At 40.5% G+C, this 65,213-nt stretch overlaps 1 protein-coding gene across 2 annotated transcripts; it reads right to left on the bottom strand.

Moving 5' to 3' along the window:
- Positions 1–4,981: 4,981 nt before the first annotated feature.
- Positions 4,982–35,126, bottom strand: LOC142152151 (solute carrier family 46 member 2-like). 2 transcript variants are annotated; one of them, XM_075208480.1, is made up of 7 exons: positions 35,031–35,126; positions 32,027–32,194; positions 16,286–16,418; positions 14,400–15,526; positions 10,831–10,914; positions 9,514–9,670; positions 4,982–6,970 (listed from the first exon to the last, which is right to left on the bottom strand). In XM_075208480.1, the coding sequence occupies exons 4-7, from the start codon at positions 15,427–15,429 to the stop codon at positions 6,847–6,849; spliced, it is 1,395 nt and encodes a 464-aa protein (XP_075064581.1). In that variant the 5' UTR covers positions 15,430–15,526; positions 16,286–16,418; positions 32,027–32,194; positions 35,031–35,126; the 3' UTR covers positions 4,982–6,846. The 2 variants fall into 2 exon arrangements, with proteins under 2 accessions (XP_075064581.1, XP_075064590.1); XM_075208489.1 differs by lacking the exon at positions 16,286–16,418.
- Between the last annotated feature and the right edge of the window lie 30,087 nt (positions 35,127–65,213).

Below are 65,213 nucleotides of genomic sequence, written 5' to 3'. Positions count from 1 at the left end.
AATGCATACTGAGTGGTATTCTTAATAATGGAACAGACTCTGGCCTTGCATGCCTACCTCCTTGCAATAAACTGTACACTTAGAAGAAAATACTGTTTTATACAGAAAAATGAAGAATTTAGTTTGGTTTTACATGTAAGATATAGTCTCAGAAACAAGTTGAAGTGGATGTTACTTATATTCTCATCCTCCAATGTAGGTAAAGTGTATTTTTGGTCTTTTTAAGTAACTCAAATGAAAGAAAAGTGCTCTTTGTACTGCGCAATTAACCACTTAATATTATTTGGTGATGCATGAGTGGATCAAATTTGCGTCAGTGACATCCCATACATTGCCTACCGATGAAAGTGCATGTAGCACATAAAGGCATTTGTTACAGTCTTTGCCGGAAAAACTTTCATATTAAGCTTGCACAAGCAACCGTGCAGAACTTGTCACAGACATCGTTTTCAGCTTTATAAATGAATATAACAAACAGATCATTCCAACAATAGATGGTTGTTTTTGCTATCTGAATTTCCATATAGGTATACTGCTACTTTTTGACTTCCTTGCTACCTGGCCTCACTTCACTCGGAGGGACACAACACCTGGAGATCTCACCCCACAGTATTTTCTGTGGGGTGAGATCATTTTTTTACCTTATTGTTACAAACAGCAACATTGGTAATTGGAGGGATTGATTTCTTCCACTCACCCTTAATTATCCTATCTTCTAATGATCTCGGATTTCACGAGTGACTGATATTTCTATAATTTAGCGAGCTAACTCAGTTTGTATTACCATTAATATGAGTTTATATATTCCTTAAACGGCTAAATTTGATCAAATATGTGAATGTATTATCTGCAAAAAGTAATCATTTTATATGTTCATTTAACTAGTATTATTGTGTAATAAATACTATAGTTTTCATTTTAATGTTTGGCAATACTATTATTAATTAGTTTATAGTCAATTTCTCAGTGCAGTCCTTTTTCCTCATATAATGTCCCATACATATAACACTATATTAGGATTATCAATAAATTGTGTGGTGTTTCCCAAATTCTCTTTGTTAGAGTTTGGTCCGGGGTCCTCTCTGTCACCAAAATTTTCATGTAGCGGTAATTTAATGTTTGCAAATTGGAGGGCAGTAGTTCCTCAGATTCAAAAGTCAATTTATAAATCTCAACGTTCCTTGGTGTTATTAGATGTTTTCCTGGTGGAAGGGCATTCATCCTTCAGACAATATCTATTAAAAGACTGTAGTCCCTTTGAAGTTTTTTGTTTTTACTTTCTCTATATTTTCCTCCTACAGTTATTCACCTATTCGGGACTTCGTTTTATCTCATGTGCAGTAGTAGTACATAGCTATGTTCCTAGCCATATGTGTGGAGCCACTGAGAGCCTAGGATTCCAAGGATATTCAAGTTCCATTGTGTTTTTGTTTTTTCACACCTATTTTCAAACTTATGTAACCTGCGCTAAAGCTATTTTTCTTGAAGGTTCGAAGGCACAGCATGCTGCATTGTGACAGTGGAATCACTAATTTCTTACAGGGAACCAGCATTGACAATTTATTTGAAAGTTATGGTGTCTTTGCATATCCTCGCCTTATCCTGAAACACCCATCTGACACTGCCCTAAGGGCAAAGTAGCTAATGAAATTGTTCTTTACAACAGTGAACATAAATTAAACTGGGCAGGGCTGGAACAACCAGTAGTCCGAGCCCTGAACTTTAATAACAGCACAGAATATTCATATGTCAGCAAGACTGATGAGAAGCTAGGCTGTAGCCAATCTGAGCATCTAACTCTTCCTGTCAAACTGATAGAGGAAGACTGTGGTATATGGCTGGATGATGAAAAGTGGATTGATCCAACTTGGTTATATCAATGATTTGATTCAGCTCGGTTTGCAACATTGTTTCATGGAGTAAATGGTTCATATATTCAGCTATTAGACCCCACATGGCTGGCTCCAGCACAGTACACATTCTGACCCTTTCCTTCTTTATACATTTTGAGAACCTGGAAAAATACATTATAACTTTGATAGTAAATAAAAATCTCATATTAATATTTGGTTTATCTAAGGCCGCACAATCACTTCTGGGGTAAATGTATCAAACTGCGTTTCGGCGATTTAAAATCACCGCAAATCACCATATGTATTAACTAGCAATTTTGACTTTCCTAAATTCAATCACTGGCGATTTGTGTCGATTTTAAAACACCTATCTCTCCCATTTTAAAGTCAAACTCGCAGGAAATTAAAATCAAACTCGCCCGAGTTTGAATTCAAAATCTTCAGATACAACACGCTGCTTTCTATGGCTGAGATTGCTAAACACATCACTATTACACTGCAGGCAATGTTAATATAACAGGAGGCACAATGGAACTTTAAATAAACCATCTTTTTGTTGTAGAGGGGCAAAAATGATTATGAATTTTCTTACTGTGGACAATTTATTTTAATAATAAGTTAGTGGTCCAAATGTAATTATAGATAAAATATAAGTGTTTGTTTTTTTTTGTTTTTTATAACAGTGGCTTACTATTTACTAACAGTAAGCCACTGTTATAAAAAAAAAAAACACATTTGTTCTGTAATTACATTTGGGCCACTAATTTATTATTGAAATAAATTGTCCCTCATAAGAAAATTCATAATCATTTTTGCCCCTCTACAACAAAAAAGATGGTATATTCCTCCTGTTATAGTAACATTGCCTTGCAGTGTAACAGTGATGTATTTGCCAATCTTGCCTATAGAAAGCAGCGTGTTGTATGGGTGAGTTGCAAACTCACAGCTTCATACATTTGGCAATTTGTATAGCTAGAGTTGCAAAAAATCAGGACTGCGATTTGTAGCGATTTTGAAAATGGTGATTTTGAAATAAACACATCTCCGGCGATGTTATGGTTAATAAATCGCCAATTTTAAACTCGCCTTAGAAAATCGCTGGAAATTCAGAGTCGCAGCTTGATACATTTACCCCCTGAAGTGATGGGGTTTATCACAGCAGCTACGTCAGATTGAACTGATCATGCTGCATCTTTAAGCATTTGCATGAAGGGCAATGGTAGTGACGGGACTTGGACAGGAGAGTGTGGTATAATAGGGAATGGCTATATGGTGAAGAAGAAATGTAAGTAACTGATTATGGTGCTGTGGAAGACTGAATTTAACTGAGAATGCTGTTTATGTGGATGTAATTGTAAATGCTGTTAACTGCGTGTATATGCAGTACCACAATCCATTACATGTAACCAGAATGAATTTTGTGGAGGTAAAGTGTTTGGCGCAGTCTATTAGGTAGTTGGTGAGTCTAATAGTTGTATTGTATGGCTAATGTGGCTCTTTTTGGCATGCATTGTGTACAGTTTTTCATTGGATGCCTTTAGTGCATGTTACACAATTTAGATTTGCTATCCTTAAAATACATTATGAGTTGTAACTCCTTAGCAACATTCAGCAAGGTATTTACATATCCAAATAATTAATCTTCTAGAGATATAGATTAAAAAAGATGTATAGATTTACCAACACCTGCTTTAAAGTCATAGGTTTTTGAGTAGGGTTCTATAAAAGATGTGTACATTTGTACATGTTCATGGATTTATTAACCACAGGAAATCACAGTTACACTCTTTATCAAGTCCAAGGTAACCGAGTATGTTGTGTTCCTGGATCCTCTGGATCACAATAGATCTCCCTCCTCTCCAATATCACTGTGAAACCTTTTTTTATGAGGCTAAGCATGATCAATATAAAAATTGAAATAGCGAACATTTGTAACCATGTTTTAAAAATAGAAACTGCAACATTGTATTTTGATTAGTTTCACATTTGCATATTTCAAATAACTTTAAGTCTATCAAAAAGTAATTGTTAATTAATCAAGGTCCCCTTCAACTAAGAGGTAGGGACAGGTAAGTAAAGAGAATGTGTTTCATGGTGCATTTCAGTCTTCTGTGCTGCAGCTTTGGTTGATAGTAGTAGTACTTAGTCTATACAAAGATTATGTGGTAACATTTGTTTAACCTAAAAGTGCATAGAACCTTGCCTTTTAATTACTCTTCACCTGAATTTGTAACAGTAGAGTAAAGCATATTAAAATTTCTTACCCTCTTCAGAGTTAAAGAGCTGCATGAAGTGCTTCTTCTCTTTCCTTTAAGAATGTAAATGTTGCTATTGCAGTTTACACCATATATTCATAGCTAGGGTAGGATAGCTTAGAGGACAAAAGAAAGACTTTTAAGAATCTGTTTTGATCAGTTTAAAATAGGTAACATGGTATTGTTCTGAGCAATAAGTTTGAATGGAAATGTTCATTTTTGTAATTCAATGATCTGGAGATCCAAAACTAGGGACCAATAGAAATGCAAGGAATTGTTACATTTTTAGTATATTTTATTTATATACAATAGCACCAGCATGGTCTAGTGGAGATTACAAGCAATGTCCCAATCACAGGCTCTCACACACTTGGGTGAATGTCATAGGAAGCTATTTAATCTACTAGACAGAGAAGAAACTAGATCGCTCAGAGGATACCCACATGAACATGGGGAGAACATACTCTACATGCAGAACCCATGTCCCCAGTTCTGCAAGGTAGCAATAGTAACTAGCGGGCCACCATGTTGCCCATAGTTACATGGTCCTAGGAAATACTAAGTAACTCTCTGTCATTTGCCAGTTATGTGCCAACTAAGCAGCATTGCTTTCAATAACTGACAACACATAATAACTGCACTGACATATTCTAGATAAAGAAACAAATAGATGTTCCATACACCTAAAATGATAATATCATCATGGACAGTGGTCAAGACTATCCCTCGCAGAGAATTATATAGCAAATTGAAAATTTGTGTAATTGCATACCCCACAGAGTGCATAGTGGCATATATACATATATATATACCGGTAATTGAATTCAAATAATCTGAAAAAGCATACACAAAAACAACAAGTAATTCAAGGACCTGTTTGTGTAAAAGATTTATTAGTCACAGCTGGTGAAACACAAATTGTGGCAAGAGGTTACAGGGTTGCCTAACATCTTGTTTTCACTATGTCTACTTTGTATGCATTCACTGATTTTGTGCCATACATATTAGGTTTGTACCTATGTTCTGCAGAGTATTTAGTTGAATAGTTAGGGCAATAAACTACAGATGCAGCTGTTTACTACTGAATAAATGGTGCAGCACAACACCAGGTTCGGACACATTAGCTCCTCACACTCACATAAGTATAAATGATTATGGTTCAGCTTCAAGTAGGAAACATGATTAGCAGGCTTTGTGATAAGTGTGGATTATAATGGATAACTGAAAAAAAACAACCTGCTACATTTGTATATATGTTAAAATTCTCCCTAACCTTTTCCACTTTTCCAATGAGATTGTTACATAGAAATATACACACTATAATGCTTAAATAATTAACAGGTAAAAGGAAAAAAGGAACATAACTAATAGTAAAAATGAAATTTTAAACTCTATCAACTGCAATTTTATACCTTAAAGAGTAACTTCACTCATGAATTATTTTGTATATTTAAATTGGTCCCTGCGCACATTATTGGGACTAGAGGTCACAACATAGGAAAATGGCAGATTTAGAACTTCTATTTAGCTGCCCAGGAGAGTTTATAAAGCTTTACCTAATGCCACCTCTCTAACACTATTGTTCATGATTGGCTGAAAATGTAATCAGTTTTACGTAAACCAATGATACTAGGCCTATCTAGATTTTTCAAATCCAATTCCTGGATACACCATGGTAGCATAGAAAGCAAAGAATGTTTAATTTGTATTTGTGTGCTTTATTTACACAAGCAATGCTGCTTGCAATGGGCATACTTGTCTACTCTACCAAAATGTCCTGGAGGCTCAAGAATTTTGGGGAGATTTCCTGGAAGAACAAGCCCTCTCCCTGATCCCATGATGGGCATTGCTTAATGATATGATCTGCGTAGTTAAGTTCTGCCCATGTTGCGCAATGCCACGAATCGTGACCGGAGCTACTATGAATCAATGATGTCTTTATGGACACCCTCTCCCACCAGGGGCAGGCTGGGCTGGGGGCCAGGGGGGCATCTGCCATAGAGTGCTATCTTGGGCTGGGTCACCTGCATTTTTTTGTCCTTTAAAATAGGCTGCTGTGTTGAGTCTTTCCCCCCGGGCTGAACTTTGCCAGCCCTCCCCTGTCTCCCACATTTGCCAGCTGACCCCTCCTGGAGGGGAGACAGCAAAAGTTGGCAAGTATGGCCATGGGTGGACTACATTACTTTCTTGAGAAATACAGTACAGACAATCAAATCAGAATCATATTAAATAAGAGGAGATATTGGACAGTCAGTGGTATGGAAGAAGCTGGACTTATAGAAAATGTGTTATAAACATTATGATTATAATTAACCACAGGTTAAAGTGGACTTAATTACCCACAAGGAAAGTGACTTTTCTCTGGTCTCAGACTGTTAAGGACCAAATACTGGTTACTTATTTGGAAATTTCTGCATGAAAAATTTTAACCTTCTACTATGGTAATTATGTTCCCCTTTTAGTTATATAAATGTGTAGCTAGTTCCAGTGATCTTATAAGTTGTAGCAGATAGTTATGTAATTTGTTACACAGTGGAGACACAAATAAATTATGGAGTGAACTCTATGCAGGCCATGGGCAGAGGAAACAGAGAGATTAATGGGTGTAATTAAAGCTGTAAATGAATACTTAGGGCCTATAAATAGTATCATGCCTAAGTCCTGGTGGAGTGCAGGTGACCATATTTTTTTACTTCAATCATGTGAATGATAGTATACCCTCAAGCCACTATCTGTGTTCAGTGTATTGGTTGATGGTCTGTGGAAGAACAGGGGTCATCACTATCAGGAACCTGGCAGGTGTTTGCATTCTCGCTGATATTCTGTTGACCAGATCGTAACCACTCAGTGCAGGCTGCAATGCTGAAATGAGAGAGAAAATTATATGAATTGTAAATCCAACAAAATTACATCACATCAGTAATTAACAATTAAAATCTTCTTAAGAGATATTTCTCGCAGGACAGTTTGAGGAACCTCCATGCATACTACATTTCTGGGTGTGCCATTTACAAGAATCAACATTTTCAATTGCCTCATCTGTCTGTCTCTATGTACTCAGTAATTAGGCTCCTTCATTTGGGTGTATAGCTTATTTTGGAGTTGTTCGATGAATGCAAAATAGCATTTGAAGATAAAGCACACGTACACATGGTAAATAACTCATGCAGGCATTGTTCATATATACATTTAGGAGCTCATTTAGGCGTAGACACATATGCACCTTTGGGGTATGTACAAAAAGATGCATGCAAGACAAGGCGTATTACTTACATCTGATGTACCAGTACCAGTGTTGCATATTTGTGAATAGTTAATTCAGCAGTCTCACACATCCATTGTCAATCCCTTTAAAAATTAAATTAGAAGCCTCTTTCTTGCAGCAATCTGTGTGGAAATGACAAGTAATGTGAATAGATGGCCACAACTTGATATAATATAGCAGCAATGGTAATGTTTTCACTGCTGTCTGCTGGAGGGGTAAATATCCAAATCACCATTGAGAAACAACTAGATAGTGTGGCTGATAGTGATCATCATCATTTTGTGTATTTGCACCAGCCCTCCATTACCCACAAGATATGCTTAAGTCGCAATTACGTGAACACACCCTTGCTGTCAGAGGTACACCTAGGCTTTTTTTTAGGGGGAGGGGGGGTGATTTAGCATAATTACACCCCTCCTACACTCTCGGTTGGTCGGTTCCAGTTAGCCCTGTCCCTGCTTCACTTTGATCAGCTTTCTCAGCCACAATCGCCCCCCTCTGGATCTGCCACTGGCCTATGCTTACCAGCTCCTTCTTTCCCCATAATGCCCCTCCAGTCTTAATGAGCCGTAAGTCAAAGATAAGAAAAATCTTGAAACGGACGTATATGTATATTTTTGTGCATATGAAAATACAGACCTTATACAAAATACCCAGACATATATCCAACTCTAAATGAGCCCCTTAATGTGAGATAGTATTCTCTTGCTTTATACCAATAAAGCGCTACGGAATTTGCTAGCGCTGTATAAATAAATATTGATGATGATGTTGATGATGATAACAATGTCTTCTTATAACACAATACATTTTGGTGGTAGATGGTTTCAGTATAGTTTAGATATTTTATTTTCCTTTTTTTTTACATTTGGATCATATCCACTTCTATGCGATTTAATATATAAAATAAAGAGTATATCACACGGTTTGCTTAAAAACATACATCCTCCTGTTTGAAAAACAGATGCTTAATTACCTCTTTTATGCCACCATGTCGCATAGTAGGCGTTGGCAAATACAATGAGAATGGGCCTTGGAGGGGGGGGGGGTATCGGCACTGGGCCCCATAGTGGATGAACAACCAATGTACCCATGGTAGGTCTACCACTGCTGTGACATCAGTGGCCCCGCCCCTGTGCATGAATCAACCTATCCACACTAGCACTGGCATGAAATATGATTCATTGCTATGTTTGAGTGCTTTAGTGATTATTTGTATTTTCTCTTTGGTGACATTTCCCATAGGGTAGTGTCACATATGAGCTTTTTCTAATATGTTTTCTCCTCCAGGTAAACGCAGGACTGTTTTAAAGACAAATGGAAATGATTAATGAAAGATGGCCACAATATAAAATAGCTGCAATGCAAAATCCTGTGTAAGAGAATCAATTGATAACAGACTAGATTAACTTGTGCCAAAATGACAAGGAAGTATTGCAACACAGAGGTTTTATTTTGTATCTTTGCAGAAATTGTACAGACTAATATAAAAGTGTTACTAAGTGGCTGATTTATTAAAGAACAAACATCCTGTTAAAAACAAAAAACATATGTTAAGGCTTGTATTTGCTTCTCCTTATATTTGATGTGGATTACCTAAGCTTTTGCAAGGGGAAGCAAATTTATCTTGATAAATATCCATCTCAAAATGATATTAACAAAATTATTATTTTTTTTCAGTCTAGGGGGTAAATGTATTAAGCTCCGGGTTCTTGAACACCCGCAAGTTCGGCGTCTTCGGCGTTTAAATTTAAAGCGGCGCTGCCTTGTAAAGGGAAACTTCCCTTTACAAGGCAGCGCCACTTTAAATTTAAACGCCGAAGACGCCGAACTTGCGGGTGATGAAGAACCCGGAGCTTAATACATTTACCCCCAGATCTCTTTGAAATGAATACGACATTTGACCTCCCATATGAACCCAGAAGATAAATATTGAGTTGTGGGAAAAATAGAAATATAACTATTAAATATATATGTTTAGTATGTTCTTTTCCTTGTATTAATCACAATGTCATTGTACATGGACTTTTATGGACCTTTATGTTATAATGTATTTTTTAGTATTGAATCACTCTGTATTTTAAGAGTAATGGTCCATTATAGAGACTCAGACATATGCAAATGTCTCTCAAATACCTACCTAATGGGAATAATGCTGACAAATCCAAGGATACTGAATATAATGAAACAGAATCCACTATACCAGTTTAGCGTGGCTTGATAGAGCTTATTGAATCCTGCGGAAGCACTTACTGATACAATTTCTATTGCCAACTGAAGTGCAACAAACACTTTGCCTAAAAAGAGATATCAAAAGCATTAATTACATAGCTTCATTTACACAATAACCATGAACAAACTAGCAGAACTAAATCATACCTCCCAACTTTTGAATTAATAAAAGTGGGACACATAGTGTGTGCCACTGCAGCATAAAAAGGAGCATGGTCACATTCTAACACGTCCAAATTGCTAGACCCTAAACCCCGTCCCCTCCCCTAAAAGCTCACATTCAGTGCCGTATGCACCAGTGGTAGGTGGGCAAGACACCCATTCCCATAACTGCCAGAATTCCAACAGTCAGGGCACAGTTGCCAACGGTCATAACAGACCCCTTATATTTGGACTGTCCCATCTAAATTGGGACAGTTGGGAGGTATGACTAAATTGTAAATACATTGTGATTATTCTGCAGTTGTGTTTTTATTTTGAGTTAATTATTAGTTTATTTCATGCAATGATAACAATTCTAAAAATAAAGGCTCATTTACGAAAAAAAAAAGAACATTAGGTGCAACATGTGCGTTAAATCACACTAAATTGGTACACCATATTGGCGTGTGTTAAAATTAACCAAGAACCTGAATTTAATCATGTAGAGTTGACAAATTGGCAGCTTTTTACAAAAATATCTATTGCAACATTCACAATTAGGTTTAATTACTAGTTCATTGTGCAGCTATGTGGACACTTCTGGTTTAGAGGTTTGCTATTAGCCTCTACCATGTCCTCATATACTCTTTTATAAATAATAAAATAAAGAATACAAATGAAACTTGATATTTTTTGCAGATCTTCAAATCACAATGTCAACTAGTTAGATTATAAGATAGGCAGTGAAACTGTGCCTGAAATATTATATGCTCTGTGTATAAGAGATAATAAGCATGTGTGGTGAGCCCCAATCCTGGTTCTCTGTATAACTGTTACCAGTCATTCCCTATCTCATACGTGACTACCCTCTCGGAAAGTCCAGGAGACTCCTAAATTTGGGGAGTGCTCCCGGGAGAGCTGGCCATCCCCCAGGATTCCGCCTCTACTTCTTGTAAGGAGGCCAGGAGGGTCCTTATAATGTGACTTGAATTGTCATGGCCCCACCCTGATAGCATGATTGCATCATTGCATCTAAAAGACTTTCATTTTTCTGAATAAATAAATATGAAACATTAGATCTTACCATAAGACGATCCTTTGATATGCTTAGATATCACTGATCTGATGGTTGGTGTAGGGATTTGTGAGAACATCATTAGTACCCGAGCTACAAAATAAATAACATTCAATTGTCAGTGTTTCCAAGTGCACACTCTATATATCAGAACATGTAAATATTTGTGAATCGCTTGATGAAACAAGATCACGCACTGTTCGACGGCCAGGCGTGATGACCAAAAACTAATGCTATTCAGTTCTCTGGCAGGCTTGTACTCTCAAGAGCTGTTGTTAGTTGGCCATCTCTCCTTAGGACAAATGATGTTTACAGATCATAGGTTCCGGGAAACCCTGTTTTTCCTTGATGTATAAATATACTGTATTTTTTCTTCTTAAAACTATCTGTGTCCTTAAAAATGTAAAGGATGATTTTACAAAAAAACTGAAAGTTCAGTTTTGGGTAAAATGACACAAGTAACACCCAGTCTCACAAAATTAAACTACAGAAGCTGGTCTATTTTTCAGTCTCAGGAGCGAGGTAAGCAGTGCAACCATCCACAACTTATTTCTTGTTTCTCTCTGTATTTTACTAGTTCTGTCTAACTTTATTTCTTTAAATTAAGTTAGCATTATATTTTTATTTACAAATGATAAAGTCCTATTAATCACAGCAAAGAATAAAGAATAATCACTGGTGCAGGCTGTACAAGTGTACAAGGCTTTTTACTAAGCCTTCTACTTTGTAGAGCCTGCGCCTGCTCGCACTGCCCCCCCAAGCATAATTAGTTGTGCGGCTGTTAAAAGTGACGTCCATGTGGCTGCTGGGATGTTAATCTGCCGCAATTGTTCCACGTCACTTTTGTAAACAGTCGCAATCAAGAGTTTATTGGAAAATGAAAGAGTAAGTAGGGAATATCAGTTTCGCTATTCTACTGCTGTTGTTAGTAGTGTCAGGGTTTACTTCATCGGAAATACAAACAATTACCACCGAACAAATGTGCATATTACCCCAAACGTAACCCCCCACATAACACACTGCCTCCTTAAAACCATGTACTAACTCCCACACTATATTACTACCACAAAGGAAGCTCCTTTAACAAACCACACTGTACTGCTTTTGTGCACTATAGCACAACTGGAGTATCTCACAAAATATGCGCCACCCGAACATCCACCACTACACTGCCAACCACTGACCGTTACCACCAAGTTACCACATACAATATCTTGCCTTTTAAAAGTTACCCCTTAACAGTCAAATCCAGTTGTTTATCTTGACTGGTTACCCAAAGAAAACATGACAGATTTGCCAACACTCATATCTAGTGGTTTACCAATTGGATCTGACATAGCTGGAAGGAACTTCCTTGTTCTGGATGACCAAAATATCAACTGATGTGTGTCTTTGGCCTGCTATATATTCATACCCATTTATTCTATTTTGATCGACCATGCACACTATGATGTAGGCCTAACATATGTCATATGCTAGTGTATGGTTACCTTAACCCCCTGTGCTACACACTAGTATAGTAATACATAACTTTATACTGACACTATAGTACCCCACAGAACAAATTGCTACCTAAACTACCTGCGCTAAACCACATTCCACACTCGCTACAAAGTATTACCATGGTAACTAATCCCACACAAAAAAATGTTTAAAACTTTGCAACCTACCACAAATAATCCCACCTCCATAATTGTCTACTGAGTAAATGCCTCAACTCTCTTCCTTGATACCTAATAAATACAGCAAACATATATCGCAATATAAACTTTTAATAATTTAATAACAATCACACTGCAACAACTGAGTCTCAGTAAGCAGTAATATATGTCACATATGTCCCTTACTCGTTATGCTTAATAAAATGCAAATTTCTTGTATTCTTATATGTCTGAATTTAAAAATTAAAATGAATACAATTGTACATTTCTTTACATGTGAACTAGGATAAGAAATAACATACAAATGTCGTAGCGTGTTCTATTAGCTGGTGTTATATCACCTAATCCAGGTCCCCCACACTTCTCTCACACACATATATCTGAACGCTACCGAAAATCTAGCAAACCTCAAACGCATCACTTGTCTCCTATCTCTTCCAAAGTCCTTTAAATGTGCCTTTTGGAATGCATGCTCTGTTTGTAACAAACTTACTTCTATACACAATCTCTTCCTCTAAAACAACCTCAACCTTATAGCAATAACAGTAACATGGCTCACTCAATCAGACACTGCCTTACCTGCAGCCCTTTTACATGGTGACCTTCATTCTACCCACACCCCCAGACCGGGAGGCAGACAAGGAGGTGGAGTTGGACTACTTCTCTCCCCACAGTGCACGTTCACAGTTCTACCAAATATCCCATCACTCACGTTCATATCTTTTGAAGTACATACAGTTACGATTTTTAACCCATTCTCTATGTTTATCGCTGTGATATATCGTCCCCTGGACCAAACCAACAATTTCTTGAACATTTCTCTGCATGGCTCCCTCACTTCTTATCTTCTGACATCCCCGCCATCATCATGGGTGATTTCAACATCCCTATTGCTAATCCACATTCCAATGCTGCTTCAAAGCTGCTCTCTCTAACATCCTCACGTGACCTCTCCCAGTGGTTTGAATCCGCTACTCATCAGGATGGCCACTGTCTTGATCTTGTTTTCTCTAGACTATGCTCAGTTTCTAATTTCCTTAATACTCCTTTCCCTCTCTCTGATCATCACTTTATTAGTTACTCACTCACTCCCAGTTGACCTCCCTGCTGTCAAACTCTTCCAAGCTACTCTTCATACTCCGCATAGACTTTGTTGTCAACCGTGGCACACTAAAGTAACACGCAATCTACAAAAACTTTCTCGTAAAGCTTAACGTCACTGGCGCAAATCTTGTGCCTCATATGATTTCAGCACAAATACTGCTATCACTCCTATCGAAATGCTTTGAACACTGCTCAACAATCATACTTACAATCTCACCTATGCTCAGGCTTCTAACCCCTTTTTAACACATTTAAATCTCTTCTCTATCCTCCCACCCCAAACCCTCTGACTACCATCAGTGCCCAGGATCTTACTTCCTATTTAAAGGACAAGATTGATAACATCAGACTTGAAATGGTATCATCTCCCTTGACTAGCAATCAGCTCAATTTCTTCCCAGCATCCTCCAACACCTTCTCTTCATTTGATCCCACAAATAAAGAGGAAGTTTCTACTCTTTTCTTATCTTCCTACTTTACCTCCTGTCATCTTGATCCTATACCTTCATTGGTAGGTCCTTGTCTCGTGTGCTTATTCCATCTCTGACTAAAATCTGTAATCTCTCGCTCTCTACTGGTATCTGTCATCACTATTCAAGCACACAGTGATTACTCCTATTCTAATAAAACTAAATTTTGACCCAAACTCTCTCTCAAATTACCAGCCCATCGCACAGCTCCCATGCCCCCCAAACTTCTTGAGAGATTTGCCTACACTTGCCTCACATGTTTTCTTTCTGAAAACAATCTATTGGGTGATGATGATGTCGTAGCTAAATACTGCTAACTGTACAATGCATGTTCTTTACTTACCGACATAATACATATATGTCCAATGCACAAAGGCCATCATCAGAAGTCCAGAGCTGAATGAAACCATTCCAATAGCAATCAGTCCCAGGTCACTTGTACATTTGGACAAAAATAAAACTCCTAGGAAACTGGTGATATAGGTCATGTAGGCTGCAGCATAACCATAGCCAACATCAACAGGACCCCAGTTCAGAGGTTCCTTCAGCACAAACACATTGATCACATCTTCAGTAGCTGTGAAAGCAACGTTAAACAGAACAGCACTGGTAAACATAGTAATCAGGAAACATTTAGATATAAATGGTAAATCATCCAATGAGTTTGTTTGTATTGTTGTGTTACTAGAGTCTTTCAAAAGTCTAGTGGTCTCAGAACAACAATGTTCTTCTTGTGGGGTCCTCAGAACAAAAATGCTGTACAGAACAGATAATGCATAGCAACCTATACTGCAGCACACAAGGATAGTTCCTTGTTGGTTTGTAATATTTAGGTAGACAAATATATGTCCTGATACCAAACTGCCTACAAATCCTGCTAATCCATACACCATTTCAATGATAATGAGTCGAAGAGACCTTCTTCTTTCAGAGGAGCACAGGGAAGCCCAGGTCATAACTCCGGCCCAGTAGGTTGTGAACCAGCCGGTTAAACCATTCAGAGCTGCAGATCCAAAGATGACTTCTACTGGCCATTCCCAGATGATGACAAATAGCAAAAACATCCTGGATATCAGGTACCCAAGCAATGGCACACATATTGTGATCTTTATGCTAGTTTTCTCTCCAATTTTTGCCAGTATGTAGGCAGATAGAAAAGGCGTTAATCCCATAATGACATTGTAAATTATATAGAAGTTTGAAATGGCTTTCTGTAACATTTCTTCATTACTAGAGTTGGTAGGATACGATATGTTATTTATGGTCTTGTTGTAGTGATTCCTTACCACCATAAGCAGTGCAGTGTCATAGAAAGAGCTGGCAACCTGTGTTCCAGCAACCACTGGCTCAATCCATGTCCGTATTATCCCCATTGTATTGGCAGGTCACTAGCTTCTTGCATAAACCAAATAATGAGATATTGGAAGTAGGGCACATTCCAATATATGAGCATGAAGGTTGCCTTTGAGCCTATTAAATGGTACAGAATATTTTTGTTACTGAAAATTCAACAACATTGAATAGCTATGAGAAACACACATAAGGATCCTAAAATTCGTATTGCCTTATTTCTGTCATTCTTAACATGGCTGTAAATAAAATCAATAGTATGAAGATTCTAGATTCCTCATCATCATGAGGTACTCTCCAATAAATTTGCTAAGTGTCAATGAATGCCTGAAAATTCTGATCCTGAACATTTAGGGGCAGCACAGTGGCCTAGTGGTTAGCACTTCTGCCTCACAGCACTGGGATCATGAGTTCGATTCCCAACCATGGCCTTATCTGTGTGGAGTTTGTATGTTCTCCCTGTGTTTGTGTGGGTTTCCTCCCTCACTTCTAAACATACTGGAAGGTTAATTGGCTGCTATGAAAATTGACCCGTGTCTCTCCATCTTTGTCTGTCTGTCTCCCTCTCTGTCTGTCTGTGAGTGTGTGTCTATATTAGGGAATTTAGACTGTAAGCTCCAATGGGGCAGGGACTGATGTAAATGAGTTCTCTGTACAGCGCTGCGGAATTAGTGGCGCTATATAAATAAATGATGATGATGATGATTTATACATTATATGAATATATACTGACAACTGGGCATGATTAGTTGGTCTGATTTTCTATAATTTATTAATATTTTAAATTAAAAAAACAACTTGATAATATCATATCCTTCTCTGACAATAACATTAAAATAATTTTAATTCCAGACAATTGATAAATTATGGTCATCTTACATAGCTACAAGTTGTCTCAAGTTTAGTGAGCTGCGTTTGTTCCTGCTTGCTTGTTGTCTTCCTATTTGTATACACTGGTGTGACAAATGGGCGATTACATGTGCTGCAAATCCACCATGTCAACAAATATTGCCTAGAAGATGAAAAACAAACAAAATATCACATACAGTAAAGTCCATAAATATTGGGACATCGACACAATTCTTATATTTTGGGCTCTATACACCACCACAATGGATTTGAAATGAAACTAACAAGATGTGCTTTAACTGCAGACTTTCAGCTTTAATTTGAGGGTATGTACATCCAAATCAGGTGAATGGTGTAGCAATTACAATGGTTTCTATATATGCCTCACACTTTTTAAGGGACCAAAAGTAATGGAACAATCGACTCAAAACCTATTTCATGGACATGTATGGGCTATTCCCTCATTATTTCTTCATCAATTAAGCAGGTAAAAGGTCTGGAGTTGATTCTAGGTGTGACATTTGCATTTGGAATCTGTTGCTGTCGACTCTCAATATGAGATCCAAAGAGCTGTTACTATCAGTGAAGCAAGCCATTATTTGGCTGAAAAATCAAAACAAACCCATCAGAGAGATAGCAAAAACATTAGGTGTGGCCAAATCAACTGTTTGGAACATTCTTAAAAAGAAAGCACGCTCAGCAACACCAAAAGACCCGGAAGACCACGGAAAACAACTGTGGTGGATGATAGAAGAATTTTTTCCCTGGTGAAGAAAAACCCCTTCACAACAGTTGGCCAAATCAGGAACACTCTCCAGAAGGTAGGTGTATATGTGTCAAAGTCAACAATCAAGAGAAGACTTCACAAGAGTGAATATAGAGGGTTCACCACAATATGTAAACCATTTGTGAGCCACAAAAACAGGAAGACCAGATTAGAGTTTGCCAAACAACATCTAAAAAAGCAATTACAGTTCAGGAACAACATCCTATAGACAGATGAGACAAAGATCAACTTGTACCAGACTGATGGGAAGAGAAGAGTATGGAGAAGGAAAGGAACTGCTCATGATCCAAAACATACCACCACATCAGTGAAGCATGGTGGTGGTAGTGTCATGGCTTGGGCATGTATGGCTGCCAATGGAACTGGTTCCCTTGTATTTATTGATGATGTGACTGCTGACAAAAGCAGCAGGATGAATTCTGAAGTGTTTTGTGCAATATTATCTGCTCATATTCAGTCAAACACTTCAGAACTCATTGGGCGGCACTTCACAGTGCAAATGGATAATGACCCGAAGCATACTGCAAAAGCAACCAAAGAGTTTTTTAAGGCTAACAAGTGGAATGTTATGCAATGGCCAAGTCAATCACCTGACCTGAATGCGATTGAGCATGCATTTCACTTAATGAAGACAAAACTGAAGGGAAAATGCCCCAAGAACAAGCAGGAACTGAAGACATTTGCAGTAGAGGCCTGGCAGAGCATCACCAGGGATGAAAGACCCAGCGTCTGGTGATGTCTATGCCTTCCAGACTTCAGGCTGTAGTTGACTGCAAAGGATTTGCAACAAAGTATTAAAAAGTGAAAGTTTGATCTTATTAGTTTCATTTCAAATGCAATGTGGTGGTGTATAGAGCCCAAAATATGATAATTTTGTCGATGTCCCAATATTTATGGACTTGATTGTATGACCTGTTTTTTTTATCATTTAATCTGCATTTTTCCATACCGTATACTTATTGTACAATGTAGGTTGTAGACAAAATTAATATAAAAGGACAAGATACATATGTGCCATATGAGTGTGTATAGTATGCACTGCTATTATAACTTTTACACTTGGAAACCATCTTTCTTAAAAATAAATATATAAGCTCAGTATAAATACCTCTACTTCCCACTGCAAATCCTAGTAACTTCAATTTGGATCTGCAATTAGTCGATTTCCTACAGCGCAAATTACATTTTGTTTTGTCATTTACTTAATTTTGCGCGATCACAGCAATGTTTACATGAATCGTACTGGTCCGCGTGCCTACATGGCGGGCTACATGGACTTATAATGGACTTATAAGACTGACATAATGCCAACATGCAGATACAAGATTTTGTTTTGCATGTTGATATACTTAAACCAGATTCTAGGTTTGGGGGTACAGAGCCTCTATTTCTTTGCAAAATCACTTGATTTTTGCACTTCATCAGAAGTGGCAGAGTGGGCACAGATAGCATTTTCATTATTTTGAATACGTAGCTGCAGTTTTGCAAGGATTGATGTTTTTATTAAAAATTGCAACAAAAATAAATCAAATATCACTTTGTCCAAGATAAAATAGACTATACACATTATCCAAAGGGTAAAAAGGACCAATATGAACAAACCTCCACACACCCAATTCTACTACAATTCCACCACAAAACAACTAATACACCACTTCACAAATATAAAAAAAGACAAAAAAACACAAATCAAATCAAAAACTTTTCACAAGAAAAACATGCCAACCCTTAGCACAATACTCTGCATTACCACAACCCCACCACCAATCTATAATACCACCCACACATCCTTTACTGTCAGGTAATGAAAGCAAACTTTAAATGTATGTAAACCTTACTAAAAAAAAGGTTTCTACAAAATCTAATAGTGATTAAACAGGATAGATAGCCAAGAATGGAGAGACTGCCAGGTGTTAGCTACCGCTTAGGGAGGTCTCAGCCCCTGCCAAAGTCTACCCCAGCTCGCAGCATCCATCGGGCCCCTCTCCATTTCCCTTTTTTTCCAAACCTCATGCAGAATACTATCCATCCACCACCTCACTACAGGGAAGGATTTTGCCCCTAATGGACACTAAACACTGCGCGCTCCATGTGTAAACCGAATAACTACGCTAACTAAAAAATGAGTGCTTAAATCAAAATCCCCACACCTTTTGAGCGCTCCATACACCCACTCAGGGTAACTAAGCCCCGAAAGACACGGAAGGCCTAAGACATGGGACCCTCTCTTGTAAACCTCTATATTAAAAAGACACTGAAGCAAGAAGTGGTCCATTGTCTCCACCTTCCCATGACATTCCTCCCGTGGACAACCACGATCATCGACACCCCTGTGCTTCACTTTCCCCTTAACAAAGAGCCTCCCGTGAAATGCAAGCCAAGTGAGATCTCTAAACTTCGGAGGAATCCACTTGGAATTCACCAAAGACAGACCCTTCGAGCTCATATCACCTGGGCAATCCTTTAGTAACAGGGACACATCAAAGTGAGTATGCAAAATCCTCCTCTCCAACACCCTTCTAGAGGAGTTTTTTGCCTCACCCACCTCAATCTGCCATTTCCTTGTCATCTTTAAACCCTGAACCACATAGGCCGGGAGGTATCCATGCTTAACTCGAAGATTTTTTACGGGACCCCCATCCAACCATGCGTTGAGAAAGGGGTGCACCCAAACATGAAAGCCATCTACCCACCAAGGGGGGAGACTCCAAAAACAGACTCCCGAGATGAAGCTTAAAGAAGGCAGTACTAAAGAACAGCACTGGGTTTACCATTCCCAGGCTACCTTCATCCTTCGGTTTGTAGGTCACATTCCTCTTGATGAATTTCAACTTGTTCCCCCATAACAACTGAAAGAACAAGGAACTGACCTTGACCCTTAATGATTCTGGCAATAGACATATCTAACTGACGTACAAAAAAATTGGGATCAAGTAAGTCTTGATCAAATCAATCCGTTCTCTGTAGGGCAGCTTCCACTTCTTTCAGTTATCCACCTTAGAGGCGGCATCTGCCAGTTTCAATTCCCAATTTCGCTGGGCATAATCACCCGAACCAAATAGAATGCCTAAGATTTTAACCTCTTGACTGGCCTGAGGGAGCGCACCTGGAAGGACAAACTGCCGTCCTACCTCCCCTAACCAGAGAACTTCACTCTTTTCTTGGTTTATCTCTGAGCCCGAAGCCTCAGAATATTTGCAGATTAGATTTTCAAGGCCACGCGCCTCGGCCATGTCTGACAAGACAACTGTGACATCATCAGCATAGGCCGCTACCTTCAAGGGAACATCCACAGCCAAATGCACTCCCCTCACTGCACTGTTCTCAATCCTCCTGATAAAAGGATCAATCGCAAATACATAGAGGAGAGGGCTCAAGGGACAACCTTGTCTGACTCCAGATGACACTGCAAAAGTAGGAACCACCCAACCATTTACAAGAGGGAAGCTCTCGGCTTGCCTATAATTGGTACGTAGCCAATCAACCAACCTCACTGGCAGACCATACCTCTCAAGAAGTGCCCACAGATATTCATGATTGACACAATCAAACGCCTTAAATTGATCCAGCGCCAGAAGGTACTTACCCCACTTCTCAGCCCTGCACCGCTACACGGCCTCCCGAACTCCAAGGACAGCATTAAAGATGCTTCAACCCTTCACCATACAGTGCTGAGAAGTGGAAAACAACAGGCCTGATACTTCCATAATCCTGTTAAAAATTACCTTTGCCAGAATCTTTCTATCAGAATTGAGAAGAGTGATGGGGCACCAGTTCTCAATCCTGGATGGGTCTTTCCCCTTGGATAGCAAAATAAGGGCGGACTGCCTCATGGAGGGAGGGAGTAACCCTCTACCCAAGCTCTCGTTAAAAACCGCCACTAGGTACGGGGCAAGGAGGTCCACAAAGGCTTTATAAAACTCGGAAGTTAAATCATCCGGGCCTGGGGATTTCTTATGTGATAAACTATCAATCGCCCTCCTGACCTCGTCCACCGTTATCTCAGAATCCAAGGGATCAAGAGATGCCTGATGGCCACCAAGCCCAGACACCCCCCTCAGAAACCGTTCCATCATCTCTCTGATAAGTACCTTCCCAGACAAAAGGCCAGAGTAGAAGGAGTGCACAACTGACAAGATACCTCCTTGGTCTTTCCGGAGGACCCCTCTGTCATCGCACAGTTCCCTCACCTCCTTTGCATCAACCGAACTCTTACAGTTAAGGTAGGGATCCGGAGAGTGGTACTTACCATAGTCCCTTTCCAAAACCAAAGAGGCATAACGGTCATACTGGCACTCTTTTATCTGGGATTTTACCCGGGAGATTTCCCCACTATCTCCACCCTCAGAAAACAGGAAATTGAGTTTCCGTCTCAAGGCATGGCAGACGTTCTTTTTTATCCAATTCCTCTGAACTACCAGTTTACTAAAGAACCTCCAAGTTCTTACTATGAATTCCTCCCACCACTCTGGCCTAGCCCAACCTGTGTCCAAAAGTGTTTCTTGGGTTTCAAGGAAGTCCCTAAAGGATTGTCTAACCTCCTCATCATCCAGAAGGCTGGAGTTCAGATGCCACAGGCCTCTGCCCTTCTGAGGGGTGTCTGAAGTGTTCAAAGACACGCAAAGACAAACGTGATCCGAGAACTCTACCGCCATCAACTTTGGAGTCGATGTGACAGAGCTCCCCTTAACAAAAAACCTATCTATTCTTGACCTACTTCTACTTCTAAAAAAGGTGAACCCCGTGAGGTCTGGAGAGTTACAAATATGCACATCTACCAGCCCAGCCTAACTTACCATATTAACTAAAAAACCTGCATCATAGCCCAGCGATGTCCACGAGCCTTCCCTATCCTCTGGCCTAACAATGGTGTTAAAATCACCCCTGAAGAAAATCTGCGGGACCCTAAAAAGGGTAGGTTTAATTTCCCTGAAAAGGCATTTCCTGCCCCCTTGGGTCTGTGGACCATAAATATTTACCAATCTCAGGACCTGCCCCTTTAGGGAAACATCCATAACCATACATCTGCCCATGCATATTTCTATAATCCGCTAAAGGGTTACCTTGCCAGTAAAAAGGACTGCCACTCCACCGTACGGCTCGGCCACAAGAGACCAATAGGAGGGACCTCGCCTCCACTCTCGTTTGCATTTGTGGAGGTCCACGAGGCGCCCAACCCTTTGTGGAGGTCCACGAGGCGCCCAACCCTAGTCTCCTGCAAAAACAAAAAATCAACCTCAAGCGTGTTGAAAAAATCAAAGGCCAAATAACGAGCTTGATCGGAACGCACAGATGCCACATTAATGGTGGAAAACTGTATGGGTTGGGGAGCCATCATTAAAGATTATAGGCATGGGCATTGCCTTCATTACCTCTCAGCATTATATTACCTAACACCTATAAGACCTTTGACACTATCCCCAGATCCTGTACACCATCACTTCTGGCCAGAGAATCTTCTGACCGAACGAACCACACCATCAATCCCAGAAATTGTCCCTCCCAGGCCCTCCCCTTCTGGATATATTTCCTCCCCCTCCCCCCTGGTTCCATCCCACCCACCTCCCTCCTATCCTCCTCCCTATCCCCCTCCTTACCCCCCTAATCCCTGAATTACAGACATGCAAGGAAATTTTACACCCACAATATTGCTTCCCCCACAATTCTCACCCCCTGCTACACCACCCGTTGTGACCTCAGTACCCACCATCTTTTGAACAAAGGGATCAGCCTGCCTAACCCTAACCTTTGCCCTAGGTTTCTGCACTTTGGGCCTCAGGACCATCTCTGCACCAGCAGTACACACAATATCCCCATCCTCTTCATCACTGAACAGGGACAAAAATCTGTTGGCCAAAACAACTGGTTCAGGAGAACTTGGACTCGCCCTACCCCCTTTCCGCTTTCTTACCACCTTCCAGCTTCCACCTTTTTCCATACCCTCTTCCCCACCTTCCTTACTAGTACTAGGCTGAGCTGAGCCAACCTTTGACCTTGGCTTAGGCTGCGGTTTGTCATTCTGTAGCTGAACAGACATCCCATACCTAGGTCTTGGCTGAGGCTTAGATTGAATTAAACCCTGTTTCCTAGGTTTTACCTTCGTAAGCCTCCTCTCTTCTCTCTCCACCTCCTCAGCCCTTTCCGCCATCTCAGCATCGGATTCCCTATTGTGGTGTGCGCAGGGACCGATGGTGAAAGAATGTCCCACTTCACCACACAGGTTACATCTGATTACTTTACAACCTTTTGGCAATGCGCACACCTAACAACATCACAATCCCTGCTTAAATGGCGGAAAGAACCGCAGCGATAACATGTCCGGGGCTGGCCCGGATAGAAGCAATGGATTTTGTCCCTGCCTATATAGGCTGCAGATGGAAGGTATACTGGTCCAGAATCCAGTTGCCTCAGGCTAATAACAGCCATCCTGACCCCACCCCAGACGTGCCTCTCCGGATCTGGAACCTTAACTAGAGGAGATTCCATTACTGCATACCTTTTTACCCAATAGGAAAGGTCTTCCACTATTAAGGATTCGTTGCGTACCAATAGTCATTCTGATGTTATTCTGCTTGGTGATGGCTGAAGCCTCATAATCCACCCAGGGGGGCACATTCTTGACACTCCCCCACCGTGCCCAAAAATTCTGGAGGCCATAGGGGGTCTCAAAACTTAGATCATACTCAGCTGTCCCCACTGGGTGAATACAGGCAAAGAGATCATTGGCCACAAATCCCAATCCAAATACCTGATCCAGAAAAGTACCCCTATCTGGTGGGAAACCCTCCCCTTTCCATTTCAGTTGGACTACATTCCTTCTATTTGGTGATCTTCCCAAATTTGGCTGTGCTGGGGCTGATTTTTGACCCCCCCCCCCCCCCCCCCCCAGGATTCTGGCATATGAAATGTATGGCTGCTTTTCCTGGCCTCCCCCTCCCCCATCGTTAACCCCTTCACTCTTTCCTTCTCCACTCATACGCTTATTCCTCTCCCTAGCCTTTGTTTCCTGCTCATTTTGTAAAGAAAAAGCCAATAAGTCGTTTCAGATTCCTTAACAGAAACACCTATTTCCAACAGGCTATCAGTCACTTTCTTTACTCTCGTTGGCACATCCCAGTCTGCTTTTAACTTGTCTCTGGCTGCTAGGCAGTCCTTGGTCACCATATGAATTAAATTACTTCTTAAACTGAGCTTAAATAAATTAGCATCACTTGCACCAGGCATGATATCACTTTTTGCAACATTTTCACCAGAAGCAGTCTCCATTTGCACAAGACTGCCTGAGTCCCCTGCTGCTCGCACACCTATGCCTAGTGCATCTGCCTCATCTCTGTCATGTCCAGGAAAGGGGATGCCAGCCTTCTCACATATTTTTCTACAGCTGCAGGAAAGTCTACAACAGCCAGCGACATTTCTGCAGACACCCCCTGAATATTTCTGTACTGCGGCTGCAGATTGCCCCTTGCAGATTTCTCTGTGGATGTTATCAGCCTGGGAATGCCTTTATTTAATGGCAGCTGGACTATGGTCTCTGAGACTTCTTGGGATGATATTACTGCAGGGATTTTCTCTCTCTCCCTCTGCTGGATGTTCTGTGAATCACATGCTGACACACTGCTAGGCTCAGCCCCAGACAGGATGAGGTCACGACCTGGAAGTGCTCTCCTTGCTGTATCCATGTTGCGAGATCCAGTTTTCATGTTGCCAGAATCTTCCACAGCTACCCCTGACTGCATAACCGTTTGTATACTGTTTTCCAATAAATGAATTTGTTCTAAAGTCACATTGTCTGTATTTTGTACATAGTCTGAATAAACAGGCAAATTAGGTGGAATTTGTGATCTCTGTGTACTCTGAGAGCTTTGCATGCTTGTCACTGATTCTTCCTCTGCACTTGTAGATTCAGCTTCCTCTGCATTTATCCAAGCACTTAGTAAACACACTGTTGCTTCTTTATCTTTTTGCACACTCTCCAGTTCTTTTATTTCTTGAGAAAAAAACTGCTCTATTTGAGCTAAATGCTTTGTTTCTTTTCTTTTTAAGCAACAGTATTTGCTCCTTTAACTTCTCCACCTCACTTTTGGCTACTCTTAGTTTACTTTTCACTTCTTCCAATTCCATGGTATCACCCCAGTCACCAGAAGCACCATTCTCCTCTTTACTGTTTTCACAGTCAGTGTTCATTACACTGAAATTGTGGACTCTGTCATGATGTTATCCTTCTCTTTACACTGCACTGTCTCTCACAGTATTACATCAGTACCTTTAGCCACCGCAAAATCTTCTGGGGCCTTAACACCCTTTTTCTTTGCGTGCACAGGCTGAGTTCTTCCTCCAGGTTTTACCTCCCCAGATTTGGGGGGCTTCTTGGAAATCCCTGAAACATCTTCAGCTCCCTTTTTCCTACCCCGGGTGGGGTAACCACGACCAGGTTCATATCCAGGCCTTACTCCCTGGCTGCTGGTACTCACTGGTGTTTCTGTGAGTAGGCCTGGACTAGGCCCAACAGCCAGGGGACTCTCCCAGGGAGGATCCCCAGGAGGCTCCATCAAATCTGGGTAGACAGCAAACAACGGTATGGAAGTCAGGAGCTCACAAGCACACCTCAATGCCGTTGGGCCAGCAATTTGACAGTGGGAATCAACACAGGGTGGTTAGTTACATATAAAACACCTGTCTTTTGCCTGGACTAACACTGTTTTGTGCATGAGATCAGGTGACAAAATGGGCACAGATAGCATTTAGAATAAGTATCTGCAGTTTTGCAAGGATTGATATTTTTAATAAAACATTGCAACAAAAATAAATCCAATATCACTTTATCCAAGATAAAAAAGACTATATACATTATCAAAGGGTAAAAAGGACCATAAGAACAAAAATCACACACCCACCCAATTCTACTACAATCCCACCACAAAACGACTAATACACCACTTTACAAATATGAAAAAAAACAAAAACCAAACAAAAACGTTACACTAAAGAAACAATACTCTGCATTACCACAACCCCGCCACCAATTTATAATACCACCACACATCCTTTACTGTAAGGAAATGAAAGCAAACTTTAAACATATGTAAACCTTATTATAAAAAAAGGGATTTCCACAAAATCTAATAGTGAAAGAACAGGATAGATAGCCAAGAATTGAGAGACTGCCAGATGTTAGCTACCACCTAGGAAGGTCTCAACCTCCACCAGAGTCTACCCCAACTCGCAGCATCCATCCTCTCCATTTCCCTTTTTTTCCAAACCTCGTGCAAAATACTATGAACCACCTCACTACAGGGAAGGATTTTGCCCCTAATGGACACTAAAACACGATGCGCTCCACGTGTAATACCTAACAACTGCACTAACTAAAAAACGAGTGCTTACATTAAAATCCCCACAACTTTTGAGCACTCCATACATCCACTCAGGGTAACTAAGCCCCGAAATACATGGAAACATGGAAGGCCTAAGGCGTGGGACACTCCCTTGTAAACTTCTATATTAAAAAGGACACTGAAGCAAGAAGTCATCCATTCGCCATCTCCCTATAACATTTCTCCCGTGGACAACGTAGAGCTCCAGTGAAACGCAAGCAAAGTGAGATCTCTAAACTTTGGAGGAATCCGCTTGGAATTTACCAAAGACAGACCCTTTGAGCACATATTACCTCCTAGAGGAGTTGTTTGCCTCACCCACTTTGATCTGCCATTTCCTTGTCACCTTCAACCCTAAACCATATAGGCCAGGAGGTATCCATGCTTTACTCCAGGATATTTTATGGGGCCCTCATCCAACCATGCGTTGAGAAAGGAGTGCACCCAAACTCAAAGGCCAGCTACCCACCGAGGGGGAGACTCCAAAAAAGAGACTCCCGAGATGAGGTCAGTTGCTTGATCTTTCAGTTGTTATGGATGAACAAGTTGAACTTTATCAAGAGGAGTGTGGCAGGATGAACATGGTCTGGGAATGGGAAACCCAGTGCTGTTCCTTAGTACTCCCTTCTTGAAGGTTCATCTCGGGAGTCTCTTTTTTGAGTTTTTTGTTTTGTTTAGTTTTTTTAAGAGCTTTGTATATAAAACACCAACATATATTTTCCACAAACAAAGTAAGGACTGAAGCAGGCAATAGAAAATTACACTGTATAAATCCAGCAAGGACTGTGCACTTGCCCGAGCCAATACACAGAAAAACATATAAAGAACAAGCAAGTTACACATACATTTAGTTGGACTGAAATGTGCATCAAATTGTAGTATAATACCTCTGTGGTTTTGTTTTGTGTTCCAAAATATTAGGAGGAGGGGGGAGTGCAGGTAGAGAGGGGAATGGGAAGCACTCGTTTTTTAGTTAGCTCAGTTGTTAGATTGCACACATGGGCAGAGCTGCCATCAGAAACTGTGGGGCCCAGTACTAATTAATCTGGCAGGGCCCCCCCCTCCCTCTTCGCAGTACATGTCCCCCTCCCTCTTTGCGGTACTTGCCCCCCTTCCTCTTTGCAGTACATGGCCCCCCCTCATCACAGTACATGCCTCTCTCTCCCTCCCTCATCTAAGTACATGTCACCCTCCGCTATCCTAGTAGAAATCTTTAGAGGAAATATAAATATGTATAATAATAAAAACGATAAAAATAAATATAGAATAGGAATGCGTTTCAATTATGAGAATTAAAATAAATATAAAGGTTGAGAATCTGATTAAATATAGTGATGTATTAGGCTAGAAAAAATGTGGAAAAAAAGAAAAAGGGGAGAGGAAAGAGTTTACAAGTTGGTAAGAGTCCTCCAATTAGTAAGGAGGAGAAGTGGTGTTATTTTGCAGATGAAAATAATAGTGTAATAGAGTACGTGCCTACAGTGTGGATGGTATTGGGAGGCTAATGCTGGATGTGTGTAGTGGGTGGGTGGTACTGGGAGGTATGCGGAATACAAGTGCTGGTGTCTGTGATAAGTGTGTGAGATGTAAAGTAAGTGTAATATGTAAATACCTTTAATGCTCTTTGAAGAGCTGTTCTTTACTTTTGATGTATTCTGGAAAAGACCAAGCGCTGTCTACCTTGAGTTGTGTAAATACTGTATCGATGGGGTGCTGCCTAAAGGATCTGAGTGGTTTCCTTGCCACTAAAAGAATAAAGAATGTGAGTTACTGTGCCCCGGCGCTCCACTACAGTAAAAAGTAAGTAAATAAGTAGATCTGAAAGTGTAGTGACAATATCTAATGACTTTTATGTTACAGATGGATATACTTCTATTACTCTAGCCAGAGTTCAATCACATCATAATATACAGATTATAAGCGTATATCTGGGTCTCTCATGATATATATACGAATATTGAATAAATATAACCAAATATGTTTGACTGGAGTGTCCTTATGGTATACTTCAACCGGATAAAGATTTTCATAAAAAACAATGTCCCAAAGAGTTCAAATACGGTTCCAATGTAATCCAAATTCCGATATAAAGACTCACAGTTTGTTAGCAAATGGTAGCATGGGTCCGGCTGATCTGTCCGCCTTTGCCAAGCTGTGCTGTACTTTTGATGGTAGCTATCTGTGGTGGTCAGCGATCTTCTGTATGTAGCGGTGGCCGAGCGTCTTCCGGTTCTGGTGCTTGGAACGCAAATGCGTTCCAAAACCCGAACTTCCTGTTTTATGTGGAATGCACAGGCGCCGGTGCGTTCCACTGTCTCAATAGCCGGCTGAGTTGTTTTTTTTGAGGGGCCCGTGCAATGAGGACTTCATCAGGAAGGACAGTTAGTCTGCCCGGACAGTCCAGAGGGCCCGGACAGATGGAGGGGTCTGTTCGGGCCCCCTTGACTGTCCGAGCCCCTCACAGCAGTACCGCCTGTACCCCCCTGATGGCGGCCCTGCACATGAGGCTAGATTTACTAAAGGGTGGTTTGGTCAAACCATCGTTTTTTTGGCTATTTGAAACTGCCTATTAAAGTCATTTTATCGCTTTCCAATAAAACATTGTCCAATGCAATTATTGTGGTTTCAAAGCACAGAGATATTTAATTGCAAAATATAGCAGGATTTACAGCAAGCCATTATTACACATAAAAGATATTACAATAAAGCAGGAAAGTATAAACACTGAATATATTAAATTTTTGCTAGCTTCACCTGGGCCCAGGGTATACAGTCATGGTCTTATTTAGTCAGGATCAGAGAGGGAGAAGTCTTGCTGAGTGCAACAGCTTCAGTATAGAAAAAACTACTGGTGATGTCACTATGTAAACAAGCATCATGTCTAGGGGTCTGCATTGGCTCAGGGTTAATGATGTTCCAGTTGTTTGCTGATCATAGATTAATTCAAAGGATTTCTCTGGGAAGGTGTGATCACCTTCCCCCAACAGCTGAAAACATGTGATTCTCAAGGAAACTGTCATTTTGAACATTTAACCTTTCATCTTCCATAACTATTGATCGCAGGAAGCGATCGCAAAGCCGAAAGAAGCGGATTAGAGATGGTAATGTGCAGATCAAAATGACACTAAACATGATACAATTCATATATCCTGAGCCTTAGATACTATTAATATATTGTCATTTATGTATAAACAATCTAATACATTTTACTAATAAATAAATGTGGATTGGAACCTTAACAAATGTGCATTATTTACATGTAAATGTGTGTGTTATGAATCAGTTTGATTGCGTCATAACACGTGGTGCACCAATAGCAATCGCACGGTAAAATAAAATTAATTAATTCAGTTTACTTCATCCAATTATCTGACTTCCACATTCCGGATTTACTAAAGCCAAACAGCCATTAAAAGGGGCAGAATATACATTTTTCAAAACCACCACTTTACAAACCGCTATCCTGATTTTAACAATGATGAACATCCAAACAGCCAGATTTACTAAGCTGGGCTTTTCAAAACCACCGCAAAACAGCCATCCAAACAGCAAAAATGAAAGAGTGGGTTGTGAGTGGCGAGATTGCTCAAACTGTATGCGGTTTAGCTATTTTGCCATTTAGAACATAAGAGAGAGCACCATTGACATTTAAATTATTTGGGCAATCATTTATTATTGATTAGGGGCAAAACTAATTTAATATTAACTTATGAGGGAATTTTTTTATATATTTTTTTTAAGGGGACACTATTATAGCATTATATTATGGGGGAAATGTGGATATATAATAATATTAACTGATTGTTAATGGTGGATTTAATTATTTATGCTGCACATTTTGGCATTATATAGTGCCCGAATAATATAATAATTAAATAATTTTGTCCCCTTAATATAATGAATTTTTTTCCCCTCATAAGTTAATATTAAATTCATTTTGCATCTTAATAAATAATGATTGCCCAAATAATTTAAATGTCAATGGTGCTTTCTCTTATGTTCTGTATGGCCATGTTTTGGCTATCAAGCCATTCAGAAGCAGCTATTAAAACTGTCCTGTCCTGTCTTTTGGATGGTGGTTTTGATGGCGGTTATAACTAAACCGGTTTGGAAAAAAAACGCTGGCGGCTTGGCTTTTTCAATTCGACCTACATCGCCATTCGTTTTGAATTGCAGCCGCAAACCGCCTTACAGTAAATGTGGCGGTTTGGACTACTAAACCGCCGGCGATGTGTGGCGGTTTCAAACTTGATTCTTAGTAAATCTAGCCCAAGAAGTGCACAATGTTTAGTGACCATTAAGGGAAAAATACTTCCTTGTAGTGAGGTGGTAGATAGTATTTTGTATGAGGTTTTGAAAATAAGGGAAATGGAGAGGGGCCGGATGGGTGCTGCGAGCTGGGGTAGACTCTGGCGGAGGTTGAGACATCCCTAGGTGGTAGCTAACATCTGGCAGTCTCTCGATTCTTCGCTATCTATCCTGTTCTTTCACTATTAGATTGTGTGGACATCTGTTTTTTTTTAGTAAGGTTACATTTAAAGTTTGTTTTCATTTCCTGACTGTAAAGGGTGTGTGGGTGGTAATATAGATTGGTGACGGGGTGTAATGCAGAGAATTTTGTTAGATGATGTCATGTTTCTATGATGTATATAATTTTAATTTGTGAAGTGATGCAGTCGTTTTTGTGGAGGGATTGTATGAGAATTGGGTGTTATGATAGTGTGAAATTTCATTCCCATTGATCCATTTTACCCTTTGATGTTGTATATAGTCTATTTTATTTTTGGACAAAGTGATTTGGGATTTATTTTACTGAAATGTTTAATTTAAAAAAAATCTCTTGCAAAACTACAGCTACGTATACAAAATTATGAAAAAGCTATCTGTGCCCACTTTTCCACCTGATTGCATGCCCAAAACAGTGTTGGGCCAGGCAAAAGACAGCTGTTTTATTTGTAACTGACCATCCTGTGTTGATTCCCACTGTCAAATTGGTGGCCTAATGGCATTTAACCCTTGCAAAACTGCAGCTACTTATTCAAAATGATAACTTATAGTGACTGTTGACTTTGCCCCCTGATTTCATGCCCAAAACCTTGTTGGGTCAGGCTAAATACTATTGCAGTTTGTATAAGGGACCCCCTGTAGTGTTAATCTGATGTAAAATCAGTGATCCAACTTTATTTAATCCTTTAAAAATAAGCTTTTCTGAATAAGAAGCTGGAGCATGAATAAGAAGTGAATAAGAAGCTGGCCGAATAAGAAGCTAACTTCAGCCTTGTGTACATGTACAGACAGTGCTGATCTCTCCAACTCTGATAATTAAGACATTATTGAGGTTAGAATGAACCGTATGTTATAAGAAATATTGAAAGACGAGATGATAGGCTGGACAAGTAATATTTTCACTCTTCCCATTATGGCAGACTTGCCATCTCACTAAGGTTGACAGGCACTTCCTGGATAGAAAAGCAATTCATATCATCATACTGCTATTTGTGCAAATCTGATTTACATATATAAGGGAAGTTGGTCACATGTGAATGCCACGTCTCAGATTTTCAGCTGCTTACTTCAGTCAGGATATGTGCAATAAAGCTTGATACTTACTTTCATGTATTCAGAATGCTGCTTGCACAAAAGGACTGTCACAATCACAAGTGACATTCTTTTCACGGTTTGGAAGTCTTGCTGAGTGCAACAGAAATATTTTTCCTCACTTCTGGTTTGGAGAAAATCTGAGAGAAACTGAGGAAACCCCTCCCCCCCTTGTGGAATCTACAGAGAAGAAATAAGTGAAACAAGGTTCGACAGAGAAAAAACGTCAAAGTTACTAGACACTAATAAAAAATACATTCATATTTATTCAAATATTATGCAGAATCTGAAAAAAGAATCTGGGTATCTACCGCCTGTTAGTTTATTTTCTATACTCTATACATTTGTGGCATAAATTAAATTGGGTCAGCTATAGCTCTTTAAAAAACAATTCACATTCAAGTACAAATATCTTAATCTAAACAAAAAATGGGCTAGGGTAGAGGGAGAGGGATGTTGCTCCAGTGGTGAAGTACATAAGGGACAAATAATACACCAATAACATAGTTTGCTGCTATTTGTATATAGTCAGACACACAGGAGTGACAGGTCTGGGTTTAAACATTTTTGTATACTAGCCCGCTTTTCCTTTGTTTTGCTCCCATCATCCAAATATCCCCAGCTCTATGAACCCAGCCTCCTCCCCCTCCCAATTGGATAAAATAAATAAATTGTGTTTGGACAATCCCTGTGGAAGGTCCATAAAAATTAGTTGTAGATCCACAGTGTTCAACGTATTGAATAGACCAGCACAAGCATAGAAGAGATTGAAAATGTAATGAAAGATATAAAAATAATGTGAGATAGTCATGCCTAACGTTCGTCTCAATCAGTGTCTCTGACTTTCTACAAGAACTTTCACTTTATATATTCACTTCAATGACTTACCATACCTTTAATAATGCCTTATCTGGGAACGCAAAATGCTGTGTGACAGCAATTAGTCCTCCTAGCTTCTCGAAGGTAGAAGTAAAGGGTAAAAACAGGGGAAAACACAGGATTTCTAGGGGGGGGGGGGGGGGGGGCGTTTCCAAATGTTTTCGTAGGGATGCATATTTAACAAGCATTGTGGTGATATTTGTAACACAGCAATACCTGTTCTGTTATCGCCTACACAGGATGGTGATAATAGATTAATTTAATTTAAAAAAATGCTTGATGCTTTGAATATATTATTTTTTATTATTTTTTAATGAATTAATTTTGTAGCGTTTTTTAAAATAAATATAATGGTTTTTTTAAAAAAAACTTTTAAAAAAAGATCCACATTGTTGAAACCAAAAGCCCAATATAGTTAATATAGTTTACTGCTATTAAAAATGTACTTATCGCTGGAGTAAGGAACTATTGATAAATAGACCCCAGTGTCACTAATATATATACACAGCATTATTAACAGCCACTCATCTTCTCTCAAACACGCTGTCTGCTCCCTGCCATCTGTGGTGTTGGGGAATAGGGACAGTGGGCTTCAGCGTTTGACCCTGGCTCTGGTCTGCCACACACACACTCCACTGTGTAAGAAGTCTCCATGCGGCACCCTGCTTCAGCATACTACATCTGCACAGTGGCAGATCTCAGGAGACTGTGATCTGAGTGTGGTGGTGGGAGTTCAGGTCAACTGAAAAACACCCTAAGGGCTAGATTCACTAAACTGAGGGTTTCCGAAACCGGAGATGTTGCCTATAGCAACCAATCAGATTCTAGCTGTCATTTTATAGATTGTACTAAATAAATAACTAGAATCTGATTGGTTGCTATAGGCAACATCTCCAATTTTTCAAATCCGCAGTTTAGTAAATATACCCCATGGAGTTCACCTGGGGCACAGATAGGATGAGAGAACAAAAGTATAGAGACGTACACACAAAGGGGGAGAAAGAAAGGCACACAAACATAAGGGGACAGAGAGAAACACACATGAGGACACAGACAGAGAGATACAGACACACACAGGGGCAGAAAGAAAGGGACAGAACCACACAAAGCGATATGCACATACATAAAACGGGGGTGGTGAGAGTTATATATGGGTAGAGAGGTTAAATTGGAGGGAGACAAACACAAAGGCAAAACTGAGATAGCAGGAGAAAATAGAGACAGAAACATAGGTAGGAGGAGGCAAGAGACACAAGATACACATACATAATGAGGAGCAGGGGTGAATTGAGAACTTTATGTGGCCCTGGAAAAAATTCTGAAAGCGGCCTCATGTTGCATGTGTGGTAGACGATGGTAGACAAATCACAGCAATGGCAGGTGGGGGTTATCGCAATTGTTGGAGCGTGCATACAAGTATACAAAGCATGTTTAAAATGAGATCAAAACAACTATTGCCATATGCTGCTCTTCTGAAAAATGTGATATATTAAATATTTTAAGAATATAGTTGCAAAGTATCCTCACGGATTTGCAAAGGCGCAAGGGGGCTGTTAATGTAAACTTTGCACTAGGACCACTAATTTCTAGAACTGGCCCTGGCTGATGTCACATAAAAAGGTGCAGATTTAGGGAAGGGTATCATCAGTGATGTCTTTATGTCAGTCATAGAAGTATTTAGGACTAGAAATGATGCAAAACTGAATGAATATCACTGTGGCATACAATCCTAAAGTAACAAAAAACTTCCCTTAACCCAATCCATGCATATTTAATCATAGAGGGGTAAATATAAATTGAATTGTGTACTTTGTTTCTGTACCTTATAATGGTGTCATACCTAGAGTGAAATAAACATATTTGCAAGCCTTTATTGAACAGCGCAAGTACTTAAATAGCAAGGTTTGTATTAATGGCTTAAAATTAACTAAAGACATTAAGTGGTTAAAGATTCACTATATAAATATTACTAGCATATATATATTCCATTGAAGTAAACAATTTCTTGTTGGCTCCCAATGACACTTTTTAGAATTCATGATCAAATAAAAAAAAACATGAAGGATATAGCATGAAACAATTTTTGTCAACATAAGAAAACATATGTCTGCTGTATATAGACACACATGGTTCCTACCTGCTCCGTGCCTGGCTCTGTGTGACCTGTCCTGCAGAGTAAGCAGTCTCACGAGATTAGGCTCCGCTGGCTGCAGTGAGAGAGAGCCTGGCAGCTGATTTGCTGCAGTAAGAGAGAGCCTGGCAGCTGATTTGCTGCAGTAAGAGAGAGCCTGGCAGCTGATTTGCTGTCAGATTGTCTGTTTTGGAACACACACAGTTGGGGAAACCCCTTTTGTGTCTGGAACAGCCTCAATGAGACTATGCAGCAGAGCTTCCTCCAGCAATGCCTTATAAAAAATAAATACATCATTTATTGACTTCAACAAAAAAAAAAACATGCTGGAGGTGAGGATTCGAGCAGAAGGGAGTTTATGGGCAACTAGAAACCCCCCCTAAATGCGCCCCTGTTAAACCTTTTTCCCACTCTGGAGAACTGGAATAAGTCCTAACTAAAGATAATCAGTAGTGTCCAAACAGATCTCTATGTGTTTCCCCCTTTGAAGACTTCATCAGAGAGATAGGAGCCCAATTTCCTTGCATTTGATTTACAGTATATACTTCATAGTATGTATTTGCATATGCGTCCACTGGGGACGTTTGAAAATACACATGCTCCAAATGTACAACTCAATAATCACAATTAAAACCATACTTGCCAACTCTCCCGGAATGTCCGAGAGATTCCCGCATTTCGCGTGAGTCTCACGGACTCCCGGGAGAGTGTGGCAATCTCCCGGATCTGCCCACTTCTTAGTGAATTGCAGCGTTGGGCCCCGCCCCCGCTGTCAAATGACGCGGTTTGCGTCATTATGTCACATTGGGGCCAAAATGATGCGATTTTTAGGGCCCCGCCCCCTGCACTCCCACCTTCCCTGGCAGGCTCCTGGATCATACTTGCCATAAGTTGGCAAGTATGGTTAAAACATGTCAATATGAATAAAGTTTTAAATAGTTAGAGCATGTGTAGAATCATGCCAATAAATATATTTGTAGGCAATCGATATCATTCAAACCGTGTAGCTGTTCTTTCTGATCTCGCACGTGTGTACTCTTTTACGTATAGGCTAGCTATTTTAGTGAGTATCAGCTGACTACACAGTCAGTATGGAAGCCATATTTGGATGGATATACCATTGGTCATTGCACATGCGCAGTTCGCTATTTGAAGGTTTATTAAGAGTAATAAAAACTTGATAACAGTACTGTAATAAAAAAAATATTTGTCAGGCGCCATCCCCGCAAATTCCCTAGGTCGAGGGGACGGTCACCTGTCTTTCCCCACTGTACACGTCCCAGTGCGGGGCAGCGGGACACTCTTACAGCCCTGTGGACAATGGAGATCGCATCCATGCTCTTCTGTTTGCTTCCTGTCGGTGGTCAGCTGTGTTCTCAAATGTAAGGAACACTCTGGCATAATTAGGGTGCCAGAGTATTGGTTCATTCCAGCTTCAGCACTTTCTGTGATTCTCCTGTCTCTCAGTGTTTGCTGACTTTTGGCTTGTTCCTTGGCTTATTCTCCCGGACTTTGATACTGCACAACCCATTTGGTTTGACCTTCTGCTTGTTCCTGATGTTTTGATTATCCCTGCGTACTGTGCTACTGTTTGGCTTTGACCCAGATCATTTGACCATTCCTGTTCTACATCCCACTGCGCTTCTGACTAACTTGGAGATCCGCGACCTGCACAACCCACGCAGCAAAGTCTATACCTCCTTGTGGGGGTCCCTGGTGAAGACTGGGGGTACGTTAGACTCCACACCTTTCTGTTTAGGTGCCTAAATACCAGCCAGTGGCTCATATGGTGTTACAACTGTGACAATGTTAAGGTAAAATAATTTTTAAAAAAAATTAAATACAAATAATACAGAAAGTACGGAGCAAGATACTGCAGAATGTAGTAAAACTAAATTTAAACAAACTACATTTGAGTCATTCTTGAAGGTCATATTCTATTTTCTTACAGGTATGCAATAGATCTGTGTACATTTGCGGAGCAAGATGGCAGCGTTTGTGGAATAATAAAAGTTTGCATCGGTTCAATGAGAGAACATTCCATAAGGGTGTATTAGGCACACTGATGAGCAGTGCAAAAATAAGATGCAGATAAGATAAAAGACTGAAGAGAGTACATTTTTAGAGGTGTTCCTTTGTTTTGACATATAGCAATTTTTACTTTGCAAAATCTTGAATTTTGTATCAACTCTGAGCTGGCAGATATCAAGTCTTGTCCTGTGCTTTTAATGGGTTGCATTTTACATCTTGAAGTTGCACTTCAAGCGGGAAGCACTATGTCCAAGTCAAATTGAAAAACCCAGAAATCACCAGAAGGTGGTGCTCTTGCATAGGTGAACTAAAATAAATTAAAATGCCTTTATATTATATTGCATAGGAGAGATTTATAAACATGCAAGAACAAGTACAGTTACCAAAATCAGTTGGTACTTAACAATGGTATATTGCAGTGTACAAATCCAGTCCTATGGTTTTTTAAGTTAAAATAAAAAAGTTGGAGGACATGTTTTTATAGGTCTACGCATAAACAAGTGCAAAACCCATATTTAGCAAGTTCAAGGTCCATCTGCACAGTGAATGTGTTTAATTAACCTTTTAAAAGTGATATATACAGGCACATGTTTTGCAAACGCATACCTCCCAATCAGGGACAGGGGGGCATCTGCCCACTGGGCGGTCCCATAGTGGGCTCCCTTGGGCTGGGTCACAGGGCCACCTGCATTTTTTCCCTTTAAAATGTTCCTAAAATGCTGCTCTTGAGTCTTGCCACACTGTCCCCCCCCCCTCTGCATCACACTATTCCCCGCCCCTGCATCACAGCCCCCCCCCTGCAGGACACTCTTGCTCTGCCTCCATCACAGTGTCCCCCTGCTTCACACAGCCCCCCTCCTGCTTCACATTATTTTCCCTCCATCAGTGTCCCCCTGCTTCACACAGCTCCGCCCTCTCCTGCTTCACACACTTTTTTCTACATTAGTGTTTCTCTGCTTCACACAGCCCCCTCCTGCTTCACATTCTTTTCCCTCTATCAGTGTGCCCCTGCTTCATACAGTCACCCTGCTGCTTCCCACAGACACCCTCCATCAGTGTCCCCCTTCTTCACACAGCCCCCCTCCATCAGTGCCCCCTACTTCACTCAGCCCCCTTCTGCTTCACACAGCCCCCCTCCATCAGTGTCCTGCTACTTCACACAGCCCCCTCCTGCTTCACACAGCCCCCATCCATCAGTGTCCCGCTACTTCACACAGCCCCCTCCTACTTCACACAGCCCTCATCCATCAGTGTCCCCTTTCTGCTTCACACAGCCCCCCTCCATCAGTGTCCTCCTACTTCACACAGCCCCCTCCTGCTTCACACAGCCCCCATCCATCAGTGTCCCGCAGCTTCACACAGCCCCCTCCTGCTTCACACAGCCCCCCTCCATCAGTGTCCCCCTACTTCACACAGCCCCCCTCCATCAGTGCCCCCTACTTCACACAACCCCCTCCATCAGTGCCCCCTACTTCACTCAGCCCCCTTCTGCTTCACACAGCCCCCATCCATCAGTGTCCCGCTACTTCTCACAGCCCCCCTCCATCAGTGTCCCGCTACTTCACACAGCCCCCTCCTGCTTCACACAGCCCCCATCCATCAGTGTCCCTTTCCTGCTTCACACAGCCCCCTCCATCAGTGTCCCCCTACTTCACACAGCCCCCTCCTGCTTCACACAGTCCCCATCCATCAGTGTCCCGCTACTTCACACAGCCCCCTCCTGCTTCACACAGCCCCCCTCCATCAGTGTCCCCCTACTTCACACAGCCCCCTCCTGCTTCACACAGCCCCCATCCATCAGTGTCCCCCTCCTGCTTCACAAAGCCCCCATCCAATTAGTGTCCCTCTACTTCACACAGCCCCTCCTCCCACTTCACATAGCCCCTCCCCCGCACACAGCTGCTCCTCTCTGCTGGGCTCCTCACTGACTGTCGGGATGTGATGATGACATCACGCCCGACAAGCAGTGAGAGGGGAGGAGAAGGGGGAGGAGGATGAAAGGCAAATGAAAGTGAGAAGGGTCGACTAGGCAGTCTTTATTGTGCGGAGTGGGGGGCGCGATCACTCGCCCCACCCTCCGTGGATCTGAAGCTGTGCAGTACACGGGGAGCTTTGGAAGTTAAGCTCAGCTGCTGCTGCACATCATTAATGACTCAATTGTGGTTGGCGCATCACACTGGGTGATAGGACAGACTGTCCAAGCGAGCAACACAACTGTAGGGTGAACCACACTCCTCACAAAATACAGACACAAACAATTCAATTGGTGCTCAACCCAAAAAGACAGCATAAACAAGAGAGAAATAAATAATGGAATATAGTAACATTCATGCATATAAAGTTCAGATAAATCTATTACAAATGGCGAATAAATGTATCCAAAGTGGGTGGTAACTGTAGTCTTAATGTATAGATAAACCGGTAGTCTCAACGCAGCGTTCTGACACTAATAATCACTTTGGTGATCCAATTACCTTATATGAAGAATAATATGCGTGGTAACTGGTATCTCTAGACGGGAGTGTTGTAGATCCCGATAGTTCTATTGTCAATAATCCACTTGCTTCCTCACTTCTCAGCTGACTGTCCGTTTATTTCTCTCTTTTCTATGCTGTCTTTTTGGGTTGAGCACCAATTGAATTGATTGCGCCGCACATCATTACTCAATAGTGCCAGACACCCGTGGCGCACCCAAAGAGGTCATGACCTGCATGAAAGAGTGAGGCTGTGTGGTCTAGGTCAAGTGAGGCATGATATTGACTAATCCTGTGCAAGTGCTAATTTGTCCCAATTGTCCATTCAGAAAATTAAAATGATTTCACTCAAGTGAAAGCATCAACATAAAGTATGGTTTACTGTCTCATTTGAACTACCCTAATCATTAATTTGAAATGTATGCATCCCTGGTCATCTTGACTTGTAAAATGAAACATTTTTGTGGATCTGGTGCATAGTTGTTTGCATCATTAGGCTTCTTCTGCAGCTGTGAAGAATGCCCCCCTAATCAAATGGTTCACTAATCATCACTGACATACACTGCTGGGCCCACAATTGAAACATTTTATTATGCAATTTTATGTGCAATTCTATACAAAATAGGTCTAGAGTCTGCAAAAATAAACTTGTTCTACATATGTTGGGCATAATAAGATGTGAGCTTGTGGTTAACTTTTATTTTTTTATTTCCTTATCTTTAACAGGTATTTCTATTTAAAAAATAAATTTAATACAGTTAATATTAGCCCAAAAAACTGTAGGCTTTTTATTACTGTTTTACATATAATATGTAATAAAGCTAATATTTGTCCCCCAAAATAGGTTATTTATTTTTTGTGTTTCTTTGCCTACCCGCTTCTGTTGGTCTGATTACCAGTTTTCCCGATTTGTGTTAATTCATAATGTTTCAAGTCAAGGGAGTGCAGCCTGTATTAACATTGCAGCTTGTCTGCAATGATAGTGGCAGTATATCAACCTTCCCTTCATGCACTGCCTTCACCAAGGTGCCTGTAGACTTGTTGGACCAACTAGACTTTGACTCCTGCCTTAACAGGAGAAGTTGCAGAGAATATAATACAGAATGTAATTTGAAGTAGGGGGTGCTAGGCTACAATCCTAAGACTACATGGCAGTGTCTGGTACTCAGAACAACCAAACAAAACAGTATTATTCCTCTGGTAAAATAGGTGTAGAGTCGGCAAAATAGTTTTGTGATGTCACATTGATACTTGCTGGATTTTTGCACTTACTTGGGTAGCCCACCAACAGGTAGGATATTGTTTTTACCCTGTATTGTGTCAGGCTGTTAGTGTTACGAGCCTTGGTGGTGGCCCAAACTGCCGCAACTCACTGTGTACTCCTGGGCTGTGTCTCGGCCATCGCCATGACAATCGAAACTCACTTTTGCTTTGTTCCAGCCGTCACCTAGGCAATGGATGAGACGCTCTGATAGCTAGTGCCACGTTCCGGACGCACGTGCCCTTTATCTATTAATTAACAGCCTACTGGACTGATTTTACCTCCTGTGTATCCTCTTCTCTGATTGGGTCTCCTAGGTATTTAAGGCAAGGAGGACTTAGCCTCCCTGTCGGTTATAGCGTTTTTCCTGTGAGATTGCTGACCTGCTCTGCTCTGTGTTCTGTGAACTCTCTTTGATTGATCTCCTGTTATGACCCCTGGCTTATTATTTGGACTCTGCTTCATTCTGATAGCCCTGATGTCACACGGTGCTCATTTGGCTTCCATAATCGAAGACTAAGACACTCACCTGTGCCTCATTAAACAGACTTCAACCCTTAGTGTTGATCTGCCATGTGCAGACTGAGTACCTGTTTGTCTCTGGCAAGATTCCTATTGGATCCTGGTTCTGGCTCTAAACTTGAAAAGGCACTTCCTCCCTTTCCTCTGGACCTGTTGATCAAGTTACCTCTCTGATTAGATTCCTACCTATTCCGTGAGCCTCCACCTGGATCGTCAGTGCCTCTGCTGTGTTGATGTTCCACAGGCTATACTGCTCAAGCTGCATCTGTCTCCGCTGTGTTGCTGTTCCACGGGCTATACCACTCAAGCTGTACCTGCCTCCGCTGTGTTGCTGTTCCACGAGCTATACAGCTCAAGCTGCACCTGCCTCTGTTGTATTGCTGTTCCACGGGCTGGATCGCTTAAACTACACTTGTCTTCATTGTGCTGCTACTACACGGGCCGTGCTGCTCTAGTACATCTGACCCTTCTGTGTTACCGCTCCACGGACTGCACCACTCAAGTTCATCTACTCCGCATTTGTCTCTGTGGCTCAGTGGCATTACAGGTCATTTCATCTAAGCTGCTTGTTCCTATCTACTCCTGCTGGCTGAACTGTTCCTATTTCATCTATGCATATAATGGCATAACGGGGTATTCCACTCTGGCTGCTGTGATTACCTTGCTGGCTGGACTGTTACTTGTACCTCCTGTATTGTGCTGCCTTATTGTGGTCTCATATACCTGCTGCATTACCATCTCCACTCTTGCTGGACTGTTCATGATATTGCTATATTTGAATACACTGATTATACCGCTAATTGTATTCATTCATATTATATTGCCGGTGGCACTGCTCACCCTGTTCCTACGTTCCTTGTGTCAATATACTAAGACTGTTCTGTTTATCATCCAGTCATCATTAAACCACTGATTGTACTTTTCATCCTGCATCTGTTTTCTATCCGCTGTCTGGGTGTAGAACTTACAACATCACCAGTATGCCTACTTTACACCAGTCACTGCCACTCCCCTGGGACCCTGCCCAACACTCCTGGTATGGACCGCGACCTGCGGGCGAACTCCGCTAAATCCAAGTCACCTTGCGGTGACCACTGGTGAAAACCATTTGCCCATTAGACTCCGCGTATCACACCCGACACCCAGCAGACTTACCTGGCTCCGGCGCTCCGCTCTGTCCTGGGCGCCGCCATCTTGGATTCTGCATGCGCAGACCTGACGGCTTCTTTAAAACTTCTATTCTCCTCTCATTGGTGGATTCTAATGGCGCTTAGTTTAAAAGGCACTTCCTCCTTACCTACAGTGCCTGTTCTTTGAGTTACCTCCTGGTGATAGAAGTGGCTTCCTGTTAGCTTCCAGCTATTCTCTTCCATCCTAGTCTGCAGAGCTGACGCTCATCTCTGGACATCATCTCTACATTTGACTACAGAGCTGACGCTCATTCTACTGAACTTTTTACCACATAGTGGTCTGCAGAGCTAACGCTCATTCTACTGGACTCTCCGCCACATAGTGGCCTGCAGAGCTGACGCTCATCTCCGGACATCGTCCCTACGTTTGTCTACAGAGCTGACGCTCATTCTACTGAACACCACATAGGGGTCTGCAGAGTTACACCGAACTGCATCATCTTCTTTGCCTTTACTTATTATATTTACCACTCTTACTACGGTACATCTGCCGAGTCTCTTCGTAAGAACCGTGACACCGCGCCCTGCTAGGAGTAACATCTGTTGGGCCGGTCTAAGAGTCCAGAATACCAAACCGTGACACCTGACCTTCGGATCTGTACCTTGGATTTTCCTGCTCGCTGACAGCCCTGACCCCTTTGCCTATTTCTGACCTCTCTATCCATTGCAGACCCCTGATATCGACCTGCCACTGACTGTGGCGAATACTACCCTCCTGTGTAACGCCTCCTATTCCCTTGCTGCGGTATTGCTCATAAGCTTACACTACACTAGAGGTAAGACTTGGGGGCATCTGAGTACCTATGAGCGCGACAAGCTCTACGGGAAAGGCAGCTTCTATAAGCAAAGACCTCTATCATTAGTTCTGCAAGCTTAGGACAATAGCTGCTAGCCATAACAATTAGTGAGCCAGCTTAGTTGGTTTACTTTTGCCAACAAATTTTGGCTGTGTTGAGGGCTTTGATAGGAGTACTCAACATGTCAGCAGACTCATCATAGGTATAAGTCACGGCGATAAGGGGTGTGGTTGCCCTACTGATCCATCGCTAAGTTAGTAATCGGAACTTGGACAAGTATATATATCCTGGCTAAGAAGTGTTTGGGGTTTTTCTGCATGATTAGAGAAGCTGCTTTGCTCAGTGGCCTAGAACCGAGAAGCTGTGCAATAGGAACACAGTAAATCCTGGAAGCGTTAGTGGCAGTTCCCCAGGTTCTTTATGCTCAGTCTTGGACCTTAACTGAGAGACAAAGGGGTGGCCTGAGTTCCATTACATATGGGAGTATATGTATTAGGCAACGGTTCCAAAAGATTGGCGATTCTCATTTGTTTGCTGTCATCTTCTTAAAACGCCAATTTTATTAAACACGAAACCTGATGGACTTTGTCTTTAATACAATTTCTATTTTAAAAAATGACGGTAAACGCTTGTCGGAACCGCCGCTTACTAAATCTACCCCCTAAAGTCGATTCATTGACAGCACACTTACTTGAAAAACAGAAAGCAACTTATATTCCAGTTGTTCTGTACTGTTTTCCTGAAGTGATTATATTGCTTACACCAGCATATATACAATTCTTTTTTATTTTAACCTCATATGTTTGACTTAGTATGCATATTATTAATGGTTTGGTGCTCACATTTTATAAATATTTATATATTTTGCTTCCAATTTCAGTACTGCTAACAGTGACGACTTTTTGAAACATACATGGCTGAGGACTTTGTTATTTTAGTAGTTAATGAATTGTAAATAATCATTTACTTTGCAGTCTTGGTTTAATGTGTGACTTTTTAGTTACACATTGCCACTTCCCCACTTTACAGGAGTTTCAATATTTTGACCATCTTATATATGAACTATGCACCTAGTTTTAGTTCCACAAACTGATGATTTTTTGAATTGTTATATAAATAAAATTAATCTTAGTAATATATAAAAAAGACATATTATTGAGTACAGCTATTTTACTGGATAGCCAGGAGTACAGCCTGTAGTGACATCACAGCTCTGTGTAGTAACAGAAAATCCCGTCTTCCGTCATGCAGCAGCACTAAAATGTAATTGTCTGCCCCCTGTGACACTGCTGACTTACTCCTCAAAACCTCATCAGCTCAATCTTTGACCAAGTGAACCACATCTCTCCCCCTTTTTCTTCTTCTTCCCCCTTCCAACTTTCCCCATAATTTAAGTGTATAAATTATTTACCTGTATGATTTTTCACTTTCTCTTATTTGCTCATATTTCATTGCAATTGTATTTATTATTTTTGTTTGTTCAATACTATGTGCACTGTTATATTGTTGTATATTGAATGTTTCTTATAAAGAGATTATTAAAATAAATAAAATAAGAGTGAGTAAAGCTACAATAATGTTTTTCTCCTAAATATTAAGAACTAAATGGGATTAAAATACAGAAATAGAACACTTCTGCAGATTGTTGTCATGACCGAGTGTAGGATGGTACACTTGCCGGAGTTAGCACTACTGAACTTGGAGGCGGGAGTCTAACATGCCCCTGGTCTTCTCCAGGGATCCCGCAATGACGTTTGGTCTTAGCTGCAAGGGGCGCGCAAGTCGCAGTTCTCCAAGACAGTAGTGTAGGTGAATAGTCAGACGAATCAGGGACAGTACCAGCCAAAGGATGCAGAACCAAATCAGAATCAGCGGATAGTCCGTCAGGCCAGGGTCAAACCAGTGAGCAGAATAGAGCCAAATCAGAATCCAAAAGCGAAGTCAGACAATGCAGGGTCAAACCAGGAATGAGAAGGAACAGGAGCAATCGAGGAGAAGTGGTACAGCAAGCCGGGTCAGAACCAAATGGAGCAGGGATACAGAGGAAGCTCTGGAGTAGGGGAGACCTAATACTATAGCACCCTAATGATGCCAGAGCAAGTGTAAATAGTGGCAGGCAGAGGCTGACTGGGTGTCCCCCGGCTGTAAGTGATGTACTGACCGTCAACAGCTGCTCCAGAGCATTCCTCGCTGCCTAGCAACAGGGGCGCGAGGAGACTGTCGGGCGCATGCACCCCAGAAGAGAAGCCATCCAGGGGAGCCGCATTCCGAATCTAAGCAACGAGACGGTCCCAGATGGAAGAGGCAGGCGGCCATCCCCGAGCAGAGAGCGAACTGCGGGGATGGTACCTGACAATTGTATTGTCTGTATGTCAGGGAAAGGCAGAATTAGGGAAAGTCACTCCTGGATGTAAATCATAGTCTGTTCAGATATAGTTCAAAATTCTTATACCTGCCACATCTTTTCCCTGACATATCACAAAGACGTAATTTCCTATTCAATAAATAGATCATAATTTCCCACATAGTTGCATATTAAATATGACATTATTATGCTCCATATCAGGAAGGCACATGATTATTAGGGATGTGCACCGGCGACTTTTGAGGTCTCGTGTTTTGTGTTTTGGATCCGGATTTTCGTTATTTTTGAGGTTCGGATTTGTCTCGCAAAACACTTGACGAAAGGTCTCGGTTCGGATTTAAGGTATTGGATTCGGATTTTTTTTGAAAAAAACATAAAAAGTTTAAAAATCAAGTTTTTGGGCTTATTTTCACTCCTAGGCTATTATTAACCTCAATAACATTCAATAACAAGCATTTCCACTAATTTACAGTGTATTCTGAACACCTCACAATATAGTTATTAGTCCAAAACGTTGCAACAAGGTATCTTTCTGGACTGCGTAGAGGAGTGGGTCACCACACTATATATTAAAAACCCTGAACTTTTATGATTCGCACCAATAATTGTACCTGGACTGCGTAGAGGAGTGGGTCACCACAATATCTTAAAAACCCTGAACTTTTATGATTCGCACCAATAATTGTACCTGGACTGCGTAGAGGAGTGGGTCACCACAATATCTTAAAAACCCTGAACTTTTATGATTCGCACCAATAATTGTACCTGGACTGCGTAGAGGAGTGGGTCACCACAATATCTTAAAAACCCTGAACTTTTATGATTCGCACCAATAATTGTACCTGGACTGCGTAGAGGAGTGGGTCACCACAATATCTTAAAAACCCTGAACTTTTATGATTCGCACCAATAATTGTACCTGGACTGCGTAGAGGAGTGGGTCACCACAATATCTATTAAAAACCCTGAACTTTTATGATTCGCACCAATAAATGTACCTGGACTGCGTAGAGGAGTGGGTCACCACAATATATATTAAAAACCCTGAACTTTTATGAATCGCACCAATAAATGTACCTGGACTGCGTAGAGGAGTGGGTCACCACAATATATATTAAAAACCCTGAACTTTTATGAATCGCACCAATAAATGTACCTGGACTGCGTAGAGGAGTGGGTCACCACAATATCTATTAAAAACCCTGAACTTTTATGATTCGCACCAATAAATGTACCTGGACTGCGTAGAGGAGTGGGTCACCACAATATCTATTAAAAACCCTGAACTTTTATGATTCGCACCAATAAATGTACCTGGACTGCGTAGAGGAGTGGGTCACCACAATATATCTTAAAAACCCTGAACTTTTATGATTCGCACCAATAAATGTATCTGGACTGCGTAGAGGAGTGGGTCACCACAATATCTATTAAAAACCCTGAACTTTTATGATTCGCATCAATAAATGTACCTGGACTGCGTAGAGGAGTGGGTCACCACAATATATCTTAAAAACCCTGAACTTTTATGATTCGCACCAATAAATGTATCTGGACTGCGTAGAGGAGTGGGTCACCACAATATCTATTAAAAACCCTGAACTTTTATGATTCGCACCAATAAATGTATCTGGACTGCGTAGAGGAGTGGGCACTGGGCACCACAATAAAATATATAAAAAACCTTCAACAGATCTGCATTACACTACACATACGGCTGCTCCTCCATCCTCTCCATCATATACATGTTGGAGTTTTAGCGTGTGACAACCTCTTGTTTTTGATAATGTCAGTGCATTTGGAATATTTTTCAATTTGCCCCACACCACTGAATGTACTTTATCTATGATACGCAATACGCATCTATCTATCTTGACTGCGTAGTGTGGTGGCCCCGGTACACAATTTGGTACCGAGGCCACAATATAATTTAAAAACCCTCCACGTGTCGGAATTCCACCAAACAAGTATCTGGACTGCATAGTGGGGTGGCCCCGGTACCCAATTTGATACCGGGGCCACAATACCTCCTCCAAACATGCTCCAGACAATTCGTCATTGACAGACCCCAGACAGACAGGGTCGTAGTGTTATTGTTTGACTTTGTAAACCCAAAAAAATGTCCCTGTTGCACATAGTCGTGCAATGAAGACTGACTTTTTCATTTAAAGGCACGATCTTTAAAGTGTAGTGTTTGTAAGTCTAAGTCATATTATACTTTTGGTAAAATTGGTTTTTTTTGTTCCTCTTTATGGTAATTAATTAGTAATAGAATTAAAGTAGGAAATAGAATTAAATAGAATTAAAGTAGGAAATAGAGTGGTATAGAGTTGTAGTGTGGTATAGATAGAGTGGTCCACACAATATAATAATAAAACCCTCAACTGGTCTGAATTCCACCAAACAAGTATCTTGACTGCGTAGTGTGGTGGCCCCGGTACACAATTTGGTACCGAGGCCACAATATAATTTAAAAACCCTCCACGTGTCGGAATTCCACCAAACAAGTATCTGGACTGCATAGTGGGGTGGCCCCGGTACCCAATTTGATACCGGGGCCACATTACCTCCTCCAATTTCCAAGTGTAGTGTTTATAACATCTTAACACTACACTAATTCTAGCACGTCAAAACCTCTTGTTTTAAATAATGACAGGGCATTTAACTTTTGATTTAATTTATTGAATTTGTTGGCATTTTCTTTTACTTTTTGAACATGGCAAACGACTGTTGAATGGTCACATAATGCCAAAAAAAAAGTTGCAAGATGGAATTGTCCTTGGGCCCTCCCACCCACCCTTATGTTGTTGAAATAGGACATGCACACTTTAACAAACCAATCATTTCAGCGACAGGGCCTACCAAACAACTGTGGCTGAAATGATTGGTTTGTTTGGGCCCCCACACCAATAAAACAATTCATCTCTCCCTGTACAAACTAAACAGGCTCTACTGAGGAAAGATGTCGTCCTTATCCTCAACCTCTGATTCCTCTCCCCCTACAGTGTGTACTTCCTCCTCCTCACACATTATCAATTCGTCCCCGCTGGACTCCACAACCACAGTCCCTCTGTACTGTCTGGAGGGCAGTGCTGTACTTCATTGAGGAATTGATTATTCATTTTTATAAACATCATTTTTTCAACGTTGTGAGGAAGCAACCTCCTTCGCCGCTCACTGACCAGGTTCCCCGCTGCACTAAAAACTCTTTCCGAGTACACACTGGAGGGGGGACAACTCAGTTAAAAAATAGAGCCAGTTTGTACAGGGGCTTCCAAACTGCCTTTTGGAGTTCTACCACGTCACTACCTCTAGTTAATTTAGATTGCAAGGCTTGTAAATATAAATACTTTGAAGATAAAAAAAAGCAGGCTGCACAGACTGTGGAGCTAGAAAGTGAAATTAAATGGACCACGTTACTTTGGTGGCTATCTATGCCCCCCCCCCCCCCGCCCTACACTTGTAGTTGAATATAAATAAAGCAGCCTGCATAGACTGTAGAACTAGCAATTCAAATATACAAAGAAATGGACAAAGGCAGTTTGGTATCTGTCTGCATCAGATCCCCTCTCCACTAGGAGTAAAACAGAAAACTTTTCAGCCGTTATATAATCTAGAATATAAATAGAAATTGAGAAATGCAATTTGGTATCTGTCTGCATCATAATCATCAACATCCTCCTCAGCGCCAGCTACATCAATATCCTCCTCCCAGTGCACAACATTCACACCTTCATTAGCCAAATCTGTAACTGGACTGTGGGTGATCCTTCCAGCATATGCAGAGGGCGTGCTGCAAATGCTGGATGGAGTCACCTCTTCCCGTACAGTGATGGGAAGGTCAGGGTTCACAACCAACAACACCCTTGGACTCGCCTTGGGGATTTGTGATGTCATCTGTTTAGAAGGCAGAGTTCTTTGCTGTTTTGTTGTTGTTGCTGACAGCATAACTCTCTTAAATTTTTTGTAGGGGGGGGGAGGAGGGCTTTGATCCTTGGGTGAAGTTGGACCACTAGTCATGAACACGGGACATGGCCTAAGCCGTTCCTTGCCACTACTTGTCGTAATTGGCATATTGCCAACTTTACGTTTCTCCTCAGATGATTTTAAGTTTCTTTTTTTGCTGTTTTTTGAGAACTTGGGCTTTTTGGATTTTACATGCCCTGTACTAGGAGATTGGGCATCGTGCTTGCCAGACGACGTTGATGGCATTTCATCGTCTATGTCATGACTAGTGGCAGCAGCTTCAGCATTAGGAGGAAGTGGGTCTTGATCTTTCCCTACTTTATCCTCCAAATTTTTGGTCTCCATTATATGTAGCACAAGATACTGCAGAATGTGTGAACTTGGTAATATTGCAGTACCAATGGACTTATACTGCTGGATTGGTTTTGCAAATTTGGTTATAATTATTATATTTATTTATTTTTTTAAATTTTTTATTTTTTTTTACTTTTTTTTTATTTTTAAAAAACTTGGGAATAGTGGGGAAATAACTATGCCCTTAGAAGCACAGAGCACAGGACACAGCACCACTGGACTGAACAGGACACGGCACAGGACCCAGCAGCACTACGGAACTCAGCAGGACAGAGCACAGGACACAGCACCACTGGACTGATACTGCAGAATGTGTGAACTTGGTAATATTGCAGTACCAATGGACTTATAATGCTGGATTGGTTTTGCAAATTTGGTTATAATTATTATATATTTTTTTTTTTTTAAATTTTTTATTATTTTTTACTTTTTTTTTATTTTTTAAAAACTTGGGAATAATGGGGAAATAACTATGCCCTTAGAAGCACAGAGCACAGGACACAGCACCACTGGACTGAACAGGACACGGCACAGGACCCAGCAGCACTACGGAACTCAGCAGGACAGAGCACAGGACACAGCACCACTGGACTGATACTGCAGAATGTGTAAACTTTGTAATATTGCAGTACCACTGGACTTTTACTGCTGAATGTGTGAACTTGGTAATATTGCAGTACCAATGGGCTTATACTGCAGGATTGGTTGTGAAAATTTTGTGGTAATTAAAAAATATTAAAGTAGTTTTTGGTATTTTTTAAAAAAACGTTTTTTTATTTTTTTAAACACAGGGGAATATTGGGGAAATAACTATGCCCTTAGAAGCACAGAGCACAGGACACAGCACCACTGGACTGAACAGGACACAGCACAGGACCCAGCAGCACCACTGACCTCAGAAGGACAGAGCACAGCACACAGCACCACTGGACTGATACTGCAGAACACAGCACAGCACAGCACAGCACAGCACAGCACAGCACAGCACAGAACTAAACAGCACAGAACTAAACAGCACAGAGGACCACCTAACACACCCTCCCTCTACCCTGATCAATGCCCGAGTGAAGATGGCGGCGACTAGCGGGGAATTTATAGGATCCGAGTATCGCGAGATCCGACAACGGGATTATGAGTCAGAGCCTCAGTTTCACTTTTGAATTTGGCGCCAATACCCGGATCTGTCTCGGATCCGACTCGGATCCGCAACGTTCGGGTGGGCTCGGATTTCAGAAATCCGAGTGCGCTCATCCCTAATGATTATGATAGTTTACCTGTACAGCTGTTATTTATAACTGGCACACTTAATGTGACTCCTGTCACTGATTGGCACACAAGTGTTTTGAGGATGTATATTTTCTATATAAATACATAGGCCCTGTGTAAGGACATCTGTGTTATTTCAAGAGGCAAGGAGCTCCAGTGTCTACCAAGCTGATGTATCCCACTGAGTCACTTCTTGTTAATTGACAACTCAAACACCTATCAATTCCGTATTCACTGGTTTTACCAGAAAAAAATACATTTAGATAGTTACCCTAGAAAGACATGATGATTCTGTCAAGTCTGTGACATGCATGTGCAAATTTGGCTTCCTAAGAACATCTGTGTGCCCTTTGATTAGTTTAACCTTGTTACCCCCTCCATCCGGCTGACTGACCACATTCTAGTAATTTATCTGGGGTGAAATCATTTATATGCATTCATTTTTATTGTTTTAATTCTTGATCTCAATTGCAACAATTCATATGTTATTTTAACTACTCATTACTTTAAAATGGCTACTGAGATGGGTTTTGTGGGAGGACCAATAACTGCTGTCCTTACTAGGCTTAATTCATATTCATATTCTGTTTCTCTCAACTGACAAGGGGAGAAGACCACCAAGCCAGTTAAACTGGCACATGGCAGAGTCTTACATAGAGTACCCAATTGCACTCTATGCTCTAGAAGACTTTTAGTCTACTAGGTGTCCAAAATGAACAATTGTCTAGAGCTGGTGCATTACACTACCCAGACTCCCTCTTGATTTCATTTGGAATACCAGAACAACCATATATGTCGTTTGTGTGGTGCTAGTAGTTTAAGTGAAGCCCTAAGCTGAGGGAAATTAAAATATCCTGTTATACTTCATCAGCACTGACCATTAGGGGTTAAACAATTTTGGCAGCCGGCCTGTCACTCTTGGAGGAGTGGCTTTCCAAGAGGTTATAAATTAACTTGGATTAGTGGGCTGGCTCTCTCTTAGTCCTGGATTTCAGATACCTCCCTCCTGCCTGGCATAAGTTGGTCATGCTATGATTTAAGTCCTTGTCTTATGACAAGGTGCAGTAGGTAGGAGAGCAATGCAGTCAGCGACTAATCGAGGGTGCTACTGTTGAATTGGCCGCACGTCACTGCCCCTTTTGCAGTAACCTGACTCTTGGTCCTCTGGGGCGGAGGATATACTGTCGTACGCGGCAATGTGAGTCCAGAAGGGGGCAGTCGCGATGACGCCAAGTTTAGTATCGGCCAATCGTAAAGACTTGGGATTCGTAAAGTCTTCGGACAGCGTTATTGAGATTCACCTTACCTTTTAAATAAAATTTCCCATTAAATAAAATACGCCCTTTTTGCCAAACTTATATCTGGTGCCCGTGTCGTTATTTTAGATATGAAGGTTATCAGTGGTTAACTATAAGGTATAAGTGTAATGATAAAAGGTATTAACACTGAGCATTTTATTGGTTTTGCACTGGAAAAGGTGACTCTGATTTTTTTAAAATGGTCTAACTTCATATTTTTAGCTAATAAATGTTGATGCTTGAAGAATTAGAAGCAGTCTGTGTGCTTTTTCCATCATGGACAATAAAAGTCTGTTTACCAGTACTATAGCTCATGCCAGAAACCCCACATGCTACATATTTTTATTTGAGCATGTTGCCTGACATTGTATTTTATACTCAACATTATTTATTTTGGTGTGTGTCCTCCCTGCCACCACTTTATCATTTCCCATCCTTGCAATTTCCATTTAGACACTTTAGGGCTTGTCGCTTAAGTAGTATTATACTGAGGATTTGTGGTTTAGGAGAAAACAAACTAAAAAACAGGCTTATTATTTTTCTGGGTTTGTTTGTTCTTTTTGTCATAGACACAACTTTATACATTGACCAACCGGCTTTGGAGTTTCTTTTCATATATTAAAAAAGTGAAACATTTTAAGATACATTATTTGATTTTAAACTCTAGTTTTGTAGTAGTAAATGTTTATTTCTCAGTCTTTCTGCAAGGATATAATGGTCCTAAGAGCATTGTGGCTCTGTTCCTGTATATTTATCTTAACAAAAACTAGTTTATTCTATTAGCATATGCTTATTCTAGACAGGAAAATCCCCTAACTGTTCTTGACAAACCAGTTTTGCCCAAAGAAATGCTGCTTCATTGTAAGAAAATGGTTTGGAGAATGTTTGCTACTAGTACACAATCATATGAACATCTCAGGATTTAAAATATATTCAGTTCACTGATTGACATACTTTCTCTTACATGATCTGATGAAAAGAGCAAATAGTGTAAACTGAATATATTTTAAAATATTTTTTTTCTGGATAATTTGTATATATATATTTTTACATGTGTCTATGCTCCCCCACACTATGTGGGTGCCCACACTATGTGGGTCCACTCCATTAGTGTACAAAAGTACTCTTCTTCTTATATATTGTAAAATGAACTTGTAATGCTGCAACATATCAGGGTCACTACAACAATGCAATACAAAGTACCTTGCTTTTGCATCAGAGACCTTAGATGGTCCACCAAGTGCACATTAAGGTAACCATATCTTTGTTCTCGGTAGCAGCATCAGCAAATTAATTAATCCTCAGTGTGCAAAGAGGCAGAACAATGTAGGTGTTCCACTGTGCAAAAGTGTAAATGTCATGTTAAAGTTCAACCCCCTTACATACCAACACAGTACTAATTTGTATAGCCTCATTGATGGCTTAAACATTCCTACTAACTTGGTTGGTTTTCACTGACTGAGTCCTTTCACTTAGTGGAGCTATGGGAACTGAATTCTGTTTTTTTTCCCAGAGCTTTTCCATTGTAATACTAGAGCACTCACAAGTGTTTTAGATTCACAACCTTAAAATGGCTGTGGTTGGGGGATCTGAGTGGGAGGACCAATAAGTAGCTGCAATCACTGTTATTGTGGCTTTCTACTGATCCATGCTGTCCCATTTCCCAGTGCAGCTTCATACAGCCCCAAATAGCAGCCAGGATATGAGACAAACTATGGAGTCTCAGGAAAAATGGCTGCATGGAGTAACTGTTCTGGTGAGGGACACCTTAGATATGTGATTCTTACACTCATTTTGGGGATGCAGCTTTAAATAAATCATGAGAAATATGGGGTATCATGACTAATTTTATTCTGTTGGTCATTTTTGTGTAGCTTTGATTTTGTTTACGAACTGTATTACATTACTTGGAATGCGCCTAGAGATCCACTTCTCCATGAAATGCTGATATACCTATATTTTTAATGGGACCCATTTGTACACTCTTAGTAATGTAATGCAAATCATACACAAAATTTGCACCTATTAAGCATAATACAAAACAACTTCAAGCACAATGTAGTATAAAATAAAATAAAAAAAAAATTAAATTAAAAACGGGTAGCCTACTCCCTTCCCCAAATTCTCAACCAGCCCCAGTGTTACTCAACCTGGGTTGCTTTCCGTTATAGTACGAACAACACAAGTGGGAGTGAGGTCCCCTTATAATAGTGAAAACCATCTCTAAGCTATTTAGTACTGGTACTCCAAACAGTGGGGCTCAGAAGTTACCAGTTACCATGTTGAAAGTGCTGGCACTCTACTCAACCCACTGGACTGACGGGGTAAAGTTAATTAACAAGATTAGGACTCCAGGAATGGCAGATTTTCCACCGCAGTGATCCCTTTATCATAGAAAATGGTCCCTAAGACACAGTTTTAAAATAAACTTTAAATGAATATAGTGCTCCTAAAACCTTCTTCAGTACTTTTTTTATTTAATATAAAAACCTTTCGTTTTTCTTAATCTGTCATAGTCCAAATGGAAAAAAAGCCCCTTAAAAACAACTCACCCACACAATACAGAAAAACGATTATAGCTGGAACTAAGGAGGGCTCCCTTTCACTAGCCAACTCCCACACTGGCCCCTTGTGATTGGCTGGCTGGTGAAGGGGAACCTCAATTATTAATCATTTAGCATCAGTCAGCCATAGTGTGCGAATGGATCGTTTAAGGGTTTGGGGATTTTTCCCTTTTGGACTACGGCAGAGCAAGAAGATACAATCTTATAATTCATTCTATTTAATTAAGAGTTGAACAAGTGTTTTGGAAAATTTTTTCTGTAACTTACTTTTGTTTGAAAGAATAGGACAATGTGTTGCAACATTTCGAAGATATTATACAAGTTTGAGAAAGGAGTTGTATATTATCTCTAAACAGTTCAACACATTGTTTGTTGCTGAGTCTTAGCATCATAAATATAAGTAGAACTATTTGTGGCCATTGGTTTGTTTGTATTGCATATGTTTGCTTCAGTTAGTAGTATTATGTGGTGCACAAACCTGATAAGATTACATGTGAAGAGCCATTCTATTATGAGTATAATCTATATGTATATATATTTTTGGATGCCCGCGTTGTATATGTTGTAGGTTTCATTGGTGCGGCATGATCCTGTGGGAGTGTTCTCCCCACACAATGCTTGCTGAGAGTGTCCCACCCATACGTGCCGTACAGATTACTTGAATTACACAGTAGTAAGTGTAAGGTATGTCAATTAGTTCATGAACTATAAATGTTATTTATGTTTGGTATTTGTTAACACGATGTCCTTGATGAAAGTTGTGAACTGAAACAATGGATCAGAATGGATTAAAACACCTTCTTTCATCACAACTGTTTTATTGAAAACCTTGAGTGCCGCCTCACTTGGAATCTCAATCTCTCTCTCTCTCTCCCTCTATTGATAGTAGCGGAAAACGTTTTAGAACACACCTATTTTTCCAGTTTTTACTGAAATGTATGCAGTTTCATGCCTCAGTGTACTCTGACAAAAATGAAATCATAGAATCATTTTGTTTAACAAAATTTAGATCAAATTTTTGACTCCTCAAAGTAGCCACCTTTTGTAGGTATAACCGCCGAATACACTTGTGGCATTCTTTCTACAATGGACATCAAATAATATTTAAGAAGTTCTTTCCAACACTGTTACAGAAGTTCCCACAAATGCTTTGCACATTGTTGCTTTTCTTTCAATCTTCTGTCCAGTTCATCCCACACCAGCTTGATGGGTCTCTCTGGAGACAGTGCTGGCCTTTCCATGATTCAATGCCTACTGTCTTGTTCTTTTCCTCGATGGTAGTTCTTACAATGCCTGGAGGTATGTTTTGTGTTATTATCTTGCTGTAGGATAAAACCCCTGACCATCTATGCGCAGACATGAAATGGCGCTTCAGAATTCTGTGTTATCTCCATTTTGGTTGAGAGATCCAGTCACTTTGTGAAAGTCGCCAACTGTGGATCCAGTAAATGTGTTTCCTTTTCCATGTTTGACAATTGGTGTCACACACTGAGGAACCATCCTTTCGTTTACTCAACGGCATACAAAAAACACTGTGTGATGAAGATTTCAAAGTTTGAATCATCGGTCCATATGACCTTCAATAGTCCATTGGTGGTGCTTCATGGCCCAGGCAAGACTCTTTTTCTTATTTTTCCATCTTAGCAATGGCTTTCTTATTGTCACTATTAAAACTGTGAAGTCTTCTCTGCACAGTTGAAATTGAGACTTGATTACTTCGACCAATGTTAAGCTGTGCTTAAGTTGTCTTGTCTTGTCTTGTCTTGTCCAGTGCATATCACACAACCTGTTGACTCTCAGAATCTTGTCTTCTGATTCTGTTGTGGCTTTGGATCTGTCAGACCTCTTCCTGTCAGAGTTTCTTCCAGTTCCCAAGTGCCTTATGATGGTGTAGGAAACTGTACTCACTGACACATTGGCTTAATTTGCAATTTCTCTAAATGAAAGACCTACATTTTTAAGGGTATTATGTTCATTTTGTCGGTACCAATAAATATTGTCCAATGCGATTATTATGGTTCCAACTCACAAAGAGATTTATAGCAAAAGATAGCAGAATTACAGCAAACCATGATGATGCATAAAAGGGTATGACAATATGCAGGAAAATATGTCTGGATACATTATGCAAGGGCCCCTTGGGCCCAGGTCCAGATTTAGTCATGTAGTCTACAGTCAGGAAGAGATTTAATACTGGCCCAGTGGCTTGTCTATATACAGTTTGAGTTAACATAAACAGTAATGATGTCACAATATACACAGATAACAATAAGAAAGTTCTTCATTGGTCCAGGGTATACAATGTTCCAGTAGACTGCTTGTGACGAAACAAGTGTGATAACCCTGTGACCATTCTGTTTCTCGTTTCTCACATAATGTGGATTATAGCAAGTACTTTTTATAGCCCTTGCTTTTGTTCCCCAGCTCACCAGACTACAACTGCATTGTCCAATTACATGTTGTTAATGGGATATTGTAGTTCAGTGTAAATATGTATATTGTGTACTATATAGTGATGACTTGCAGTAAGGTTATTCATTGTCTTTAAAATGAAGCCAGGGGGATTATGGGTAGGGATCAGGTTGCCAGGTGCAGGAGTGGGAAAACTAATTAGTGTCCATTGTTCTCACCAGGCTAGTCCAGACAGGCCATCTAACAGGGGATGTTCTGTGGAAGGACAGCTCATCTTCACTGCCCTCTCCAACCCCCCACCCCTAGTCCAGCATTGACCAATGGTTAAGAAGAATAGACCCAGGGGTTTGCCCAGGGAGGGGAAAGACTGTGGAAATTAAACCCGAGATATAAGGAGCCACTCCAGGGGGGAGGGTGTGTTCATTCTGGTATTTCATTGATGAAGAGTGCAAGCTCTGGGTTTTGAGTTGTCGTTCTCTACTAGAGTCTATATATGCAGCTGAGAGAGATCCATGGGTCTTCAAGTCTGGACAGCCAGGTGACTATAACTCCTTAAGCTATAGGGGTAAGGCCAGACATTTATTTACTGTGTGTACATAATATTCTAGTGTTGTTTGTATGACAATAAATGTACTGTTGTAATTTTGTAACTGCATTTGCCTGAGTGACTATACGAATCCTGGAAGGTACTGGGTAGACTTCCCTGGCATAGGAAGGCAACCGTGGGTGTTCAGCCAGCGTGAAGTGGGTAGCATTGGGCCAGAAAACACGGTATTTTCACACTGCTGGTCATAGGTCAGTCCATTTGATTTCTCTCCAAGGGTGGTGGCAACTTACTCCAACTGTTGCATACATGTCTTGCCGCTGAAAAAACAGTTTAAACTGACCCATAAACAAAGTGCTTTTGTGTATTAATCTCATACTATTCATAATTTGCAATCGGAATATGCGATCGCTTCCCTAATGACACAGGATTTCAGCTAGCAAAATATAGATTAATATGAGACCAAACGCCACACATTTCTGTGGACCTGAACCATAGTTACCTTTACTGTAGTATTATCTATATATAAATAATCTCAGATTGCGTTATTAACCCTGTTATGACATAGCATACTAATCACACTTGCACGGAAAACTATTACGATTGTTAATTTAGAATGACTTCATCCATTTATTCAACTTCCACAGGCCACCCTTTGCGAGTATACCTAACAGTCTCACCCTATGAAGATTTTTTTGTTGCAGGATCTCAGTAGTACATTTCATTCTCTGTAATGTATGTCCCTCTTAGTACCATCACACTGTCTGTGGATATCAGTCAGGTTACCATAAAAGAGTGTCACAATTCTAGGAACCAATTTTTTTTCTATGGAACATATACCTTTGAAGCTCAGAGTTAACCTTTTTTATGCCCTTTACCCACAAATGTAATATATTATCTGGAAGGATACATGATACAATAAAATATGTTACATCAGCGCATAATATTCTAGTAAAGTTCTTCATGCCTAGCATGTCCATCTGTCCAAGTCATGTTTTAGCGTGTATGACATTTAAACAATACATTATCACAAATGACACCATCTTATGTCAGTTAACATAATCTCATTTATGAGATCCTTCAGCCTTTTTAGTTAAATGCACTCTAATAATATTGATGGTGTGTGGGGCGGGCTATTGTTTATTCTTTTCAGCCTCCCAATACTCAAGTTTCTTTGTCTGTGAATAAGTGATCAGTATACAGAGTATTGGGAAACTTCAAACTAAGGGACCTAGTTGTATTATACCTTCCCTCTACTGGCCTCCCACCCCAGATTCATGAGTGTCATTCTCGACTATATTTTGAACCTTCTCCGGGTTGTTGACTTTTCCGCAGTGGGTTGATTGGGCTCAAGTGTTTCTTTCTGCTACTTCCAGAGATGTGGTGCTGTTCATCAATGCTTGGTACGGGTCTTTTCACCTGTCGGTTAACCAACTGAGCATAGGAAAATACAATCCATAACATATTCTCCCAGTCCAACATCATGACAGTTAGTGTAATTGTCAAGATGAGAGCATAAATCTGATATGATGAAATAGAATATTAAATGTGAGGGACCAAATAAAATATTGCATTGATACATAGAAGTGAGCATGATTTTCCCCTCAGATAAATGTTTGTTTCCTTTTTAAAACATTTAATCAATTACCCCAGTAGGAGGTAATTAGGTTGAGCATACCCTTTGTGAGGAGACCAGCTTAAGATATGCAGATCCTAGACATCCATTGATTTGATCATGTATTCCACTTCTGAATTGACTTCTTTTTAATAGGTATTGTAAACACAAAAGAACCACTAGGTGTAAATTAGAGAGAGAAAAATATCCCAGCACACTGCAATAGACAGCAAAGGAGCTGCCATTTCTACTTGTACATAAAAATGCAGACGTCTCAGTTGCGCACATTTGCAAATGTATGTTTAAGCCACCCACCACTCCACAGGGCTTTTTTTTTCCTTTTAGGATAACCCCACCCTTTCAAGCACCTGCTATGAGCCTATAAATTGATTGAGCAACTACCATTTCTGTAAATTAGAGAGAGCCATACGCCTAGGTGAGAATCTTCAAGACCGAGGTAAAACCTGAAGGCTCTTTATTCAGGTATATAGAAATATGAACGGTATGTCAAATTGTTATAATTCCATCATGTTTGGTATTTAAATGTGCAGGAGATTATGACTAGTTTATTGAAGGGAGAGTTATGTCTCTGGGATATATCTGTGGAGAGTTAGTTACCAAAGGTCAAAACTTTTGGAATATTTGTGAACAAACTATAGTGACACCCAAGGTCCATTCCTGTCCCCACATTAGCATCAACACTGCCCCTGTGAAGGCCGTCCCATTTCATTTTGCTTAAAAAAAAACTGTGTTGTGAAGGGGCAAATTGTCAGTTTCTTGGTGATCAATCTAATTGAAGGACTGTCCATCTTTTCTGCCTCTGTACTCATCCCATTTGTTTTTATAACTGTTTGCAATTTTTTATTTGCATGTCAAATCTTTATCTAATTGTTTTTTATTATTTATTTTAATTATCTGTAAGCATTGTACCTTTTGTATATTAAATCTAACAATTTAATAGTTCTGTCCTTATTGCTCTAAACGGATCCATTGCCTGTTTAGAAGAGAGAGATCGCTTGGCTGTGTTTACTATTTAGAAACCAGAGTGTGAAGGGTTAACTGTTTAGCTACCAGAGTACCGAGTGTGCGCAATTGGATAATTAAGTCATAGGTTTGCTACGGGCCTTATATGGCTGTTGTCGGAGAGGTAAGAGGATGTCTGTGTTGGGAAAGGAACCAGTACATCTGTAGCCTTAGTAAAAGAGGTGAGTGTGAGATTTGGGCTGTAATCCTGTGTGTTCCCTTACTGTAAGCTTCCAAGTCACGAGTGCGTAGAGAGCGGTTTATGACAGATAAAGATATTCAGGAGCAGTTTCCTGACAAAATAGAGGTCATATATTGTATGACTGTTGGAATATATCATAAGATATTAAATCAGGGAGTAGCCAGAGGGGCCTGTTCCTGACAGTAACATATCAGGAGACAGTGTTTCGAATGTCTTTTGTTGCTGTCTCACTATTTGCTTCGATTTCAAACAGTTTCTTCATTATTAACTTATCTCAGGAATCTATTATCAAGGTTGCTTGTCAAAAGTATTTCAAAAGGTGACAGGTTAAGAGGCAGTTTAGGTGTGGTTCTGATAGTGGGGAGGACTAGTGGCAAAAGCTTTCGGCCACTCCAATATAGTTTCAACTATCACTCTATTCAATTCGTTCTTGATAGTACCATTTACCCTCTCTAATTCCCCACTGGCTTGTGTCTTATAGAGAGTATGTAAATTACTATTAAATGCTCATAAGTTTTACACATGATCTAAAAGATATCACCAGTAAAATGGATATCCTTATCACTTTTTATAACTCTAGGGATACAAAATCTGCATACATGTTCCTGGGTATGAAACAACAGTATTAGTGGCAGCTGGAAATTTCTTTATCCAGTTATAAAATCCATAGTATACACCAATACATACTTGAGATTCATGCAAGGTGGTAATTGGATGAAGTTGATTTGTTTTGCCTGGAAAAAGTCCATCTGTAGGAGGGGTATGGGATGGCTATATTGGTATTCAATCAAATAAGACAGGACATTGCCTTCCTACTAGCTTGAGAAGGAAAATCTGGTGCACACCAGTATGCTCTTACCAGCTTGCACACGCTTTCTTTACCCAGATGACTCAGACCATGTGCTGCCTCTGATAGGCTCTGGGAGCCACGGGACTAGCTCGTCCATCTCTCCAGAATCCAGAGGACTCCTGACCACATCCCTTCGCCTTCCAGACTGCCTTTTCCTGTAGGGAACACAAATCTTGCATTTCAATTAATTCTTGCATGTTTATCATTTCAAAAACCATTATTTTGTCAATTGTAATAGATAAATCTACTGTCCACTTGGCCGCTACATCCGGCCTGCTATTGTCGAGTTATATTGAATCCTAGTCAAATGTGTAGGCTTTACATTAAATAACAGCTACTTCATTTGGTAACTGTGTCGCTGTCACAAGTCCTTTATGCAATGTGAGTGCGCTACTCGTGTCCTGCTACTGTCATAAAAGGTACTCTGTTGCCTCAACGTCAACCACTATCCTAGTAAACATACTTAAAATCAGTGTATATTAACTGATTTACCCTCTGGCAACCAATATGCCATTCTCAATCCCACAAGTTCAGCTACTTGGCTAAGGGGTCAGTTTTTGTAGCATCTTCATTATTTATAACAATATCCAATACACGTCTGCCTGTCTATGACAAATATAAAACATAAAAATTTCAAATTTTCTAAGGGGGTGTCATGTACGTCAGGTCTTGTGGAAAAAGTCTGATTCAAATGTTCCACACAGTCATGCGTATCTGTACGTCTGCCAAATTCACCTTCAGTTAGAGTCTCCTCTTCTCCTTCCACCTGTTGACCCTTTGTGCATCTGGAGGCACACTTTCTACACCTTTCTCAGGAGACATATGTAATTAAGGCAGAACTTGGGAGGACAGATACTGCACATGATGTATAAACACTTGACTCATGTTTCCATGACAAAACTCCTGCTTAAAAATCAGCAACTTTCGTAACCATCCTATATGCTGCGTGGGTGGAAGCTGGCTTTATAAAGGAATCTAACCTTCTCAACCTGAGGAAAACTGACTATACAACCTTTAGCTACCTTTGTGGCTTCATGTCAGTGTAGTATGTGTACCCTTGACTCTGTCCATTGTCAAAAATGTCTTAGCCCCTTGGGTTAAGACAAGTTTTGGACCTTTGTCTGGAATGACTGTAATCTATCCTTTTGCAATCTTGTGTCCTGTTATTGAGAAATGAAGTAACAAGTATTTAGTTTCAAACACTGATGATATAAACAAATCAGAACACAACAATACTATTTTTCATAGTTTACGCCTTATTTGGTTGCCAGACATGTCCAGATATTAAGACTGTCTGTAAACCTTTGAGATAGTGTCTACATTTTTTTGTACCTCTTTATAAGAAAAGAATGAGATATTGACAGTCAGCAGTGTAAGAACAGAGAAGAAAATATAATAATAATGAAATGATTTCCAGAAAAATAGAAAAAGCAAAAAGGGAGATTTATATCAAAATGACAGCTGGATAGGGCACTACAGGGAATTGGTTCTCAACTATTTAATTAATCCCCTTAAATCTTAGCTAATCTATGGCCCCACCTCTATTCTTTTTAAACCTAACAGGGAGTTACATTACCCATCCAATCCAGTGTCCTGTCGATCGTTAATTCATAAGGAACCCGGGGGTCTCTGATAACAATAGTTCTACAACCTGTGAGGGACTTGTAGCTATAACAGTGAAGTGCAGACTTAAGCCTTGTGAAGCATATTCTGTACCTCCCATGCGTGTCTTCCTGGAATACTTAAAAAAAACACCATCAGAAGCACATTATATTAAACACTTTATTTTAAATAATAAATCTTGGCTAAATAAGTTATCATGAGCCAATACAACTAAAAAAAAAACGTTAGAATGACCCAATTTTAACTTCTATCTTTAAGGGAAAATTGTTCACTTCTTCCTGTAATCCCCATAGTTAATAAATATATCTCTGGCCGTCCTTGTCTAAAGAAGAGAAAAAAAAAGTTTAATTAGTATTAGAGAACAAAACAACACATTTTCTTTTCTTTACTTTTGGTCTTTATCATCGATCAACAAAAACCTTAGACTGTATCCATTCAATGGCAGCAAATGTTTCTTAATCTATTTTTAGCAAGTGTTATCGCTAGCCTTTTGTCACTTACTTGTCAATTTACTCTGTTATTGTTCTCACTCAGTCTATGGCATCTATTGACCTAGGGTCAATTAGCTAGAACCATTGTCTCTAAACAATGGATATGTCTTATCTACTAGTAGTACAAATGTGTGAAACCTTATTTCTCTTTTTGATTTCTGAAACTAAGCCATTACAGGGATTACAACAAACTTCTTTTACTAATATTAATACATGGCACACTATTTTCTCTAGCTACACTTTAGCTATTATCCACGTAAGGTGAGGAATGTCACTTTTATTTATTAAGACTTTACATATTAGGCTTGTCATTGAATGGAATACTAGTCTGTCTCCAGACTGTTGATTTCTAAAACTGGTTTCACTAGATTCAATCACTGTCCCTTGTCTTGCCTACATGGCACTTCCTCATACTTACCTACTTTCTTCAGCTCCCTTCCGGGAGCCAGCCAGTGGAGGTGGGCGTGAGGGGGCGGGGCAGCCAAAATTGCGTCATTTTGGCCCCGGCGTTTGGGATCTAATGCTGCCCACTTCACTAGGAAGTGGGGCACTTCCTAGTGAAGTGGGCAGAATTCGGGAGATTGCCACACTCGCCCGGGAGTCCGGGAGACTCTCGCAAAATGTGGGAGTCTCCAGGACATTCCGGGAGAGTTGGCAAGTATGCACTTCCTGTATATCTATTGCAGGGCTTTCATTGAAACAAAACAAAAGAAAAATATATATATAGGTTACTTATCTTCCTCGGAAAAGTTACATTTTTGTAATACTCGATATAGAATAGAAGCTACATTTGTTATTTTTAAAAGTTTTTTTTGTATTGGTTATACTTTCCCACCCTGTCCGCATGGCGGCAGGGGCACTCTTGGGCTAGCTTCTCTTTGTTTCGCAACGCTACCTTCTGCTGAGCATGCTTTCTTGTGCCACATACTCCCTTACTGTTGCCACAGTTTTAAACAGTCAGTGTGTTTAATTCTAAGTTGTAGGGATTTACACAAACATTTTTTTATCTCTAACCGTACTAAATAACTCTGGATCAAAACACCAACTTTGGGAAAAAGGTTTCACACATTTAACGATCATTTTGGCCCACTTATCACAGTATGCTATTGCATACTTACCTTATTTCCGAAACATTACATACTTCGTCGAACCTATCGGCTCTTGCTTAACCCATACATCAACCATCTCACACGTTTGTTTAGCACCCATGTGGAAACGGAATCCTCAGTGCGTCGCAGCACAAAACTCCCACTAGAGATTTTTAGTGGCCATGGACGAATTCTGTAAGCTGCGTCCACTCCCTTCACCTCAACTGGGTACAACTTAACACCTCATGCGATG

This window comes from Mixophyes fleayi, chromosome 1 (genome assembly GCF_038048845.1).
Source record: "Mixophyes fleayi isolate aMixFle1 chromosome 1, aMixFle1.hap1, whole genome shotgun sequence".
NCBI lineage: Eukaryota > Metazoa > Chordata > Amphibia > Anura > Limnodynastidae > Mixophyes > Mixophyes fleayi.
The sequence above is the reverse complement of the archived record's forward strand: the minus strand, read 5'-3'. Positions and strand labels throughout refer to the sequence as shown.

Bases quoted from the DNA above. Each gene is read 5' to 3' on its own strand.
- LOC142152151 (XM_075208480.1), bottom strand. From the start codon at position 15,429: ATGGGGATAATACGGACATGGATTGAGCCAGTGGTTGCTGGAACACAG. The intron at 9,671-10,830 runs GTAAGATCTAAT...ATCTCTTTTTAG, and splicing joins TATCAAAGGATCGTCTTATG to GCAAAGTGTTTGTTGCACTT. The intron at 6,971-9,513 runs GTAGGTATTTGA...CTCTCATTTCAG, and splicing joins GTCAGCATTATTCCCATTAG to CATTGCAGCCTGCACTGAGT.